This window comes from Chelonoidis abingdonii, chromosome 1, assembly GCF_003597395.2.
Source record: "Chelonoidis abingdonii isolate Lonesome George chromosome 1, CheloAbing_2.0, whole genome shotgun sequence".
NCBI classification, from domain to species: domain Eukaryota; kingdom Metazoa; phylum Chordata; order Testudines; family Testudinidae; genus Chelonoidis; species Chelonoidis abingdonii.
This window is the reverse complement of record NC_133769.1, coordinates 204524903-204596991: the sequence shown is the minus strand read 5'-3', so window position 1 is coordinate 204596991 and position 72089 is coordinate 204524903. Positions and strand designations below refer to the sequence as shown.

Here is a 72089-nt window from a genome sequence, read left to right as displayed (position 1 = left end):
TATTTTATTTTAAAATATTTTTTCAATTTCATAATTTGCTGTAATTTTTTTACCAACAGGCCATGGAAGCCTGTTTACATAAGTGAAGAGGGAAGCTTACTTTCCCACTGCTTCCACAAAATATCATTAACTGCCATAACTATGCTAATTGCCCTTGAAATGCATCTTACTGGTTAGAGAAATAATGCATTTAGGTAATATTTAACTTCTTTTTCCTCAATTACCTTTTATTAGGAGTCCAGAAGGTGTCAGAGTAAAACTGTTGCACATCTCCCAGGAAAGGCTTGTGTTTTCAGAAGGAAGCCAACCAGAGATACATTATTGAAGGGAATAATTAGGACAAACATTAACATGGCAAGCATGGCTGTTCAGTTACTGGGCTTCTTACTAAGTCTCTTTGGTCTAATTGGAACCTTAGTTGCTACTATTCTGCCTCACTGGTGGAGGATGGCACATGTAGGCACCAATATTGTAACAGCTGTGGCATACATGAAAGGGCTCTGGATGGAGTGTGTCTGGCATAGCACTGGCATCTACCAGTGCCAGGTCCATCAGTCTCAGCTTGCACTGCCTCGGGACCTTCAAGCAGCTCGTGCCATGATGGTGATTTCCTGTGTTATTTCCACACTGGCATGTGTGGTGTCTGTTATTGGCATGCACTGCACTCGATGTGTCAAAGGGGTCTCTGCCAAAAGTTCTCTCGCTGTCTCTGGTGGAATCTTTTTCATCCTGGCTGGTCTCATATGCCTGGTTCCTGTTTCTTGGACTACTAATGATGTGGTTACAGATTTTTACAATCCCATGCTTCCCAATGGGATGAAGTATGAGATAGGGCAAGCTCTTTACCTCAGTTTTTTCTCTGCATCTTTGACTATACTTGGCGGAGCTCTACTGTGTGCATCATGCCAGAGTACTGGGAACAACATACCTTACCTGCCACAACCAAGGAGCACAACAAGGGCTGCTCCCTCATATAGACCACCAACTGCCTACAAGGGAAACCATGCTTCTTCTCTGACATCTGCTTCACGAAGTGGCTACAGATTAAATGACTATGTGTGAGTTTCTCAAGATTCACCTGTGAGTCAGAACTGCTCTGTAATGGAGGTGTATGACATAAAACTAAGCTAAAGAATACATAATTTATGAAAGTTTTGGCACAAAGTTTACCATTGTTTATTTATGCAGAGAAACAACTTGAAATTGTTTGCTTTGAAACTGAAAGAAAGAAAGAAAGAAAGAAAGAAATGTGTAGTATTATAGAGGCTGAAAATTTCTCCCTATGTGATGTCAACAACCTTAAGCTGTGGATGTGGTCAGTTCTGATTAAAAGTAACGTTTGTATTTTTATCAAGTTTCTAATACTAAAATCTGCTTTCACAAACAATAAAGGGCTAACAGTAGAGCTGGTTGAAATTTTTTCAATGGAACAATTTTCCACTGAAAAATAATGTTTCATCTACGTCAAAACATTTCAGGATAACGTTGATTTGGACTAAATTATTCATTCAACTTTCTCATTTCATTTCAAAAACATCAAAACATTTAGGTTTGATTTTATTATTTTGTTGTTTATATATTAACACATTAAACTATGATATATAATATTATAAGATTATATTTCATATTATAGATATATTTGATATTGTGCTATGACGTTTTGACCTTGTCCAAACAAAATACTAGGACACTGTCATAATGAAACAATGCAACATTATCGAAACAAAACATTCTGATGTTTCCTAATCAAAATTGCTTGGAATTTCTGTTCCAAGAAAAATGTCAACATTTTGACTTTTTGTTCTGATTCAGAATGAAAACAAATGTCAGAATCTACCACAGTACAATGCTATTTATTATCTTGATTACAATAATGCCTTTTATTATCTTGTCCCAGAAATTTCAAAGAGTAATCAAAGGTATTAATTTTTTAGTCTCTCAGTTATATTACTTTATTGTAGTTGAAGCCTGACTGAAAGCTCACGGAAGTCAACAGCAGTTGTTTCCATTTACTTCAGTGGGATTTTGATCAGGCCTTGACAAAGAAAGCACATATCAAGCCAACTTCCAAAACACATAGGGATACGTCCAATTCCAAAAAACATGGATTGTACCATTGATTGTGACACTTGCTGGACAGAGTCAGAAGTAAAGCCAAGGCCAAAACACTGGTTGAACGCAATTTACATTTAAAATCATGGTAAAATGAAATTGTGCCACAATACATGCAAATAAAAATGTCCATCTTCATTACGTTGTAATAAAGGCCAACACAACATGTAATGCACAGTACAAAACTGTCACAAAGAATAAAAGCAGTAATTTTCTGTTAACCCCACTTGGGCAACATATGAGCCAAAAGACTAACAGCTAATAGGGTTAAGAAAAACACTCTCCACACCTGAGAGTCAACTGAACTTGCTGTACTTCACTTGGCAAAAAGCCTGTTTGTAATTAGTGTCACCTGGCAGCACCTCCACAGCTCAGATTCTAAAAAAAACCAACAAGGAGTCCTTGCGGCACCTTAGAGACTAACATATTTATTTGGGCATAAGATTTTGTGGGCTAAAACCCACTTCATCAGATGCAACAACATCAGATTCTGTCAAGTTTCCAGTGTTTTCACTATAAACCCTTTTTTTTAAGAGGCTGATCAGCCATTTTTATTCACATTTGGCTTGAAATTTGACATGGATGTTTTCTGCAGAGGTACAATTTATTATGATCATTATTATTTTAAACAGACGCTTGATTGGAAAAAATAATAACTTTATCTTTCAAATTGATATTAGATAGCCCTGCTGGCCAAACATCAACTTGATTTTTTTTCAAAAATCGTATTTTCATATATGGTTCATGCACTCAGCTTTCCCTGCTGTAGATATTGTATATTATGTGAAACCCAGGCTTTGCAGAGGGACTTTGTTATTAAACAAACCTATCTTAAGTAACCACATCAGGGACAGAGCAAAACTAGTTGTTTGACACAGGTGGTTTTCTAACAGGTGGAGCAGAATTGTGCTTAGTACATTAGGGGAGTCTTTGAGATGGTCTTTTAAGACAAGAGGTAGCTTCATAAAGATGTTTATTATGGAGATTTTACTGTATGCACATTACAATGGGTCCAGCCAAGCAATTATGATATAAACCTTGAGCAAGGGTTTTGTGCAGTCATGAATACAAGTCCAAGTACAGGAAATGAGCTATGCAGTATGTTTACTATATACTAATAAATTATTCCACTTGCCAAGATGCTTGTGCAGTGGGAATACTAATGTGTAGTACTATTTTTACTGCACAAATTCCCAGACAAATGGAATGTGTGTCAGTAGTAAGAACAGTTTGTAAACTCCTGGCAAAAAGTCTGGAACTGCTCTGATGTCAATAAAAAGAGAGGAATGGTTTATTTCACAGTGTGTTATGGCCCAATGGATCTCATTCCATGCTAACGGGATGAATTCCCTCCTCCCCTTTTTTTTTTTTACTATTGTTTTAAAAAGATATCCCAATTTATACAAATGATATAGAAGGTCTGGTTTCAATTGAAAAAGGAAAATATAAATACTAAATTTGAATTCATGCTGCCTTTAATTACAACTTACCCTCCTATTATGCCAAGCTGTTGCAACATATATATTGGGGCAAATTCTGCCCTCAGTTGTGCACAAAGGGCTCCCACTGAAGTGAACAACAGTTGTACATACACAGACAAGGGAAGGATTTGGTCCCATGACATGTAAAATGATGCACTGCTCTAAGATCTTAGCAGCTGAGTGAATTCCCAATAGCCTTAAAGAAGTAAGTCCCATTGTCTTCAGTGGGATTTCCAGGTAAATAATATGAAGTAGGGGGTTTGGTTTCATGGATCACTGGGCTACCTTTTATGAGAAAAAGGAGCTGTACACTTTGGATGGATTCAATCTCAGTAGTAGGGGAACAAATCTTTTGGATGACAGTGAAGATAGACTAGTCTGGAAGGCATTAAACTATAGCAAGGGTCAGTGTTGAGGGGGCAAAGATAGTGTATCAAATGGAAGGTGTCACAGGAAAATTAAATCAAGATGACAAGGGACCTGAAGAGAAGCCAAATGTTCACTGCTTCTATACCAATGCTAGAAATTGAAATTACAAGAGGAATTAGAAATGCTCATGAGAAGAAATTTGACACAACTGGTATTATTGAAACCTGTGGGATGAGTCACACGATTGTGATATGCCTCTTTGGGTCATGGCCCAAGGGAGGAACATGTTTTGTGGGGTCACTCTATTCCCAACCCAAATTGGTGGGCAGGGAGAGAGTGGAAATCTGTGGTACCTTGGCTCCTTCCCCAATGCTCCAGCTTGTGCAGCTGCACTGCCATGAGAAAGATGTACTTGTGTCAGGTAAAGGGCTGGGAGAAACCAGTAGGCAGATCATAAGTCTCCAAGTCATAATATGCTTCCTGGTCTTTTGCTTGGACAGCACAAAAACATGTTGACCACAAATGGTAACTGATACAAAGCTACAATTAACCTCTAAGTATGTTTACTAATTTGTCCTCAAAGAACAATAAGGTTGCATGATGAAGCACTCAGAATTACAGAAATAGTATGATAGTAATCATTGCAACAGCGTGCCACAAACGTTACTATGGTTTTATAAAGAAGAATGGCAATATATTATGGTACATTGGTTAAGAAATAGTACTGAACGTTAAACTACAATGCATGAGCAAAAGAGGGCCATTTCTTTTTGAGTGCTTCACTTTGCAATAGAGTGACCAGATGTTAAGGGGAAAATATCGGGACCACCACGGGGGGCGGAAGAGGCGTTTTCCTTTTTTTTTTTTTTTTTTTTTTTTTTACACTTACCTGTCAGGGAGTTCAATGGCAATTTGGTGGAGAGCTCTTCAGCTGCGGACGGTCTTCGGTGGTATTTTGGTGGGGGGTAACAAACCTTGCCGCCAAAGACAGAAGCATCTGCTGCTGAAATACCACCAAAGACCATTCGCGATTGAATGACTCTCCGCCAAATTGCCGCCAAAGACCAGGAAACAAAATATCAGGACAAATGGCATCCCGACCGTACTCTGATTGGGATGTGGGACAAACTCCTCAAAATCAGGACAGTCCCAATTTTATCGGGATGTCTGGTTACCCTCCTTTGCAAACTGAATATTATTTTTTTGTCTGCAATTTCCTAAGTTTTTAAAAATGAAAATTGGAAAACAAGTTCCATTATGTGCTAAACAGCCTTACAACACTCTGTACTATGTAATATGTGCACTGATGCAGGAGCCTTGCCTTCCTCCCTATCCACCTGCATTCATAGGAGTGTTGAGCCCTGCTTTGATCCACTGTTCTTGAGAAAGGCTAAACCAATTGGGCTCAAACTTTCCCTAAAAAGGTACTCCCCAGCTGAAAATAAACCTGTCAAATTTCATCCTAAACATAAGGCCTATGCATTATTTAAATCCTGTTTTGATCTCCTGATTGATGTGGAAGGGAGAACAGTCCTTGGGTGAAGATTCAGGTGCTGTCTATACAATTCTTGTATCTGGAAAAAGGTCTAAGAATGGCTCCTTGCAAGACATATTCGTAATTCACTGGCAGTCCTAGTGAGATGTGATAATCACCAAGAAAGGGGTTTGACTGACAAGAAAATAAAGAGAAGCTACTTTAACGGGTCTCAAAGAGTTGCTTGGTGATGGCCCAGAAACCTAACCTGAGACCCTCCTTAGTTACAGGAAACTTGATTGAAAGTGTGAGTTGCTTGAAGGCTTCCAAGAACCTAAAGCCACTAAGAGTCATAGATTTTAATCCCAGAAGGGACCATTATGATTATCTAGTCTGACCTTCTGCATAATACATACAAATAAATAATACAATTAAATAATAATGAGTCTATGAGAAAATTCAGAGAGAAGATGGAGATTGAGTTAGCTGATAAGACTAGAAAATGCTAAATTCAGTGGCCTAGAAGTTTTGTTAGTTTAAAATCAAAAGCTACAGAAACATTCCTATAATTAGATACATGTGTAATAACCAATAGTTGGGATTCTTCACAGCAGTGCATTAAAATGTATGGAAGTTCTATGTCTAACTCACCTGCATGCTGTGTTCCCTCTAAGGTGTGCGGCCACACAAGAGCCTACCAAGGGCCGCACACTTAATTAGCAGAGCTGCGCAGGCATGCACACAGCACAGAGGGCGTAGCCACAGGTGGACCTGGAAGATGGCAGTGGGATGACGTAGGGGGCGCTGGTGGGGGAGCTTGGGGTGTGCGGGGCTGTGGCGGAGGAGACGCTGCTCCCCCAACCCTGAGGCTGCAGCAGGGAGAGACTCTCCCAGCTCCGGGGCTGCTGCGGGAAGAGAGGACTCCATCCAGCTCCGGGGCTGTTACGGGGAAAGATGCCTGTCCCTCTCAGCTCCAGGGCTGCTGCAGGGAGAATGGACCGGGGGAGTCCTCTCTCCCTGCCCTAACCCTGGGGCTGGGGGTGCCCCTTCAAATCCCCAAACCTATCCCTTCTCGACACCTTAAATGATTTCTTGACACCTTAAATTACTACTTCTTGGAGAAGCTAGTCCTGGAACTCACAAGGGGAGAGGCAATTCTTGATTTAGTCCTAAGTGAAGCACAGGATCTGGTCCAATAGGTGAATATAGCTAGACTGCCTCATAATAGTGATCATAATATAATTAAATTTAACATCCCTGTGGTGGGGAAAACATCACAGCAGCCAAACACTGTAGCATTTAATTTCAGAAAGGGGGACTACATAAAAATGAAGAGGTTAGTTAAACAGAAATTAAAAGGTACAGTGCAAAAAATGAAATCCCTGCAAGCTGCATGGAAACTTTTTAAAGACACCATAATAGAGGTTCAACTTAAATATATATCCCAAATTAAAAAAAACAAAGTAAGAGAATCAAAAAAGTGCCACCGTAGCTAAACAACAAAGTAAAAGAAGCAGTCAGAGGCAAAAAGGTATCCTTTAAAAAGTGGAAGTTAAATCCTAGTGAGGAAAATATAAAGGAGCATAAACTCTGAGAAATGAAGCATAAAAATATAATTAGGAAGGCCAAAAAAGAATTGGAGGAACAGACAGCCAAAAGACTCAAGAAGTAATAGCAAAATTTTTTTTAAGTATATCAGAAGCAGGAAGCCTGCTAAACAACCAGTGGGGCCACTGGATGATCACGATGGTAAAGAAACATTCAAGGACGAAAGGCCACTGCAGAGAAGCTAAATGAATTCTTTGCATCGGTCTTCACAGCTGAGGATGTGAGGCAGATTCCCAAACCTGAGCCATTCTTTTTAGGTGACAAATCTGAAGAACTGTCCCAAATTGAGGTATCATTAGAGGACATTTAGGAACAAATTGACAAACTAAACAGTAATAAGTCACTGGAACCAGATGGTATTCATCCAAGAGTTCAGAAGGAACTCAAATGTGAAATTGCAAACCTACTAATTGTAGTCTATAACCTATCATTTAAATCAGCTTCTGTACCAAATGACTGGAGGATAGCAAATGTGATGCAAATTTTTAAAAGGGCTCCAGATGTGATCCCGGCAATTATAGGCCAGTAAGCCTGACTTCAATACCAGGCAAACTGGTTGAAACTATAGTAAAGAACAAAATTGTCAGGCACATAGATGAACATAATTTGTTGGGGAAGAGTCAACATGGTTTTTGTAAAAGAAAATCACGCCTCACCAATCTACTAGAATTTTTGAGGGTATCAACAAGCATGTGGACAAGGGGGATCCAGTGGCTATAGTGTACTTAGATTTTCAGAAAGCCTTTGACAAGGTCCCTCACCAAAGGCTCTCAAGCAAAGTAAGCTGTCATGGGATAAGGGGGAAGGCCCTCTCACGGACTGGTAACTGGTTAAAAGATAGGAAAAACAAAGGGCAGGAATAAATGGTCAGTTTTCAGAATGGAGAGAAGTAAATAGTGGTGTCCCCCAGACGTCTGTACTGGGCCTAGTCCTTTTCAATATATTCATAAATTATCTGGAAAAAGGGGTAAAGAGTGAGGTGGCAAAATTTGCAGATGATACAAAATTTCTCAAGATAGTTAAGTCCCAGGCAGACTGCTAAGATCTACAAAAGGATCTCTCATAACTGGGTGATTGGGCAACAAAATGGCAGATGAAATTCAATGTTTATAAATGCAAAGTAATGCACAATGGAAAACATAATTCCAATTATACATATAAAATGATGGGGTCTAAATTGGCTGTTACCACTCAAGAAAGAGATCTTGGAGTCATTGTGGATAGTTCTCTGAAAACATCCACTCAGTGTGCAGTGGCAGTCAAAAAAACAAACAAACAATGTTGGGAATCATTAAGAAAGGGATAGATAATAAGACAGAAAATATCATATTGCCTCTATATAAATCCATGCGTGCAGTATGGTCACCCCATCTCAAAAAAGATATATTGGAATTGGAAAAGGTTCAGAAAATGGCAACAAAAATGATTAGGTGTATGGAATGGCTGCCATATGAGGAGAAATTAAAAAGACTGACTTTTCAGCTTGGAAAAGAGACAACTAAGTGTGGAGATATGACAGAGGTTTATAAAATCATAACTGGTGTGGAGAAAGTAAAGAAGGAAGTGTTATTTACTCCTCATAACACAAGAACTAGGAGCCACCAAATGAAATGAATAAGCAGCAGGTTTAAAACAAACAGAAGGAAGTATTTTTCACACAATGCACAGTCAACCTGTGGAACTCCTTGCCAAAGGATGTTGTGAAGGCCAAAACTATAACAGGGTTCAAAAAAGAACTAGATAAGTTCTTGGAGGATAGGTCCATCAATGACTATTAGCTAAGATGAACAGGTATGGTGTCCCTAGCCTCTGTCTGACAGAAGCTGGGAATGGGTGACAAACGATGGATCACTTGATGATTATCTGTTCTGTTCATTCCCTCTGGGGCACCTGGCATTGGCCACTGTCAGAAGACAGGATACTGGGCTAGATGAACCTTTGGTCTGACCCAGTATGGCCGTTCTTATGCCAAACCCCTTGCGGCAGAGTTTGTGAGGCCCCTGTAGAGGTCGACGTATTTCAAGCATAAAGAAAGCATAACAATTATTTTATTTCATGCATCAATACTAATGATAAAATATTTTGTTTCTTATGTCAAGAAAATGGATAATTTTGTTTTATGCCTCAAAGGAATAGATACATGTAAGATTCTAAAAGGCTACTGAAAATGTTGCAGTGTTAATTTTCTTTTTATTTGAGTTCATATTAAATAAACATCTTAAGCAGTGCACCTTGTTAATTATCCATTCTTTCTTTTTCCATAAAAAAAATTCCCCTCTCACCCCTATGGGTGGTATGTGTCTTCCTCAACCTCGGGTCCTCTACCAGATGCCTGGGAGTTTGAGGGTTCTGCGCAGTATCTTAGCTGTTCCTAGCACTGCACTCTTCTGGACAGAGAGCTCTGATGTTGTTAACTGGGATTCTGTTGGAGCCACTCGACCAGCTTAGGAGTCACAGCCCCGAGTGCCCTACCACACACTCCGGGACTACTTTGGCCTTCACTTTCCACATCCTCTCTAGTTCCTCTCTTCAGGCCCTGGTACTTCTCCCAGCTTCTCATATTCTTCTTCCTGATGTTGCTGTGACTTGGCACTGCTATATCTATCACCACCGCTGTCTCGCTCCTTGTCTATTACCACGATGTCTGGTTGATTGCATGACCCTGCCTGTTCTGTTGGATCTGGAAGCCACAGAATCTTAGCCCTACTATTCTCCACAATTTCTGTGGAATCTCCCATCTGGTCTTGGTAGGTCTCCCCATACGCTGTGCAGATGTCCTGCTACACAATGCCAGCCACTTGGTTGTGCCGTTCAGTGTATTGCTGTCCTGCCTGCATCTTACATCCGCACTATGTGTTGGACTGTCTCTGAGGCCTCTCTGCACAGTTTGCACCTTGGTCCTCTTTAGTGTGGTAGACCCCTGCTTCAATGGATCTGGCTCATGCTGTTCCTGCGCCGCTATGATCAGTGCCTCAGTGCTGTCTTTTAGTCCAGCTCATTCCAGCCACTGGTAGGATTCCCAATGTCAGCCATCAGCTATCTGTCGATGGTACATCCATGCAGGGTCTGTGTCTGCCATGGCACTTCTTCTGCTTGTCTTCCTCCATGTCTGCTGCTGCCTCAGGCATTCTCTCAGCAGCTCATCTTGGGGCCATCTTACTGATGTACTCCTGGATGTTCCGGGTTTCATCCAGGAACAGTGCTTTGACGCTCACCAGCCCCGTCGCCTTCTTTCCGGCTGGTATAAGCCTCCTGGGTGTTGGACTTGGGTGGAAAACTCCGTGCATTGTGACGGAGCTTCTGGGCTTTCACATCGGACAGCTTCCATGTTCTCCTTTGCCAGCTTCCTATATACCGCAGGGTACTGATGACCCAGGGCGCAGTTCTGTTGATAGCGTGAGATCTTGTTCTTCCACTGAAGCTGGCTTTTCAAACCTGTCTTATCCTTTGGTGATACTTGGATGTTGCTGTGTCTTCCTTGCTGCTCATACGTGGTTGCCATTGATGTGGGAACCCCGATGGTACTTGATAAGCTGGTCCTGTATTCGCTATGTGGCCGCGTAGTTCACCATCAGTCTTGACTACTCCTCTCTTCACTAGCCATCCCGCCACCTTTCCATCCGAATGACATCTCCCGCTATACTCAAAACTGTAGATCCACTTCAGGTGATTAGCGAGTCGAATGTCCGTTCATATTCTAGCATACAGCTTGATGCATCCACTGTATAGAGAGGTGGCTGATAGTATTCCCTCCTGAACTGTAACCCGTATCCAGTCCTTGTGATTATCTGGCTGAGGGGGTTTAAGCCTATGCAGAACAGCAGTGGGACAGTGCATCATCACTTGGTATAGTGCCGCACTTGGATGGCCACCTTGTGCAAGCTGCCTGAGTTGACTTTCAGTGTTGTCTTCCATATCCATTGAGTTCTTGAAGGAAGGTCCTTCAGTGTCCTGTTGACTTTGATAGCGCCAGAACATTCCACGAAGATACCACGGTGCGGCATTTGATCTAGGCTTTTCCTGTAGTCCAATCCAGGCCTGTGCTCAGATTGGTCTGGTCTAGATCTGAGCGACTGTTGTATCTATGAGCAACTTGTGTTGTCCCAAATTCCCTTGCGAGCTGTACTCATGTATGGCCATATGGTCCTCGTAGACTTGGCGGCTATGAATGCCTGATGACTTCCAATGTTGTGGAGGCAGGTTATTGGTACGGTTCTGGTCCCTTTCAGGGGATCTTTCCATGATCAGCACGTGTCCTTCCTTGGTAAGCCAGTTGCGGCTGGGACCTGCTGCTAGCAGATGTTCTCTGTGCTGCTAGGCGTCATGGCACTGCTGTTAGTTCCTTTACCAGTAGGTGTGATCGTGTCTGGTCCAGGTGCCTGTCCAGCTCTCATGTTATTGACCCGCGCTGGACTTCTTCTACTGTTGACGGTGATTGTGGTTTCTGTTCCTGGAGATTGCGCGTGGCTCTGTTCTCAGGTGTTGCAAGCCACTTGGTGCTGGTGTTAATGAGCTTCTCCTTTCTCCATATGTCTTTCCAGTCTGTTGGGTTCTGCTGCTGGTTGGCTCTGCTGTTATTGTGTTGTTGCACTAGCAAAAAAAAAAAATTTGGGGAAAAAATAAAACAAAAACCTTGGATGTTCTTTTGGAGAACAGGGCTTTTACTTTTTTTGGCCTCTGCTCTCTATGTAAATCTCCTGAGCCCTGGTAGCCATGCTGTGCGTCTTGTTTATCTGTCTCTAGGGCTTCCAGATGAGTCAGGGCCCTGTATTTTTCATAGCGGAGTTCTTATCTTAATCTCTAGACACCCTTCTGTAGGTCCCCAGCTGACTAACTTCTCTTCCAAGTCGCCTGCAATCTATCCTCCAACCTCATTTCAGGGTGGTACATACTGTTGTTCTTCTTGATCGTGTAGCCAAGCATTCTCCAGGATTACAGAGGCTGTAGCGTTAACCAGTTCATTGTTTGAAAGTCTATGGTGGTAGTTAGGAATTGTTATGAGGGCTCTATTGCATCTTCTAACATACTATGCTGAATGGTACTTTCTTCCACTGAGCCTGGTAATTGGGTCCCAAGGATTGACTGTAGCTAGTTCCACCATGATCTTATGCCTCTATCCAGTTCCTGTGCTTTTGCAAATGGAGGGGTGGCAGTGAGTTTCAGTCTCAGTTGTGGGCTGCAACATCATCTGTTTTCCAGTCTTTCTTGAGTCTGGAATGTAATGTGGGATTGTCTATCTCAAGCTGTTGAGAGCAGTCTTCCTCTTTACTATTTGAAGCTTGGTAACCATGTTTCTTCATAAAGTGTGGATTGCAGGTCTTTCTATTCCATCCCACAGTCCCCTCATACGTTTCATATATCCCTCTCATTAGTCTACTGTTGTAAGTAGCTTCTCATCAATTCCAGGTTCCTTGTCTCGTCCATGATGGTTTGTCCAGTGCCCACCTTATGTCAATTGTCCTATGGTTCCTCAAATCTGACGCGACCCGTTAATCCGGGCGACGTCCGAGCCGGCATGACTCTCCTAGTTCGTGTCACTCTCATATTTGAGGTAGGCAGGTGAAGCATTAGGGGGTCTTTTGCCCAAGGACCCCTATTGGAAAGTTGGGTACCAATCAGGATTTGAACCCCGGTCTCTTGTATCAAAGGGCGGCGCTCTTAACCACTACGCTATCCAGTCGATTATATATATATAAATAAAACTTTTAAAAATATATATTATATCTAAGTTTTTTGTTTCTACTGGTGGCGCACATCCTCACATTACCTCGATATTCATGTTGCACATAACAAAATTCATTCCACACATGGATGGAAAAAATTTGAGGGAACATTGCCTGCATGTCATTAAAAATCTCAGCTAATATCTCTACTTTTTGCAGATTGGTCCTAACTTTACGATCGCTGTTTGTCAACTAAACAAAGTAGGTATGGATAGTTTTTTAAATATCTTTCACTTTCTTATGAGGTAATCCTTATAGCAAGACTCTAAATTCTGATCTTATCTACAATCTTTCTTGTTCTCATCAATAACCAACTGCAGCACCTCCTTGTACTGATTCTCAGTTTACTTCAGCTCTTTTGCTGCTGTTCTATCATTAAGATAAAGGAGGCATGTCTGAACATATAAGGACAATTCCTTCCAGGTATAAATAGCAAAACTCCATTGAAGTCAAACTTCCAACTTCCCTCTTTTTCTTTCTGACAAGCAGCACATTTCATTCAGCTACCTGATGTATTTCTCGTCACCAAGAAAACTGTGTAGTTTGCAATACAGCAGTTCCCACAAACATCTGAATTGGGCATAAAGGTTGCTAGAAAGAAGACATGCAATATACACTGACTGCTCTCATTTTTCCTGTAAAAAGTACTCCTCAAGAAGGTCTCCTGGGGAAAGGGGGAAAAGTTGTAGCTATTTTCTGCTTTCAGTTCATTTAAATGTTCCATCAGCTCGTTTAAATTCTCTATACCCTACTGAAATCTCACTGGTGAGGACATTGCTAGGAAATACGGTCATTAAAAAGAAAAGAACTTTTGTGTATCAAGGTGTGCTGATTTGATCTGTTAAATATATATATGGAGAAATCATGGCTCCATTGACTTCAGTGCCACCCACCCGCCTCAGCAGGTGGGAAACTCGATGGAAACATCAGCAGCTGGGACATGCCCCGATGAATGGAGGAGGCAAACACACACTGAAGGAATGTAGGGGTCCCTTCCCCTACAGAATCTCTAGCTACTCATTAGCTGGCTTAGGCATGAAGGGAGCTGGTTGATCCCTCACCCTCCTCTTTCATTAACAAACTCTAACGTGGGCCACATGGAACCTCTGTTGGGGCCATTCCAGCAGCCTCACCCTCCCCATCTGATACTCGAAGCCTTGGAGCTGTGTTTTGCCAATGCTGCAGGTCTGACTGACCATCTGTTTTGGGATCAGGAAGGAATTTTTTCTTCCCAGACGGTTCAAATTGGCAGAGACCTAAGGAGTTTTTCACCTTCCTTGCAGCACCCTGGAGGTGCATTTAAGTAAAAGAGGAATAGAATTGAATAATTATGATAGCACTTGGTAAGGATGTTAGCTTGTTGCAACTTGCGGCCAGTTCCCAGTGTGGCTAAAAGGAACCATTCCCTGAACTAACAGAGTTAGGATTTTACTGATTAGCCTTGTGCTTGTGGGATGGAGGAAGACCTTGTAGCCTTTGTGGGCCAAGGTCCCCCTAGGAGGGGGATAGGTGGGTCGTAGGACTCAGAAGAGCAAGCTGAGTTCTAGAGATAGGCTGAGGAGAGTCTACCCTGAGAATGTGTTATAAGGTAGAAGACCTGTAACCCCCATACTGGAACCACTTAAAATACTTGCTAGGTGAGAATCTGGGTGACCAACAGGGTGGAAACACCCTCTTCCCTGTCTTAAGTTTAATAAAGTTGCGACCCGCTACTTAAAATCCACCCCTGCGCTTGTCCTCATTTGCCACCACGTCTACATCAATGGGGTCAGGATTTCACCCATAAGCTCATCATCATCAATACTTCCAAGTCTACTGTACGGCATTTAGCTAAAAGACCTCTGCAGCATCAGTAAAAAACATGAAGTCATTTAACTAACTCTGTTTCATATGGAGCTGGATAGTCATTCTTCATGACATATGGGAGTTATCCCTTCCACTTCAGTCAAGGACAATCAATTTTATTTTAAAAATGCCATAATCATTTATATTGATCAACAGTTGTTAATGGCAGTGCTTTGGAATCCATATCTGGCTTGGGAGAGTGTTACTTTGCAAACATTTCGTGCTCAATTAGGCAGGCTTGCTAATGCATGTCAGTTTCATTCAATCTCTCCCGTGTTCCCAGTGTGAGAAAAGGGCAAGCTAACCGAATAATCCCATACTTTACTTACCCTTTACAGTGACCTGCCCATTTTTTTCATCCATTCGAATTGTGAATCGCAAAGAGTTAGTTATGTATAAGACACACAAGGACAAAAAGTGAGGCAGATTAATAAGCCTTGAAAACCAGAATTATGAGGCAATTGCTAATGCTTTAGAGCAACGGCTTTCAAACTTTTTCTATATTATGAAGCATTTCCTTAAGACAGAGACACACTCGTGGACTATTATAAGTAGCCACTGGAGTTGATAGGTAATGATCCCTGTCATGAGACACGAGTCTCTGCCTTCAGAGCTGTACCCAGGTCCTGTGAATGGGCCAGTAGGTGAAGCTTCAGTTTCCTGCCAGCTTTCCTGTGTGTCAGACCTTTAGTATAGACCACGTCATTTCACAATCTTGATAACCATACATTCTCTATAGCAGCTAAATGATTTTTTGCATCATATTAGTAGGGCAGCATTAAAAAGACAATATGAAAATAAACTTGTCTAAACGCAATGAGTATGGCCGCTTAACTATGGCTCTCCATTTTGCATCTGTGCTGTTCGTTTCCTATAGCACTTTTCATTTCCTAGCACCAAAATGCCTCTCCTTGGTTCCAGTTCCTCCAGCCTTGCTCTGATCTCTTCAGGTTGCTTTGCAGATTGGTTGTGTCCTCCTGCACATTTGTTACCTTATTAGTTTGGGGCTGTCCAGAAATCTCCACAAGATTGAATTTAGAGCAAAGAAACACCTGTCATGTCAGACCTGAAGCCATCAAAGCCATGCAGAAAGAAGAAAAAGGGTTGGGCTTTTGGTTGAATTGGTCAGAAAGAACATCTGGAACACCTACCACTAGCTGCAACCCTCACAGTTTGAAGACTGACAGATGGTAGAAACAGCAACACAGACCACCTTGAAATGCTCTATGGCTCACCAGCAATCTGAAAACCATATTCTGGGAACTTCTCCGGTAGAAGAAGCTGAATTTAGAAAACAGAACTCTGGGTTTTCACCGAAAACTGGGGCAATTTTTTTTTTCAAATGTGGAAAATTTCCAAAAGCAATTTTTCATCGAAAAAAGTTTTGAATGAAAATCTTCAACCAGCTCTACTTTTGATTTCAATGGGAGTAGGATCAGCCCTATAGATATTATGCTGTACATTTTGCAGAGTAACTTTAATTTGAACTTTATGCATGTTCATAAACCAGTTTGTGGATTTCATGTGTCACAACATTACTGCCCTCTGTATATGGTTTGTATGTTATTCTGGTTTTCAAAGTAACTAAAGACTACAGCTCTTTAGCTGTAGAAAATCCATATCCAGATGTTGCATCTTTCCCCCGGTTTGCTTCACCTGCATCACTGCTTTTTAGTATACTTCAGCTTTAAAAGTTACACTGTGCAGCTATTTCACTATAAAAAAAATGAAAAGAAAATTCATAACTCAAGCAACACGATTGCCAATGCCTGTGGGCCATATGCCAGAAAGACTGAGGCTAATAACACATTTTAAACTTCACTGCAAGTAGTTATTAGCATAATAAATACACATATATTATGTACCTGACGAAATACTTTAAATTTAGGAATGCCACTGTAAATGTGGTCCACTTGTAAAAACATTCTCATTTACAGTGAGTATCAGCATTCTCCAGTGGGGAAAGAAGTGTCAGGTAAACCATTACACAAGAACTGAAAAGCTTTTATAAAAAATTGAACTGTTGAAGAGACCAAATCAATAACCCCTCTGTAAATAGCCAGCAATTAAGCCCCCATAATAGAAATGGATGCTCAAGTGTGGGGAGAGTTTCTTGTGTCCTAGGCACTGCCACAGAAGGGCCAGACACAATCAGTCTTTTTTCAGGGAAACTCTGATTGAAGCCAGCGGGAGTATCCCTGCATAACCACCTCAGCGTTCGGCTGTGTGTGTGAAAAGCTAAAGGGACACGAGTGCAGTCAGTGATTTTTAGTATGGCAGGGAATTCAGTAAGGGCATTAAAGTCTTTCTTTTCAACTCATTGGGAGGGAGCAGAACCTGTAAGGTGGCATTTTCAAAAGCACTCAGCTTTGGCCTCACTCTGCTCCTCATTGAAGTCAATGGTGAAACTTTCACTGATTTCAATAGCAGTAGAGTTATGCCAGTGTGTTGTGAGCATTTGAAAATCCCACCTTAAATGCACACCATCTTCATCACAACTGCTATAAATTGTGATATGTTCTTGATAGGCCTCATTAGCACCCAGGAAAACTAGCTGCTGTTCACTGCAACGGGACTGTTCCCATAAAAACTACTGTAATTTCCCAGCTCCTTTCCACAGTAATGAAACAATATGACGATGTGTTGCCAAGGACTAAAAATAAATGTACAGGAAAAAAACAAGCTCAGTGTGTATGTGGCAATGTATGGTATATTGCACGCTTCTTTAAGATAATTGTCAATGAGTGCATATTACATAATATATTGGGTTATGGTAATACATACCTTTGGTTACTTAACAGTCAAATAATTCTCTATATGCATTACAGATTGAAAGCTGGAGCTGTTTCTAGGCACTGTCAGTTGAGTATCATCTTTTCTGATACATTTTCAAATGTGTACTTCATGTGATAAAGCTGGAACAATATACCTTCTTTTAAAGAACTCCCTCCCCCTTACTAATCCAGTAAAGTTTATTTTGGGGGGGGGGGGATTATCAGGTTTAATTGGGTTTTTTTGGAGGAGGGCAGGGATTTCATGCTTTTTTCAGTTTTTGAATGTCTATATCACTCTGGATTATTTACGTAATCATAACACATTTGAAAGTGTTTTGATACTGGAAACATCAAGTTCGAATTTCAATCTGAGAATAAAAACTTTATACTAAAATGTTTAAAGAACTTTTTTGTCTATTAGGAAACACTAAGAACATTTCTAAACTGTCTAGAAATTTGGAGACAGGAAACAGGTGGAGTCAGAGCTTTCAGAGAGGGACATGGCTAGTGAGTGGAATCAACTGTCATTGGATGCTATAGAAACAAAAGTGGATGGACTTGTGAACTGACCGTGGGATCTGGTTTGCTAGAACTTCTGGAAGGTTGTAGCACTTCTGATCACATGGTGCTATACAGAGCTGGCTAGAGCTTATTATTTTTCAATTTTTGGTCCTCAGTGTTGATTTCATTAGATGATTTTCTCATTCTAACTGTAGTGAATGTGAAAGCTGTTAATCAATACTGCAAATGGATGATTACTGTTTTAGTTATTACCAACTAACAATGAATGAATTCTATTTATTTGCAGTATGAATTCTATTTATTTGATTACCCATGCCTAGAAGAAATTAAAAGTGAAGAAATAGAGGAAAAATTAAGGAAGAACTAAAAATCAGCATGAATGTAAGATGGTTGGTTAAACATAAGAAATAGTGGCAACAAACATCCAGCCAGTGAGGGGGAGGGGAATCCCCTCTTAATGAATTGATGATATTGATTTTACATCTGAAAGGAAAACTGCAGAATACTGTATCCAAGTTGCTGAGATGCCATCCAAAAATAGAGAGAAAAATATGATAAGGTCTTTGTCATTTGCTCAAAACAGGGAAAATACAATGAAAAAGATGAGAGAATATTTCAGGGAAAATTATTCTAAACTTCTGTAACATGAGTGTTAAGCACTGTATCTAAATCTAATTGTGCATTAAGGCTGTGCTAAGTATTACTTTTTTTCTCAATGAGCCAATTAAAATACTCTTCGTTAAGGATCATCAGATACCTGGTTGGGTGATTAAAAAGGCAGTTGTATGCCCGGTTCCAAGTCACACCCAGTGGAGCTCAGGAATATTAGGTATCATATTTGCATCTAATTACCATAAGTATAATGAAATGTGTACTGAGCATGAGGAGGATTTGATCTAAGCCTAACACATTTTGCACAACAAGTTGCTCTACAGAGATTCACTACATTTACTAAAGCAATGGGAGGAGGTTTTGGAAGGACCGGACAGATTACTGGTTGATGACACTATTGTCATAGCCTCAGTGAAAATTTGGCTTGATCTAGTTAACCAAAAAATTGAATTACACAGGATCAAAATCAAAAGCACTTCAGAGAAGCTATGGTACTTCTCCATTACTGAGCCAACATGACTGAACCCATCTACAAATAGTCTGAGTACAGAACAGGAAGAAAAGCCTGAAATGTGGCTGATGGAACATAACACTTATTTTCTGCTTTCTATTCAAGCATTTACAATTCAAGATCCAGATTCTTACCCCAAATCTACATTTGCGAAGGAGGCTGTCTCGCTGTTCACTGCCTCATTACAGTCAAATCTATACCTTACAGAGATTAATCCTCAATAACGGCTCTTTTTACAGTTAATATGTAGCTCATACTTCCACTACCACATTTCAGTGATAGTCTCATTAAAAAACACTTTAATGTAATTAGTGTATTGCCTAATATACACCCCTCAACTGTGTGAACTAGCAGACTTGCTCCAAAAACATAGACCTCTTGGTCTTCAGTAGTGTAAAGCCTATTTATCCTCTTTGTGAGTGAATCATCAGATGTAGTATCTTAAACATCTGAGCTGTCCTTTAAACAATGAGAAGGGCTACACAAGTGCAGTAGCCAGTACATTACACCAGTTATTGTATAAATCATTAATCTGGGGTGGGGAGGGTCTTCAAACTTTATTTTAACTCTTACAAGTATACAGCACATCATCTTTTACAAGATGCTTCAAATACACAATTTCAGCTCATCAAAGGACAGCTAACTTTTTTGTTCACAGAATAAATTTCACTACACTTATTTCAGACAATCTCAGAAAAAAAAATCAACAATTATTAGTTTGTACTATATTATATTAAATTTGTGTTACATTATACATGTCATTTCATGCTCAATTTAAATCATCTTACTATGGGAGAGAAGCTGTGAATGAAAGGGTTAGGTGTGGGACTGGTTTCGGAAAGCATTCTACTGCTAACATTCTAGTCATGACCTAACCCCTGTAATATTTCACAGATACATCTTCAGTCTGCTGCGTTTAATCTACTGTCAGTATCTCCAATAGTTTTATGAAACCACTATTTATTTCCTGTACACTGAGGGACCTATCTCCATTCTGCTGCTATAGTTAGGGGGGTAGTTGCCAGAAGCTGAAAAAGTTTGGGGTCATTCCTTTCCCCAGTAGTACCAAGGAGTTCATTTGTCATATCAAGGGTATATTCCTATTTCAGTATTTCTTTTTTATGCTTCTGGATCTGTTTTCAGGCATTCACTCTGTGTATCATTAGCTGAATACCAAATGTTCTAAAGCAAAATCCTGCTCGCCTTATTCACATGGATATTTTGAAGTCAACTCTTCTAGTATGAATAAAATAAGCAAGCTTTACCTCCTATGGCATATAGGACATTTAAAATGATCTCAATGGCTTTTCACAGCTCCAGGCTTAAATTCATGATTCTGAGTATCTGTTAAGTTCTCATTAACTCCTAAAAAAGCACACAGGAAACTGTATTTCTTATATTTCTCAGTCAATTAATGAAGGAGAAACCTGAGCACAGATCTTGGAAGGTAAAGAAGAGAAATGGATTTTAAAATAGTTTTAGAATTTATTTACTTATTTTTGGTTTTTTAAAAATCTATCACATACTTTTATTGATATAGGATCTTAAGCAGATTTAATTAATTATATTTAAAAAACACTTCTGCTTAGCTTTCAGTACAAAATTCCTCAGGTTGGTGGGCGATCCTTCCATGCATTTACTCCTTTGTAACCTAATTACAGGGTCCAGACATTATACATGGTTCAGCTATAAGACTTGCATATCCAGCCCTAACATTCTAATCTATGGGAAGAAATAGAGAAAATGTCTATAAAAATTAGAAAGGAGGAACATCTGCCCCTCCAGGAATTCCCAGTAAAGGCTTTCAAATGGAAAGAGAGGTGAAAGAATTCTCAGGGTGTGCTGGTAAATTTCTAATGAAATTTAATAGTACCATAGAAGTTGTAAAACAAGCCAGTCTGAAAGGGACAGATATTCCAACTGGCCTGGGGTTAATCCTAGTATTTGTTGCTTTATTTATGGTTGACATTCAGATATCAAAGTATGAATGTGGAAAATGTTCCACTTATAAGAAATCATGCAACACAAGTCGGTTGAGTTTTATGGGCACACGATATTGTATTTTAAAACATTATCAAATATCAGACAATAAATTATTTTTTAAAATGAAAGTGGATACAAAAAAGAAATCACAAGGCAGCTGTTTCCAACTGCCACCTTTATGTGTTCCCTTTCTAAGGCTTTCATTTTAATTAAAGAATTGTCCTGTGTTGTAACGTCTTTGGGCTGCCAATGTGCTGTTATTTGCATTTTGTTCATACCCGGACATCATCGGCCAGACTGGAATTTCTCTCCTTTACACCAAAGATGTAAATCTCCATATTCAGAATAAAAAGTTGTGGTCTGGGTCTGAGGACAGGACAAGTCATCACAGAGACAGGTTGAACATGCAGCAGGTATCTATAATGTTATAGAATTCCCCGGTGTCATGATATAGAACCACGCCTATAGGCTACTGCACAGCAAAAATAAACAAAACCTGTCTCAGTAAAGTAGGTCAGTGTGATAATCATTTATTACAATTTAATGAGGTCATGGACCGCTTAGTCTTGTCTTGGGCTCAATGTTATATAAAGTTTCCAGGAGAAATTCTCCTGTAGTAAACAGATATCAGGAATCTGTGCCTTTGCCATGTGACAATCCACTGTATTCTTTCTTTCTGTCCATCTAAGCATTTATACAGTACTCATCACACCATGGTACAAATGTCTCTGGCCCATCTAACTTTGTAATTCAATGAATATAAGACACCTGTTTATTTCAGGGTCAGGAAGAAGGAAGCTTTTAGCAAGAAGAGGTTTCCATTTTTCTTTTTCTCCTTTATCTTTATTTCCTATCCTAGGGAGTTAGTTTGCCTCTCCCAGTGTATTGTTGCTCTCCCTTGTCATATCACACGTGTAATTAGATGGAAAGTTCTTTTAGGGCAGGGAATGTATTTTTTCCCTTTTTTGGCCTGATTACTGATAATACTACTAGTTAAACTCTGTCTCTGTTTGTCAGCTTAGTGTCCAATCACCCATTTCCAAGGGTAGGATGTGCATTTTACAGTGTAAGTATCAAGTAAATGGAGACCTTGGAAGCACAAATTTCATAAGTCTTCATTAGCATTTTAGTTCTTACAATTTTTAGGGCTCTTGGCCAAAAACCATGGCTTAGTCAATGGCATATTTAGATAGAATCACAGATTTGTGACTTGCCTTGGTAATCTGTATAAAACTCTTCTGCACTAAGCTTTCCTTCCTGGCAGCAGGAGCCCATAGCAGGTCTTCAGCCTCCTGTCTCCTTATCTTATAATGAAGTGTCCTGTTGGAGGAGAGAAGGAAGCATTGTTCTTTACTGTTAGACTACTAAAATGGACTGCACAGCCAAATGTTCACAACGGCTGGCTTCAAATGTGCTGATTAGAATGGTTAAGGTGGCTGATGGACACTGATGTGAGAAGCATTTTAAACTGTTTCCTCTGCAAAAGTTCATAAAAATTTTTCTAAAATGACAAAGTCAAAATTTAAATTGCCTCTGAAAAAATTGTGCCAAATTTGGAGACTAAAAGCAATAATTAAAGAGAGAGAGTGTTATTTTAGTCCTGCTTTTAGAGCAAATCTGAGTGTGAGAGAGAGAACTATATACATACTTTTTTAACTACACTTCTTTGGTGGAGTAACACAGATTTTATGTAACAAAGTAGCTTACTATAAACAATTTAAACTTACTTTTGCTCACATCTTTAAAATAAAACTATTTTTTCTGAAAACTCCCTCAGCCTCTGAAGTCCACCATCACCACACTCTTGCACCTGGATTTCTCTCTGAGCTTCCAACACTCCTGTTGTTCACCATGGGACCTAAATTTTGCTAAACTGGTTAAGCTCATCTTTCCTACGGTTATAAGCACTTTGTGATGGATAGACACACAAATCTGGAAAGGCTGGGACCAGTAAAAACCTGGCTTACTAGGTTTGGTTGTGAACAAAATAATGAATGCCTGTGATAAGAAATAAAGGGTGATTTTTTAAACTAGACTAGTGCATTAATCCAAGTATGTAACACATTTTCAAAATGAGTGGGGGACATGCCCTGCCCAAGAACAGGTTCTAATATCCAAGCCTCAATGAGTACTATAATGTATTGATAAATACTTATTAGTGGCTCTATTTGCATATAATCTCCACACTACCAATATTTAACATATCACTTTGTAAAGTAGCAGGCGATATCTGGAGTAGGAAACTAATATTGTTCTGTACTATCTACCCAGGTACTTACCTGGCTGCCATCACTGCAGTATCTGAGTGTCTCACAAACACTAATGTATTTAGCCTCACAGCACTCTTGTGAGCAAAGGAAGTATTGTTATCCCTGTTTTTTACAGGTGGGTAATGAGGCACAGAAAGAGTAAGTGAATTTCCCAGTGTAACGCGAGGTTGCTGAGTCAATTTCAGCAGTGGGGTTGTTATCTTGGGCCGTTGGATCTAAAAGCATGAGCCTCTAGTGCCAGAGCTAAAAGACACAGGCCTGTTCACTCAAAGACTGTAGCATACTCAAACCTCTGTGTATGTCCCAGCCACTAGCAGGGGACAGAGTACCAATTGTGTAAGTGTGGGTTGCACCATGATCACCCAGCATACCAGTGAGCCAGGGATCTCATCAGATCCATAGAAGTATCCCAGCTCACTGCCAAACCCATAGAAGCATGCTTCATTTCCAGCTAAGAAGGGAGATATTTCAATAGGAGATGAGTTAAATCATCTGATTTGCCTTATTTAGGGTTGAAGATTTTTAATGACTCTTAAAGTATGTTACATATACATTCATATGGAGAAAGCACTAACATCTCTGTATATATTAATCACAGAATCCCAAAGGATGTAGCCAGTAGTGCTTTTCCTATTTGAATGTAGTGGTTTCAGTCTGAATTGGATATTAACTACCTGCTGTGTTTGGCAGATCTCTTTTTACTAAAATAAATAATTGTATGAGAAGTCATAAACTGTATATGGGCTTTTTCATTAAAAAAAAAATCAAAGTAACGTCAGGATTGTAGCAGCCTTACTTATTGCAGAAAATCTGGCTTCTACAGCTGCTCATGTTGTACTGAAAACTTCAGCCAACTGTAACTGCAGTCCAACGTTTCCTTCTTAAAGTATCCCTTACCAAGAAGCAAAGCCAAGTTAATTCTGGACCGGATTAGTGTGTTAAAAATTATGAATGTGCTCTTATTAGAGTAGGTTGCATGTTTTACATTAAATATACATTCAAATAATAATCTGGCAAAAAGTTTGTCAAGATGATAGTTACATTGGCTAAAGGAACAGATTTTCCCCAGCGTCTACCAAAAACTGCTTGTATTTATCACCTATATTATTTGTGGATATTAATGAGGATCTTACTTGAAATAAACTGTGCTCTGTCATTGGTGCCAGGTCCTGTTCCATTTTATAGCTGAACTATTTCAGAAATTACTTAGTTCCCGCTAGGGACAACACTTTGATGGGTTACACTCTAGCTTATAAAAAGATAACAATTGCTTTTTCTTGTCTGGCATGCTGAAATCCAGCTCATTTTGAGCTGGAACCATACAGGACCTCTCAACTATTTCTGGTTACAAGGTAACATTATTTATTTTGGGCCCAACTTCACTTCCACCTCACACAAACCTAGTGTTCTCTCATTGTTTGTTACAGTCAACATTATTTTCATTTCAGCCGATGCCTCCATCACCCTTCTGTTAACTGCTCTCTGCATTACTGCCTCTCACTTTCAACTCTGAACCTTCTTTCAGGCACTCTTCCGCACTTGGGAGAGTCTCCCTCTTCCTGTGCAGAAAGTGCCTTCTCTTGCTTCTTTCAGATCCCTGGCTGAAGCCTTTGGCTGTCATGAAGCCTTCCTATATCATTTCTACCATTGGTGCTGCCTCTGCAACCTCTTACACTTGAATGATTATCTAAGTAGATTTGTCTAAATTCGGTCCTGCTCCTGCAGCAAGCTCCAAGCAGGTGTAGGAGGTCTCCCACGCAAAACAGGTTGCAGAACTAGTGCCTTAGACTGAAAATTCTTCAGGGCAGGGAACGTATGTAAAGCATTACGTGAAGATATGGGGCTTGATAACCATGAGAAATGCTGAACTGTGAAACTAAGTTTACAGCAATCTTTACAAACAATTCCTTCATTTTACACATTGTACACAGTTTTGTTGCTCCCCCATTTTGTGTCTTCAATGAACATTTAAACAGTTTCTAGCACCACACATTTGAGAAGTATAGCCCAATATACAGCTATATGGTGTCACAGATTGAGGCATAGCTCAAAATCTTTTCCTGAAATTACGCCTGTAAGGCTTGGTCAAATACAAAATGTGCATCAAATATCATATCTGGAACATAAAAAATATAGAATGTCATGAAACAGATTTCCTGTAAACAACAGAGAAACTTAAGTATTAGCATATAATACTTTTTATGAAACAAAAACATTTTGAGCAAGTAAATTATTCAAAACTAATAAAAGTTAAAGATTAGCAGCATTGCCATCATGTGGCTAGTAGGAGTAATTGCTCAGGCATGAGTCTGAATTCATTAAGTACCAGGAAGCTAATTATTTCCTCTGAATGCTCCTGTTTAACACAAAAAAAGCAATATTTAAAGTTTTGTTTTAAAAAACAGTTTCTACAATTATGACATTATTAATATCCAAAATCTCCCTTTTTACTGTAATTTGTACAGAGTAAAGGTAATTAAAATAGTTAAGATTGCATCAGTCCTTCTATTGCAAACCCTATATTTGTGGATTTATAGCTCATATGTAAAAATTCACTTCAGGCTGAATCTTGACTGATTTGATCAGAAGTGATTTTATTTTACAAATATGAAAATAGTCCTTGTGGCTTTTCTTCAGTTTTAGTAGTTCTGAGGAAAAATAGTTTCAGATGCTGTTTTGTGGTCCTATAATCCAAAATGGTTTACAGTTAAGTTTTAAAGTCCCTCCATTACTCCAGCATGTGAACTAATGGCTTTGAATTATTATGAAAGAAACGAACAAAAACAACTTAATTACTTTAATTTATGAGTGCTATGGGCGTGTATTATTTTCAACAAAAGTTTGTTATGATTTTTAGCATGTGTATTTTGAGCACGATCTCAACAAACGCACTTTAAGTTATACTATACAGGATAAAAATACTGTAAATTAAGGAGCACTTATGTAGTTTAACATCACTTTCACTTTTTTTTCTAGTTAGTCAACCATGTCAAAAAATCCCTTTCTAATAATATTGCAAAAAGCAGGCCAAATCCTGTGCTCTCAACTCCCATGAACTTTAATGGGAGTTGGTGGAACTATAAGTATGTTAAAAGGTGTTTGCAAGTATCATTTGAATAAAAGACAGAATTTACTTTGAACAATATTCACAACCTCTGCAAGATTACAAGGTCATTTTGAAAGCCGTTTGAGCTTCTGGGAACCATGCAATCAAATAGGAGAAACAATACAATGTGACATACTGAGTGAAATTTTGTGGCCTGTGTTACAAAGGAGCTCAGACTAGAACTAGATGATCTAATGGTTTCTTCTGGCCTTAAAATTTAATAATCTTAAAATCTATTTATCTATTACAAATAGCTAATATTCAAAGCAATAATCACAGCCACTAATGCATATTAATTGTCTGTAAAGTGCTTTGAGATTCTTGGATGAAGGACATGGTATAAATGCGAGGCGCTATTATTATTATAACAAATATACTTTCTGTAATTATGTAATATTTAATATTCAAGAAAAATATACTTGTAACCAACAATAACTCACCTTTATTTGTTATTGTACATTGTACTGCACATCATGAAATAAGAGCATCCAGCATTTATATCAAGACAAGATACTGTAATTGGAGAAAGTTTTATGTTACTATTGCACCTGAAGGAAAGACTACTTTTGTTTGTTATTGATTCCCAAGGGTTACCTTTTTGTAATAATCCCTTATATGTCATAGATATAAAAACTTCATATGGTCAGATTTACAAATTTTGAGTTTAAATACTGCAGTGTCAAGTCATGCAATGCATCTCTTCTAGCTGCAGGTTTAATCCACGTGTTCTTCCCCACAGGCGTGGTCCACACTCAGGCCAGATCTACACTACTCCATACTTTGGTGTAACGTATGTCTCTCAGGGGTGTGCATGACGTAAATTATACTGACCTAATGGCCAGAGTGGACTGCGCTATGTGAACAGACCTTCTCCTGCCAACATAGCTACCACCTCTTGTGAAGGTGGAGTTGTTGGACTGACGAGAGAGCTCTCTCCCGTCGCCATAGAGTGTCTTCACCAGACACGCTACAGCAGCACAGCTGCACCAATGTGTAGCTATGCCGCTGTAGCACTTCTAGTGTAGACTAGCCCTTAGACTCCCACCCTACCCCAAATATTTCCAAATGGCACAGCTCCACTTGTGTTAGCAACAGAGAGAGGAATAGCAAGGTTCCTGCAGTCCCCACCACTTGGGGGCACATACAGCAGTGCACCACATGAGGATAAAAAGTGTGATTTTAAACCTGCTTACTTAAACCAATGCCAAAGCTTGGACACTTCACTTCCATTTACATCACGTTTACTTCCGTTTATCATAAGGAAATTATATTCAGCTCTAAGCATAACTGAAATAAGCCGCTCAAACCAAAATTAGAGTGTCCACACATTCAGGGCCGTCCTTAGGATTTATGGGGCCCTACGCAGTATTATTAAACTGGTGCCCCTATGCCGGATGGCAGCCCAAGCTCACAGCCTGGTGTGGGAGCGGGAGGAGGGACGAGACAGCAAAGGATAATGAGATGCCCGGCCTGCCTCATGGTGGCGGAGAGTCACAGTTCCCCGCAGAGACTCCCATACCCTCTCCCTCATGCAGAATGGACACGAAGAAAGTACCTAATTAGAAGCACTAAAATTTGGGAATAAAAAATGTCAGTCACAGGTTTTTTGATATGCCCTGAAGTTTGTCAGAGATTTATTTGCAAAAGCTTCGTAGTAAGGGTGAGTCAGCTGTCCTGCTGAATATAACATTACATATAATGGAATACATGATGCAGTTATTCTCTGTTTTACATTTTCTTAATCAGTATTTCTAAGCTGAATTTATATTTTAAATGTACCCAAACCTTAAGCCAGCATTCCAGATTACTACATATTTAACTCACTGAAACAAAGACATTATTTTAAATTAATCAGAGTGGTTTAGTGTGTTCATAACAATGTTCATTGCTTTTAGAAAAAGGGAACAGTAATTTACTTTGTGTGATCTCCATAACAAGAGACATGGTTATGAAATTTCACCAACTTTAAAAAAATATGTTTCCAAAGATTTTAGGTATAACAAGGATTTTATGTCTTACTAAGGTACTGATTTTGCTGGAGGGTTCTTTTAAAACTAGTTCATCGGATAGTCAGAAGTAAAGAAAGGGAAACTCTTTGTCCAGCTATCTGGAAGGGAAGGACTGTTGTCCCTTTAAGGGCTCTCTTCAGTGGGGAGTGGGGGGAGAGGTGGTGAAGGGATGGACAGAAAGGACAGGAAGACTTGGAAGCACTTTTTTTTTTAACTATAGTAATTAAAATGTGTATTTTAGATAAGGGAGGTCTTTTGAAGGATTTATTTAAAAAACTGTATGTCTGAAGATCCACGCATTTAAGGCTAAAGATGATTGTGCATCTAAAACTCTATGCAAGCATTTTTTAGAAATGTGATTTTATAATCTTCACCAGCTCACTAATGAAATATTTTTAAAGCAAATTTTAAACTAAGGTCCTGTAGACTGACATGTTCTGTGTAAATATTACATTAATGCACAACTGTTTTTGTCAGTAAAGTCAGAAACTGACAGTATAAAAATTTATTTGGGCATAAGCTTTCGTGGACAGCTGATGAAATGGGTTCTAGCCCACAAAAGCTTATGCCCAAATAATTTGTTAGTCTCTGAGGTGCCACAAGGACTCGTCTTTGTTTTTGCTGGTACAGACCAACAGGACTACCACTCTGAAACCTGTCAGCATATACCTGGGAGTTGGCAAATGCCTGTTAAATGTCTTTATTACCCCTTGAATGTCTCTTTAACAGTTTCAATGTTGTGCTATAGGTCTTGCAGGCTGGAGGTTTTTCACTTTTAACTACTAGATTCCCTCCCAAGGAAGACTCACCAGGCCAGAGCAGCCATCTGTGGGAGCCTGCAGGAAGGGTCAGAACAGGGATAGGAAAAGGAGTGGGTGGACACTAAGACCCAGTGGTGCCCCAAATTTTCAGGTGCCCTACACAGCTGCCTATGTTGCCTATGCCTAAGGACGGCCCTGCACACATTCTTTTCACTGGTTTCAGCAAACCACAGCAAATTTGTGCACAGACAAGGCCTAACACAGTGACATCTAACCCAGAGGAGGTAAGAATTCAACACAGGGAGAAGAAAAAAGTGGTAGTAAGATCATTTAAATATTACACTGTATAGACGTGACCGATGGTAACTTATAACAATGAAAAATCTGTACTGCAGAGGTTATGTGCAGAAGTGTCTGACCCATGCAACTATAGATCCAGTGGAGTAACTTTGCCAGCAAAATTGGAGGAGAAAAGATGGGTAAAATTTACTTACCTTCCCATAATTTTTCCTTCTCCTTTTTGTGTCATCAGCCCTGTGTGTTCCATAACAACTAAGTTATTCCTCTTCATCTTCCAAGCACAGAGGATCTTTTCCTTTTTAAACCTCTCTCTAGCTTTGCAACATAGTACCAGCAGGTGGAGCTTTTCAGAGAGCTGATTGTCTAACTCCCCAGTTCACTGCTCTACCAGAGAAGAGATGAACTATAAATTCTGATTAATAATGAAAGATTAGCTATAGCCAAGCAGGATGGTTAATCTACGTATTCATTTATGTTACAAAAATGGATATGAATACTTACGCCAAAGCAAGATCCCAATACAAGGCAATCCCAATATTTCTCTCCATCTCTCTCTCTCTGCAGAAAAGGAAAAAAAAAAAAAGGAAGGGATTCAAAAGGAAGGATTAACGTACTTCCCTCCAACTAAAAGGTAATGCAAATTAGGTGACACCCTGAGCGGGGTCTCATTGGCACCTGGTGCCCATTTCAGAAAAGGACAAATCACAGAATGGTAAGTAAATTTTACTTTTCTCCCTCATGGACACCTGGTGTTCTGTGATCCCCAGACAACTGGAATGTAGGCAGCAGTAAAACTAAACTCTCCAGAAATGAGGGTAACTTAAAAGATTGAGAAAAGTGAACAATGAAAAAGCACCTTTTACTTGAGGATGTTCGTTTATTTTTGTCTTTTTTCTTTCTTCTTCCTTGTCCTCTATGTGAAGGGTTACAAACCAAGAGAGAGACTGCAGAGCCATGTGTCCAAATGTCAGAATGGACAACAATATAACTATTTGAAAGCAGTAAAAAAAAAAATGCACTGAAAACCAGGTAGCCAGAAGGCAAAATTACTTGAATGAAGTACTATACTGTTCTACTCAGGAAATGACCAAATGCCTGACTGAGTGAGTTCTTGCAGGAAGGGGATCTTTTATAAAAATGTGTAGGCCTACAAGCTCCTGTATTTAATCCATCTAGAAATGGTGCATGTGGATGCTTTGTACTCCTTCCTTGGTCACCTGTCTAATTATAAAATTGCATCTCATATTCTTTTAGGAATACTTTGCGTAAACACAATTTGCAACCCTAACCATGTTTAAAACATGCTTGGAAGGGCTTGGATCACAAGCGAGACAAAATAGAAAAATCTGGTGCAGGACTGAGACTCACTTTATCTGGGAAAAATTTGAACACAAGGATTGCAGATGAATAAAGCTCCCTCCCCCACCAACGTAATATTTTTTTTCTTTTCCACGTAATTGCTACCAGGAAAAACAAAATGGGATTCTTGTCCTTTTAAGAGCACCATGAAATTTAGGTTCTCAGAATCCCTTGAAAACACTCAGATTTGTGGGCAGTTTTTAGATTCAAGCAAGAAATTTATGAGCTCTCCTGAATATTTATGCTCTAGAAGGCAAAATGTCTCATTGTAAACGGTGGATTGTCTGTAACTTGAAACCTTTAAACCATGATTTGAGGGCTTCAGTAACTCAGCCAGAGGTTAGGGGTCTATTACAGGAGTGGGTGGGTGAGATTCTGTGGCCTGCAATGTGCAGGAGGTCAGACTAGATGATCATGATGATCCCTTCTGACCTTAAGGTCTGAGTCTATGAGGTTCCAGGCCATTTTGCTCAAATGTAGGTGGCAGGAAAAGCCAGTGGAAAGAACATGAAAAGAGCAGTGAAATGGTAGGTTTGGCCATGCTGTACAAACCCACGCTGTAGAGAGCCGGGGGGACAGGCTATGTTCACAGGCCCTCTGGCTGCCCTGACATAAGGGGAACTAGCACCCCATGTGCGGTTTTGGTTTCAGAGCCTGTGGGAATCAGAGCTGCCCTCAGAGGGAGAGGGACTGACAAAACTAGTAAAGGAATGGAGGGTGACGGGGGCTGATGCGAAGTGCAGCAAGGAGTGGCTAAAGCCCTTTCTGGAACACTAGGGCAGAAACACATGGTTACTGTGGCAGTCTGAACAGGCCAAGGGGTCCCTGCATCATGGGTCTTTCCTGCCACAGGCCCTAACTTTTGTTTTTGCCAGTGGGTGCTCTCTCTTATCTGCTCCTGTCCCCACCCTTGTGCAAGTTATGAGCAGGCCCTTGGGGAGGGAAGAGGTCAAGTGAGGGCAGGGTCTCAGGGTGGAGTGGAGGGCTGTGTCATGGACCAGGTGCTGGGGCCCACAAAAGATTCATCTGGCCCTGTGTATGTTGAGCCCCATTCTCTTTTTTTTGGTGGGTGTAGGGTTGTCAACTTTCTACTCTACTCACACAAAACCAAACATCCTTGCCCCATCCATCATCCAAGGCCACACCCATGGTCTGCCCCTTCTCCAAGGCCCCGCCCTGCTCACTCCATCTTCCCCTCCCTCTGTTGCTCACTCTTCTCACCTTCACTCACTGGCTTAGGGAGCTCAGGTGTGGGAGAGGGGTGAGGACTCCAGCTGCTTCCCAGGAGCAGCACAACGTGGAAGCTACAAGGGAGCCTGCCAGCCCCGCAGTCAACGGCCCAGTCAGCATTGCTGACCAGAGCCGCCAGGATCCCTTTCCGACTGGGTGTTCTGGTTGAAAACCAGACACCTGGTCACCCCAGAGCACCCACAGAGTCGATGCCTGTATTTTCTGCCCTTCAGCTTACCAGGCTCTTGAAGACTTTCCTGGGTTGTGCCATGTTTCACCCCAGTCAGAGCAGAGAAACAGCCAAGGACCTCTGGCCCATCGCTTCCAAAATGCCAAGTTCTGCTGAATCTCTGCCCCGAACAGCTTACAGCTTGCCTGCCACAGCGCTGTACAGTGGGAGCAACTGGTGCATTAACGCACAGCTGGGCTGTGCGCTAGAACCATTTTGATCTTAGCTGGGCCGCTACACTGCCAGATTTCTCCTCAAATAACTGTTTCCTGCAGACTCCTGTTCTCAAAATCCTCTCCCCACAGTGCGGGAGGGGAACACCAAGGAGATGGAGAAGAACAGAAAAAAGTGTAAAGGAAAAAGCTCATGCCTGGAGCTAAAGAGTGGCAATGCCTAGAGCAGGGGCTCTCTTCATTTGTGGACCCATAAAAATATTCAAATGGAAATCTTAGACAATGTCTGCAGGCCTGCAGGTTGAAAGCCACTAGCCTAGAGGAACCTCCTGCTTCTTACCTTGGAGCAGAAGTGAAACGCTGGGGAATAGAGTGGGAATCAGTTCTCTGAACAGCTCCACCTGCTGGCAAGCACGTTGTGAAGCCACAAAGAGAGGTTGGGGCTGGGGTGTGGTGGGGTGCAAAAAGAGGAGCCTCTAAGTTTGGAAGATGAAGAGAAATAACCCACTTGTAATGGACCACTGATCACCAAGCACCCGGTGCTCATGAGGGAGAAGGATCCTCATAAGGCTGAGAGCCTCCTATCAATATAAGTTTCCTTCAATACCCTACCATCAAAAAGGCTGCAAGCACCTCCTGCTCCCCAGACACCTCTTCCCATGCCCCTCCTTCCAAATTTCTACTCTTCAGTTCCTCACCCACCAACCTTCTTCTGCTAAACATACCTCAATGTAGGGCTGCCAACAGTCCCATACACCTCTACCCTGATATAACCCGGTCCTCAGGAGACAAAACAGTCTCACCGCGTTATAGGTGAGACCACTTTATACCGAACTTGCTTTGCCCCCCCCGGTTCCTTGTTCCCTGATCGCCCCCTCCAGAAACCTCTGTCCCTAATCTCCCCCTAGAGCCCCACCCCCGCTACTCCCTGTCCCCTGACTGCTCCGACCCCTATCCACACACCCCACCCCCTGACAGGCACTCACCAGCAGCGGCGGGAAGCAGAGCAACGTGGCCCCAGCCTGCTCCACTCTGCCACCTCCCAGTCACGGTGCTCCGCTTCCCGCCACCGGTGAGTGCGGGGAGGCTGGGGAAAGGACACCCTCAGCACTCACCAGCGGCGGGAAGTGGAGTGATGCAGCCCCAGCCCCAGCCCCAGCCGTGTCGCTGGGGGGCGAGGGGAGGAAGAGGTCCTGCACTCACCTGTGGTGGGAAGCGGAGCGCCGCGGCTGGGAGCTGGCGGAGTGGAGCTGGCTGGGGCTGGGCTGCTCCGCTTCCGCCGCTGTCGGTGAGTGCAGGGGGGATCCCTTCCCCCAAGACTCTTCCCCTGAGTGACACGGCTGGGGCCGGGGCGAGGGAGGCGGAGCGGGCTGCTCCTGCCCCCCCTGCTAATCCTCCAGGTCACTCTGGGACTGCAGGGCCCCAAAATTGCCCCCCCACAGCTCCTGCCTCCTAGATCCTGGGTTGGGGGAGCCCCTGACCACCCCAAGACCCTCTGCCTCTTATCCAACCCCTCGCCCAGCCTGGCCCCCTTAACAGAGCAGCGTGTCAGAGCTTTACCACACTGTATGCGAACCTTCATTATATTGGGTCCCTTTATATCGGGGTAGAGGTGTATTATAACTTATTTTGATTTAAAAATTGCTTGTCCCATACTAAATTAGCACAAGATGCCTTGTATCCTGTATTTTGACATATTAAAAATAATATCCCTTTACAAATATTGCAAGCCAGATTTTTACTACCTTATTTTCTAGTGATATTAAGTTTCTAAAACTAGACAATGTAGTACAGAATCAATTCCATGATTTACTGACCCAATGCACCTACTTAAGTTGAATTAATAAATAGAAATTTTGCCTACCTACTGGCTAACATTAACTGCAGCACCATTTACACACATCAGGTAAACAGATTCAGCAGGGTGAGTGAAACAACAGGAACTTCAGACAGTCCTGGACTTAAACAAGAAAAAATGAGATTGTATAGATATAAATGCCAACCAGAAAGAAAGTAGAACAGTGGTAGTGTTGGTGTCACTAGGCATAAATCTAGGTAACTCGGGAAAATGAAAGACCACGAGTGTCGATAAAGCCCTCCTGCTCAGGCCTTGATGAACCATTGTTCCTCCATGTTAAACACTTTGTGTAACCTAGTGTAACTTAAATGTGTTAATAGTTGTAAAATGTAATGTCAGCAGTTAGTTTTCTGATTGTAATAGCCAGTTCCCTGCTGTAATACACTGGAGCTAAATTGAAGCAAGTTTCAAGGCCACTCTTAGATACAGCATACATGTCTCTGCAGCAGAAAGGGGAGAGGGAGGGGGAAGACAAAAAGATTGAGTGAGAAAAGATACTGCAGTTGGATGGGAAAGGAGAGGGGAGTGAAAAATCAGTCAGCAAGAAAAAGTTTTGTAGTAAACAACTGGGATATAAAAGGAAGAAACTGCTTGTTTTAGGTGTGCAGGATTTGAGATTGCATTCTTCCTCGCACCTTATTTGAGCTCAAATAAACTTGTGTTTTGCTTCTCCATCCTAGTGTGTTCATTGGCGCTACGCACACCGGGCCCTGAACCGCTGTTGCTTGCCTCTGGCACTTTGTGTTGGCAACAGTAGTTCTGGTAAAGCCTTTTGTACATGATTTGCTATTGGGCATAGAGCTGAAACTGACCTAAGGCAGCATTACAGCAACTGATAAACATAAGAAAGCACACAGGCCAAAAGTACGACAACTATTAGCAAATGTTTTGTGACTGCAAACACTAGAAGTGACAGTATTGCAGCATAGGAAATTGCAACCTTTTACCATGCAGTTAAACACAGCCTGCATTGCAACAGCATGGTCAATGGAAATAAGTTTGCAATTCAAATATTATTAAAAAATTGTCTTGTGCAAGAACCAAGGCAGAGCTATTAGCGACCAATGTTTTGGCCCGAAGTCTGTGAGGGATTTTTACAAGATTTATCACCATCACCACCAGAACATCTCTTGTGTGCCTCAAGTAAAGGGGACACAAAGATGTGCTAATGTGCTTGTGATACTCTACCATGTTACGTGTTCAGTGCAAATTGTTTAATTTTATGAAGATGGTAATGAATATACGAGAGGCATTCATCGTGCTGTAAAGAACTGTCTAGGAAACACTATCTAAATGGCATTTTGGGCTAAGTATGAGCATTGCCAGCAGATCTAGGGATGTGATCGTTCCCCTCTATTTGGCATTGGTGAGGCCTCATCCGGAGTACTGTGTTCAGTTTTGGGCCCCACACTACAAGAAGGATGTAGAAAAATTGGAAAGTCCACCGGAGGGCAACAAAAATTATTAGGGGGCTGGAGCTCATGACTTATGAGGAGAGACTGAGGGAACTGGAATTATTTAGCTTGCAGAAGAGAAGAGTGAGGGGAGATTTGATAGCTGCTTTCAACTACCTGAAAGGAGGTTCCAAAAAGGATGGATCTAGACCAGTGTTTCCCAGACTTGGGATGCTGCTTGTGTAGAGAAAGCCCCTGGCGGGTCGGGCCCGTTTGTTTACCTGCCGCGTTTGCAGTTTCAGTCAATCGTGGCTCCCACTGACCGCGGTTTGCTGATCCGGGCCAATATGAGCTGCTGGAAGTGGTGGTCAGTAAGTCCCTCAGCCCACGCCGCTTCCAGCACCTCCCCTTGGCCTGGAGCAGAGAACCGTGGCCAGTGGGAGCCGCTATCATCCAAACCTGCGGACGTGGAAGGTAAAATGGGCCTGGCCCGCCAGGGGCTTTCCCTACACAAGCGGTGTCCCAAGTTTGGGAAACACTGATCTAGACTGTTCTCAATGGTACCAGATGACAGAACAAGGAGCAATGGTCTCAAGTTGCAGTGGGGGAAGTTTAGGTGGATATTAGGAAAAACATTTTCCCTAGGAGGGTGGTGAAGCCATGGAATGGGTTACCTAGGGAGGTGGTGGAATCTCCTTCCTTAGAGGTTTTTAAGGTCAGACTTGACAAAGCCCTGGCTAGGATGATTTAGTTGGGGATTGGCCCTGCTCTGAGCAGGGGGTTGGAGTAGATGACCTCCTGAGGTCCCTTCCAGCCCTGAGATTCTAAGTCACTAGGGAAATCTCGCCCAACAGCTTTAAAGAAATTTTTCACCGAAGATGGGGAGAAGAGCTGCATTGCGGAAATTTACATGTATTTTTCCATAACATGGCTTGTGTCTGACAAACTTGTGAAGAAGTTAGAGGAATCATATATGAAAAGATGTACTGTTTTAAGATGAAGATGCTTAACCAGAAAGAGGATGATTTTTTAAAATTCATTCCAAGCCAAATGATGGAAAAACTAAAATGTGAAGAGAAAGCAAGGCTTTATTAAGCTTTATGACTCAGTGCTTTTATACATTGACGATTGGTTCTATTTCTCTTCTGACAACATAATGATGAATCCACTGGCCTCTGCAAGAAGCTTAGTTTCTCAGACCTTCAGGACGTAACAGAAGCACTTCAAATGAAAGAAATCAAACATGGATCAACTCTGTGAGGAATTCTGCACCAGTCGAGATGTGATCAAAACATCAAGAAATATTTCCAAATCAACAGTGAACAGCAGATGGATGTGTTTCAGAAGTGTGGAAAAAGTGTAGAAAAAGAAAAGCGTGTTTAAAATTTTTTTCATTTGTACTTAGCACACCAGGAAAAAATGCTTTTGTAGAGAAGATTTTTTCCTTGATGGGGAATAAACGGTCTGACAAATGGAACAGATGCAGTACAAATTTAATTAAAAGCAAACTTCAAATTTGTATAAACTTCCAGTTATCCTGCAAAGATTTCTTCATATCCCTGCTAAAGGATCAGGCGTTGCTGAGTGCAGCAAAGAGCAGCAAGAAATATCCCTAGTGACCATAAGTGAGTATTGCTTAACAATAAAAATAAAATGTAAACTACAGTCACCAAGTTTTGCAGGTCGCCATCCCTGAAAAAAACAAACAAACAGTATTTCTTTGTGATGTTGTCCCGGGGCGTGTGTGTGTGCATACACGCTATGAACATAGCTCTATATTTTTAAAATACAATGTTGGTAACCATGCCTCAATATCCCCTACTTAACCCAGGGTTCCTTACTGAAGCCTGTCTCTTCCCTCACCATCCTCCACACTGAACCTTTGCCTTGACCCATGGGTGGCAGGTATAATAGGTCAGGGGAGGCTATGCCTTCCCTGGCACTGCCGTGGCTGTCGAACCCCTGGTTATGGGGTTTGGCAGCAAAGATTTTGCTTTCTGATACCCCATGCAGGATCCGAGGTGACTGAGGAGACACACACCGCCTCCTCAGGTACCCCAGAACCTACCTGGGGCATATCAAAAGCATCTTCTAACAGACACTTTTCCCCTGGGCAGCTTGGGTCTGGGGAGGGGAGGCACAGCGTGGCTTCAGTAAGCCCAGAGCTCCTCAGGGTGGGGGAGGCTTGGGCCTTCGGCCAGCCCAGAGCTCCTTGGGGGGGATGGGGACTCGGGGATTCAGCCAACGCAGGTCTCCTCCAGCCAAGGGGTGGGGGCGCTCTGGGCTGCGGCTGGTCCAGGGCTCCTCCGAGCAGGTCGGGGGGGACTTGGGGACTTCGGCCAACCCAGGGCTGAAGCCAAGGGCAGGGCGCACTCTGGGTTTCTCTGGGTAGAGGAGGGATTGGAGGTGGAGGCGAATGTGGGTGGAAAGGGCGGAGCCAGGGGCTAGCTTCCCCAAAGGGGAGCTCCACCCACCACCCATGCCCTGACCCCACTTTCCTACAGCAGTTCTCAAACTTCACTGCACCGCAGCCCCCTTCTGACAACAAAAATTACTACACAACCCCAGGAATGAGGACCAAAGCCTGAGCCTGCCCAAGCCCCTGCCCCCAGATTGAGGGCCAAAGCCAAAGGGCTTTGGGTGGGGGGCCTGTAACCTGAGCCCTGCCACCCTGAGTGGAGAGGGTGAAGCTCAAGCCCCAGCAAGTCTAATATCAGCCCTGGTGACCCCATTAAAAGGGGGTCATGACCCACAGTTTGAGAACTGCTGCTTGAAGATCCAGTCTGCTTCTCACATCTGGACCTCCCTCACAGGCAAGGGAAGGAGAAGCAAGAACTACTGCTGGGCAGGTGGGCTCAGTCTTATGCCTGCCTGGTTGAATTCTCTGTTCTGTACTCAGAGCCGGAAGGGGGCATTGGGAGGGAGCTGAGCCAGCTCCTAGGAGAATCTTTCTGTCTGCCACTGAAGCTGCCTCCTCTCTGATCAGTGAAGGATATGGAAGAAGTGTGCTGAGTGCCACACTAACAAAGCTCAAATGCCCAAGATTACCTCTCTTCTCTCCATATGTGGGGTGATAGTTAGAGAGAAGCAGCATTGTTCTCCCTCTCCTATGCTGGAAAATAGTGCAGTATAAACTATAGATGTACATGAGTTAGTCAAAGCCATAATTAGTAAGGTGCGATACTAAGGAATACTACATTTATGACAGACTAGCTGGTCTACAAGACTTCAATTAGAGACAAATGGAGAGTAGCCATCGTTTACCTGTAATCCTCCAGATTAGAAAAGCATTAGTTTCTCAGCATTTTCCAGATGCCTTTTTATTTTCTTAAACGATACAATTCCTTCAAATAAAATTCCTGGGCTACGTATGAATTTGGTAAATAATCTTTGGTTACTCCAGGCCAAATTTTCAGTAGTGCTAAGCATTTTAATCTAGACCCAATTAAATTCTAGGCCCTTTAGAAAATCTGGCCCTTTTACATTAAATTTTGAAATGCCATATTTATCCAACTCGATAACTAACTACAGTATTAATCTATTTATGTAAGTTATGACAACCAATCCTATCACAAGTTTGCTATTGCACATTCCAGAGCAACTGAACAGTGACAGAAAAGTTCATTATAAATGGAACGTAATAAATGAGAAGAAAAGGGAATGGTGTGAAAAGCAGGAGTGGCTTAATACAGTATAGTGTATTCTATATGTTATAACTTAAAACATACCACCAAGCTGCCTCTTATTAAATAGGACTGCCAAACAAGCTGGGAACTCATAATGCCAATAAATCAAATACAGCTATAGTATATACATAGCATAAACCATTTTTTAAAATGTGTGTCAGTATATATATTTTGTTTAGGAGCATATACCTCTGGCATTCAGTGAAAAATTCTAACAAGAGGAAGCCAAATTCACTGGCAAATCAGGAATCCTTTATATGCAATCAGCAACAATGTGGAACTGCGGTTATATATTAGTGGAACTGGCCAAAACACTAGAAAATTTTAATTTCTCAGAACAAGAGAGGGTCACATGCTTTTCTGTAGGCCACAAGCATTGTACACATCAGGGGCTCCTTGCATTTCTCCATTTCCCTCCTGCTGTCCCCAAACTGCCTGTGTCATTCTCCCTTTATTTCATGGATTTCTCATGTATCCCCCACTCCCCATTTCAGGGCCTCTGTGTAGCCTCATTCCCTTCTGTTCCCATGCCAGGGTCCCCCATTCCCCCTCCGTTCTTATGTCCTTCCTTTCTGTCTGGGAGATAAACTATTCAGAGTGTCAACCTTTTAAACTTTATTGGAATGAATGGTAGACCTGAGATTGGGCTGTGGGGTAGTTATTCTTGTGCTGGAAGGTGTTAACAGTTGCCATCAACCAGTGTTTTGAACTATGGACTATTATGTGCTCTTTCCAGAGAAATTATGGGGACACTAGTCCCATCAATAGCCTCAGTGCAGTGTGGGAAGCCCATTCTCTCAAAGACAGCAATTATTTCAGGACTGATGTTTATGCCCATCCCCCTTGGGTAAACCACAGTTCTGATCACCTCACAAACCTCCATCATTACAATCCTCCCCAGTTGACTTACTAACACCAAACTGGTTAGTCATAAACCTGTAGCAGCCTGGGGTAGCCTGCTTCCATACGGCTATAATGACCTGCTTCTGGACTCACCTGGTCTCCCCTCATGCAAGCTGTTCACACTGCTCTAGGAACATCTGCTTCTTCATGAGAAAGTTCTGGAACAATTGCTGGTCATCCCAGGTCCACATGACAATGCAGTCCCACCAATCTATGCTAGTGGGCCTGCTCAAGAACTGCCAATTGACATATGGTGAATCTGCAGCTATGGCAACAGGCATGAACTGCATCAGCTGGGTTGCAAATTCCATGGCTATATCCCCTTCCAAGAAATGCTTTCGTTAAGACAGAGCACTGTTGAAATGTTCACTAGCACCTCATAGATGCTCTGCCAGATTCCTGAAATAGGAGTGAAAGTGCAAGCAGGAGAAGATCTTCTATTAGTGCTGGATAGATGGTATTGTCTCCAGTTATAGGGATTGTGCACACCCAAAAAATGGCTTGGCAGGCCAAGAGCACTTTCAGTCAAGTGAGGTGGGTTGGACAGATAGTCTCCAAAAATGCATTCTGAACCAAGTCCTAGGGCAGCTAGAGCTAGCAAGGGCACTAAGAATCTGGGCTATGCCCCCAGAAATCAGTGTCTTGCAAGCGCAGGCTTGCAAAGAATGGGTTTGCGGGCACAAGTCACATGGACCCAGTGTAGAAATAAGCTTCAACAAGGTCGATAAGGGTAAGTTGTGTGTTTTAACCAGATGCAAGGGACTCCATGTGTCCCTCATTTCTCCCTTCTGATTTTCAGCAAAATCACTAGGCTTCTGACCATTGATACCAAAACATTCCCTTAAATTTTGGAATTGATCAGATTTAAAATGTTTATTAAAGTGAATGTTTGAAATGAAATATACACAAGTTGAGAGGGAAGGTATCATACATCTGGGGTCAGGCTTGGGTTATGGGGGGTTACAGATATCGTTTGCAAGGATGAAAAGTTGCATTCTAGTTACATCCAAACAAAAAATACCATCGAGTTGAGCGCAAGACCTCACTTCACTTGGCCATTTATAAAATAACCTTGAGTATCTTCATTAACCCTACCAGGAATAGGTAATAATTTTTTCTAAAATGGAACAAAACCATGTCTTTTGTTACTAGCTATTGCAAGTTACTGTTGACCGGAGAAAAGTCAAAGCTTGAAAACTGGGTTTAGGAAAATGTGGAAAATTTTAGCCATGAAGGAAAAACTAACTAAAAATTATGCTTATTTATTTCTGAAAATATAAGTGGGTCTTGGTAGCCATCTAGTGTCAAACTTTTCTCCTTAACAGAGTTTTGTTGCATGTTTATATTTTGTTCCATTTCTTATTTTACTTATTTAAATTTATATAATGTATTTAGTTTGACCCAAGTAGCCTTACTTATGTCTTGGCATATGGAGCACTGAAGTGAAAGTCATTTACATAGTTCACCTGTTGCTCTAATAAAAAATATTCTATTTTTAAAAATTGCATGTGTTGATGGAGAGAGAATCCCTGTTCTTGTTCATGAGACACTACTCAGAAAATAAAAACAGCTCCCTCCCTGCACACTATATTTAACTGTAAGGAGTAAGCTCTTGTTGGTAACAGAACCAGTATTTTTGGAAGCATATATATCAGAGATTAAATTGTTTACTGTCTTAAAATCCCACAACTCTTCTTAATCCACCATGTTTTTTTGTTGTTTTATACTATTAGCTTCAATATCTTCCCCCCCCGCAAGATGTAGAACAATGACATCCAGAGGCCAGCTAACACTTTATGCTTAGAATTCTCATGCCTGGGTTTCTGGACAAGTTATTTGTTTATACTGTTATTATATTATCCACAACTGAATGGTATTCAGCAACCTAGTGGAAAAAATCCATCATCTTGTCCAACACAAAGATTAAACTGGTAATCAACCAGTAAGGTGAATGGATGACGTGGACGTATGGAAGACCTTGTAAAAGATATATTGACAGACTGTCAATAAGGAAATGCTTAAATATGAAATATATAAATCAGCTAGTCCAGTGGATGTACATGATTATGAATGGAAATAACTGGCTAATGAACTTAGCAACAATTTACTTCTATAAAACAGATGTGGGAGTATCTAAATGTGAAAAGAAATGATAGCAATATAGTACTGTGTCAAAAAATAAAAAGGGATGATAGTGGTAATTATTTGCATTATTATTGCTGTTCAGAGATGAGCAACAAAAATGATGTGGGACCTGGTTTTATGAGAAAAGATTAAAAGAGCTAAATACATCTGGCTTTGCTGAGCAAAGAGGAAAGGGGAGACAGCAGCCTACTAGTAACTAAGGGCAGTAAACAAGAAAAGAAAGGAATTATTTTGGCAAGAGGGAACTACTAGGAATAATCAGATGAAATTATAATAACAGAAAATGTACACCAGGAAAAGCTTCCAATAGGATGTGGAATAGTTTTCAAAGGGAAGTGGCAGAAGCCCCATTTCTTGTGACAGTTATGATTAGACTGGAGAAAGCATTAACAATGAGCTGCTGGCTAATCTACAATCAATAACTCTTTTCCATATCTTGCTTATATGGTTTTAAGTGCAATGGTTTTTGAGCACACATCTATTTCAAACCACAGCAAAAATGAAGATGAAGTGAATAGTATTATCCATTACCACTTTCCAGTCTTCAGTGCAGAGCAGTGGTTCTTAACCTGGGGTACACGCACCCATGGGGGTGCGAGATGCTCTTTCTGGGGGTGAGAGACATGCCAGATTTTTTTTTAAGAAGGTAAATCACTGAAAACACAAATTAAGCACAGGCATGTAAGTACAACTACTTTGTTTCATCAAACCTATGTATTTATTAACATTATACATTTTTTAACAATTACTATAATATACAAACAAAAAATATATCTAGGTTTAAAGAACTGACCTACTTCAATGATTTTTGATAAGGGGTGCAAGAACATTTTGAGAACCAAAGGGGCGCAGGCTGCAGTAAAGGTTAAGAACCACTGGTGTAGAGGGTAGCCTACTTTGTTTAAAATCAGGTTTTATAAAACTGCAGGAAAATATTTCAATTAATGTTTGTAAGAGCTTGAAATTTAAACTATCCCTTGCAGCGCACACAACCCAAATATTGCAGCACTATATTAGTCATTGTATGTGGAAACCAGAAAGTGGAGATGATTAGTGTTTTCATAGCCCAACCTGAGCTAAAAAATAAAACAGCATAAATAGCAAAAAGATGACTTTGGATGTAAATGTCTATCAGTCATCATTGGTAGAGATCTTTAAAAATATTTTTACTCAACAGTGTGAACATCTGACCTAGTTTGGTAGTATCTTCTTTCCATTTCTTATTTTAGAATGCTCAAGGTTGGCTAAATAAAGCTCAACCCCATCCTCTTCTCAAAGATTTTGAGCAGAAATACAATCAAGATGTTTTCCACCCATTTGTATATATCAAACTTCAACAGAAATGTTCAATAGATCCTAATTCAGCATCAGAAGAAGTGGGCTGTATGCTCAAATACATCTGTTAGTTTCTACAATGCCACAAGTACTCCTGTTCTTAATTCAGCACAGTACTTTAGCATTTGCTTAACACTGTCTCACTGACAAGTATTTATTAAGTAACATTTCTTCCATATGAACACTATTTTATTTAACCTATTTCTGAAGAACTTACACTTTAATTTGCTTCTTTTTGAATCTGTTGTTTCTCAGGCAGTCATGAAACAAGTGATAAGTAAATTACGTATTTTAAAAACAATAATTTTATAGCGAAACAACCAAAACCAGTGAACAGTATAGGTAGAAAAAAGCTTTAATATGAATTTGGAACTTTTTTTTTTAAAACTATGTACATTAACACTTCAAATGTTGAAAACATAGGCTTAACCATAAGAGATCAACTGCCACTTAAACCCCTTTTTCAGGTAAAGTCAATTAAAAGGGTCCTTCACTTATTTAACCATTATCTTACATTTTCTTTTAAACAGGGAAGGGGCGTTACACAAAGTACTCCCTCCTCCTGCCCTCTCCAACCTTCACCACAAAGGCTGAGCATTCTAAAGTGTAGTAGGTTTCAAAATATTTGCATTTTGATTTCACTGTTTCCAATCCTAAGGTCTTATGTTAGCTACACAAAGAGCACTAATGGCTAAAACAAACAACAAATTAAAACCTTAACATAAATTGGTTTTATGTATTTATTTTTTTGCTAAGGGAGTAGGTTTTGGACTATGGAAAAATAGGAAAACTAGTAATTTAAACATATATATCACAAACCTTTGCTGTCCCCAGAAAATCTCATGCCTGCAATTTTTTTATACAGAGAATGAAAGAATGAATCTGTTTCTATTGTTGAATGCCCATAACAAATATTTAAACAAAAATATTTCACTTCCTTGCAGTTATGAGTTTGTGACTTATTTCAATTATACCACTGATATTGCATTGCATTTTTAAGTGTGGAACATATAAACATTAAACATCCAAATGGAATGACAGTCAGAGTGCATAATTATCTTGTGAACTGATAAACTTAATTGTGAAATGTAGAAGTCAATTGCTTCCAGGAAACAGTTGTTAGTCACATTAAAACGCTATGAAGACAGACAAATGCTTAAAAATCCCACTCTTTTGCAAGACACAGACTTGCTGGAAGACTTAATACTTTAAAAATATCAATGCTATGATTATGAAGGAGACTCTTAGGTTGTCACAACATTTCTATACCAGTATTGCCTACAAACACTATGCTTTATCATGCAATTGACACTACTTGGTTTAGAAAGCAGTATGTTCAAGGGCCGATAGAGACATAGTTAAGTTCCAACTATTTTCACTTCCACAAAGCAGGATTTCTGCAGAAAATCAGTCTTTTCTGCTGCAGATACCCTCCTTCACAGCACCTTATGTTAAACCTCCTTAATACTCTATTTAGCTGCTGAGGATTTATCACTTGCAGAAAGGGAGTTTACTTTCTGGTCTAGTTGCATTGCCCCCAGACAGTGAGTTTACTGAAATTTTGGTCTTTAGTTGTTTGAACTACAGCAGGTTTGGTCTTCAGGAGATGCAGAGACAGGAGCTTCATCAGTTCTGGGACGTTTAGGTGCTGGGGGATTGTGCACAGGATCATCAGAGGGAGAAGGTATCTCTGAAATGTTGGGAAATAATGAAATTCATTTAGTTTGTTTTCCTGTTTATTATTTTTCATTTAAAAAAATTAAAAGTGAATTTAGCACTCATGAAAGATGCTGAGTAGACAGCCCTGGATACCAAAGTTCTTTATCCACTGTACAGGCATCATGCAGGAGCAGCAGTGAAAGCTGGCCTGTACAACCCACCAGTCTGATATGGAGGTGAATATCTCAATGCCAATTCATTCCTGGGTGTTGAGAGTTATAGCCAGGATTCTAATTAACATCAACTCTGTTCATAGAATCTCAGGGAGGTCATCGAGTCCAGCCCCGTGCTCAAAGCAGGACCAATTCCCCAACTAAATCATCCAATGTGTTGCTGATGACTAATGGGACATCTGTCCACTAGCAACTCGACTGAGAACAATAACTCACTTTACATTGTCCAAAGTACCATCAAGCAGCAGCAGCTTCCAAAACTGAGTTAGAGACTCAAGTTTCTGAATTTGTCATTAATCCCTCTGTATTCATGTTTGAACTAAGACACTCATATTTACCAAACCAGTCAAAGATCCATAATAATGTAATTTGGAATGAAATGGCTGAGCAGCAAATCTTTTATATATTATGACCAGAAAGTGGCTTACCATGTTGAATTGCTTCTGAGGAGGAAGGTATGGGCATTAGATTTGTGTGTGCTGAGTTTGGCGTGTCCGTCTTCAGAGGAATCAAGTTTATTCTCCTTAAAAATAGAACAGAGACACAATTCAACTGCTTTTAATGCCTCACTTCCACAAATTCTTCTTTGAAAAGGTACTGTATAGTATAATTATTTAATTACTGCTTCAATTAACTACAGTGGTATAGATGTGCTTTACACACACACACACACTCTCTCTCTCTCTGGCTACCTTTGGTACAGGATATTCTGAACAGAAAATTTAACTCGTAAAGACAGAAGTGTTTTAATTATTAGATACACTTTCCTTGAATGAGTATGTGGATATAGAGCAACACAGTACTTGATTTTAGACTTCAAAACATGTTATATATATGGAAGATTTTAAAAATTAAAATTGGCTGCTAAAATAAGGTTTCTACTCTGCTCTTTGGGCATGTCTACACCTACCTCCGGAGTCACTGATCCAGCAGGGGTCACTCTATCACGTCTAGTGAAGATGTGATAAATTGACTGCTGAGCGCTCTCCCGTCGACTTCGGTACTCCACCCAAGCGAGAGGCACAGGTGGAGTTGACGGGGGAGCGTCAGCAGTTGACTCACCGCAGTGAAGACACCATGGTAAGCAGATCTAAGTACGTCGACTTCAGCTATATTATTCACATGGCTGAAGTTGTGTAACTTAGACCGATATTCCCCCCCCCCCCCCCAGTGTAGACCAGGCCTTAAGGAAGTCCTTCCACTGTACTGGCAAGTCCTTCAGCTGTAGTGGAATCTCTTATCTATACCTCCACTGGACTGTTCTGACTTTGCCTCTTCTGGGGGAAATGCCGATTTTCTGCTGGATTACCCTTTCTTCTGCGGATGTTTGTTGACAAGTACTGTTAAAAAAAATTACACTTCCCCAGCAACTTATTGCTTGTGCTTTTCTTCTGTTAGATCTACCAGACATGCCATTTAAAAATTAAGTATAAAAAATAGGGCAGAGTGTGACAAACAAGGTAACTAAACACTTCAGTGTTTTCTCTTTCTTTTTGTGTTATGGCACAGAGCCCCAAAAATGTAGGGCTGGAAAGGATCTCGAGAGGTCAAGTCCAGCCCCCTTCACTGAGGCAGCACATGTACACCTAGATCATCCCTAACAGGTGTTTGTCCATGCTGTTCTCAAAAACCTCCAGTGATGGGGATTCCACAACCCTTAGAAACCTGTTCCAGAACTCGACTATCCTAATATCTAACCCAAATCTCCCTTGCCGCAAATTAAGATCCTTACAACTTGTCCTACCTTCAGTGGATCTGGAGAACAATTGAGTACCAGCTGCTTTATAACAGCCCTTCACATACTTGAAGACTTATCAGGTTCTCTCCTAGTCTTTTCTCAAAACTAAACATGACCAGTTTTTTAAAACCTTTTCGCATAGCTCATGTTTTGTAAACCTCTTATTTGTGTTGCTCTCCTCTGGACTCTTTTCAATTTGTCCACATCTTTCCTAAAGCGTGGCACCCAGTACTGGACACAGTACACCAGTTGAGCCCTCACCAGTACAAGCAGAGTGAGACAATTACCTCCTGTGTCTTACATTTGACACTCCTGTTAGTATACCCAAGAATATTATTAGCCTCTTTCTCAACTTCATCACATTGTTGACTCACATGCAATTTGTGATCCACTATAACCCCCAGATTCGTTCCAGCAGTACTGCTGCCTAGCCAGTCATTTCCCATTTTGTAGCCATGTATTTGATTCTTCCTTCCTATGTGCAATACTTTGAACTTGTCTTTACTGAATTTTATCTTGTTGAATTCAGATCAATTCTCCAGTTGTCAAGGTCGTTTTGAGTTCTAATTCCATCCTCCAAAGTGCTTGCAACCCTTCTGCAAATATTTAAACATACTCTCCACTCCATTATCCAAGTAATTAATGAAAATATTGAATTTACTGGACCAAGGACTGACTCCTGAAGGATCCCTCCCACTTTTAAATGATATTTATGGGATAATTATTTGAAATCACTTGAACTCAGTTTATCAATTAACCCACTATATAAAGTTTTATGGGGAGATTTTTAAAGACAGAAGCTGGAGGAAGGTGCCCAACTGGAGCTGGGAGTTTGTGCCTTTGAAAAACTCCCCTTTATGGCAAATACACTTTTAGTTTTTGTATATCTTCAATTTGGATAATAATCCCAAGTAAAACCTAAGATGTTGAGCCAGCAAATTCTTTGAATTATGATCTGTACAATTTCTCCTTGACTGAGTATGTTTATATCCTTGCGTACACATGCAGGAAAAGCAGAACATAAAACAAACTCGCCTGGTCTTGGTCACAGTTATCGGAGTACATAAGAACATAAGACTGACTATACCTCTAAGCCCTCCTGGTCTCTTTTGAAATGCACTCTCTCTCAGGCCTCTAGCCATCACCTCTTTAGGGGTGGAATCATGCAGTTCTCCCACTCTCAGGGCATTATGCTGCATTCCCCAGGTGCCAACTGTGATTACCTCAGCAGGCCTGACTTACGTTCAGTTTCTCTAGTTCAGTTATCTCCCGGAACAGTGGCCAGTGGTTAATACAGTGACTACACAGCTTTCTTAAAGCAAAGTGTTTATTTAAAACAAAACTATATCAGAGTAAAAGTCTTAAAACTATAAACTGACTATATTCATATCTAACTTACCAGGAGTCTATCCGTCTTCCCCATGGTGAACCTGGGTAAGTCTAAAATTCCTATAGACACCTCCGAGATCACTAAGGCCAGGGCAGCATATCTGTTCCCTTAACAACACAGTTCACACCCCTCTTCTTCAGGGAGTGTTTCTTAAAAGCTACTTGTCTTTTTGATCACCCCCTTCCACTTGTTAACGTGTACAGCCCTTTGATCTGTTAGCTCACAGGACTAGCAAAACAGCTGTGTATCTTTGAACTGGAGCCTGGAAGTAGGCCATTGTCCTCTAATTACCCCACATGCGTTTGCTTGGAGGCTGCTTATCTAGATCCACTGTATTGCTTTCCTGCTTGTTTTTCCAGCAGCCCCCTATTAAGTTAGATCAATATATTCATAAACAAAAGTTCAGAAATCCTATATAGTATACATTAACTTTGCCAACTGCCTCACTGAGGTCATATGCAGCATTCATAAAGCTATTACATATCTGTATTCTTAGATTACTACATAAAAGCTCCACATCCACCACAGTCTGCATTACTGTCACTGCAGTCTACATTATCGTCACAAAAAGGGACAGTGGATATTTTCATTTTAATGTTCTAATAACATTTCCAACTTAATTTTAGAAAATCTCACCAACTGCACATTAAATGACACACAAATAAACCAAACATGAAGCCCCTGACTGCAAACTCATGCAGTTATTCTGTGACTACACTCGATAACTTGAAATAAGAGACACTCACTGAAATACCTGTGTATCCCACTAAAGATTCTCTCTTTGATTGTGAAAGTTGGGGTAGAGATAGAAACAATTGGAACCACAAGCACCAAAGAATAACACGCAAGTTAACTTCAGTGTTTGGATAAAAATATATTAAATGGCAAAAAAATTAACTAACACAGAGTTAAGGCTGCCCAGTAATAGCTCATGTCCTTCCAGAATGTTGAGTTCAGCAAAACTCAAAACTTCAGAAAACCAGGAAATATGGAGTTAAGGTAAATGTCCATGTAACCTTGACTCTGCCCCGCTGGAGTTAGTAATAGCCACTCAGAATAATCCGCATGCGAGCTGTAGCTGTATTGAATGGTGGAGGCAGTAGATGGCACAGACTGGTAGAGGTATGTTTGTGAGCTGAGGAGATAGGGATTAGTTTAAGGAGTGTCACAGACCTGTGCTTGTGATATGAGGAGATCAAGGTTTGCGCCCACCCCATGTGAAAGGGGAGCATGTGTACCCTGCGGAGCTAGTCTGCACCATTTTATTGCAAAACTGGTAGGTTCTCTCATGGCAGGTCTTGCCATTAGACTTGTCAGTAGTGAAGTTAGATATGAGAGCAGTCCATGGTTTACTGCTGGGAAAAGGAAAACATAAGTGCAGACGGTATCCTTTGAGTAAATGTGCAGTGGTTGTTAAATTTCACAAATGTGGTGGTGTTAGGAGAGTAGGCTAAAGTGTTTGAATGCAGGGCAGGTAGCTTCTTTCCTGTACAATGAAAAGTCAGAGCGCTACTATTTGTGTTATGGGTGTCTGGGGGCATCACTCGAAAAAGGCAGAGGTAAAGTTACATGGGCGGGTACAATTATGTATTTCTTGGTTTCTGCAGTTTGAGTACTTCGGAAATCAAAGCTCTGGAAGGACATGAGTTGTCACTGGGAAACCTTAACTCAAAGAAAACTAGTTGGTAGGAGTTAGCGGTCACTGGCAGTTGTAGATAGCATGCAGGCCAAGTGGACTACCAATTCTGACCCTACACCCTTCTCCCCCCACCACTCAATCCCACTAACCAGCCCTGTCCCTTCCTGTCTGGCTGCCCACCCAGCTGAACCCCGCCCCCCCCGCCCTATTTTGTCTAAGCTCCCCCTGGATCCCCACCCCCCATATTCAAGGAAGGTGGGGGATGTTTCTGATATGTTCATATGCCAGTGTACCCAGGTTTGCAACTGGCCCTGGTCTTGGAAATCAATCTTCCCCCTGTGGATGACCAGAGGACCTCAAGGTTCTTTTAAGAGCCACCATAACTTTCTGAAAAGGAGCTGTATTCTGTGTACTGCTTGGTCAGTCTGGGTTTTCCCTTACAGCTCACACCCCAACTCACCTGAGGAAGGGACAGGGAGAAGGGATAGCTCAGTGGTTTGAGCACTGGCCTGCTAAACCCAGGGTTGTGAGTTCAATCCTTGAGGGGGCCACTTAGGGATCTGGGGCAAAAATCAGTACTTGGTCCTGCTAGTGAAGGCAGGGGCTGGACTTGATGACCTTTCAAGGTCCCTTCTCGTTCTATGAGATAGGCATATATTAGAATGGTTTAGACCTCTCCCCAGAAACTGGTTCACATGAGGGGCACATGGAGGGGGTCAAATCCCAAAAACATGGGCAGGGGTTCCCTAGATCCTGGGACACGCACAGGAGGCAGGAAGCAAGGTTCAGACACTCCCAAGGAGAAAAGACACTCTCTATCCCAGCTCACATGAGGGGAAGCAGGGAGATGGGCTTCCATTACCCTAAAGAGGCAGGGGCCCCTCAGATCTTGATGCACACATAGGTGGGCAGGGAGTGGGGGTCAGACACCCTGGGAGTAGAGCCCCCCCAACCCAGTCTCAGGGGGAGGGATAGGGACCCCCAAGATCCTAGCACACATACAGAAGTAGATAACGTGGGGTGGACAGGCACCTCTGTCCCTATTCAATCACGAGACCCCAGGCCATTCATCCCATGTATACCTCACCTGCTACCTCCCCTACCTCCATATCCCTCTCCCCACAATGCAACCCTAAACCCTTCTCACTCCTTCCCCCACACATGCTCCTCCTCCCCACCAGCAAACATTTTCACCCCAAATAAAAAAACAAAAAACCCTCTATGATGGATTTTAGCAATATGCCACCTCCTCCCTTCTATCCAAGGGAGGAGGTGAGGGACTTTGTCTGGGTGGGTCAAGTTCATACAACTACTGCTTATCCCCTGGAGCAATCCAGCTAGTGTGAAACTTTGAAGGCTAATAACTAAGGCTGTGAATCATTCATGGAAGTCATAGAAGTTGTCCGTGAATTTTGCAGCACTGGTGCTGCTGACCCAGGACCACCCCAGCAGCTGGGGAAGCCCCAGGACCAGCCGCTGCTCCGGCAGCCTCAGGTAATGGTACCAGCGCTGCCCTGAAGCAGTTCTCCAGGACCAGCAGCAGCAGGGCCATGGGCCATCCCCTCAGCAGAAACGTCACCCGCACTGTTCCCCCTCTTCCCTCCCCCAAGCAGCAGTCTTCAGGAGCACCCCCATCCGGCAGGTAAGATTTAGTCACAGGTATTTTTTTTAGTAAAAGTCCTGGACAGGTCACAGGGCCATGACTTTTTGTTTATTGCCCGTGCCATGTACAGGACTTTTACTAAAAATACCTGTGACTAAAATGTAGCCTTACTAATAACCTGTTAACTCCCCTGTCCCCGCAAGCATGGCACAAGCTATTAGTCATGCAGATAGACTGGTGAGCTGTTATATGTCTTACTGTAAAGTAAAATATTTTTCAAGTAACGTTTTCATTTGATTTTCCCCAAAGGCCTGGTGGATGCCCTGCGCTCTGCTGGGGTAACCCTCGAGCATCTGGGACGCTTGGCAATGATCTGAGCCTTGGTTTGATCTGTATTTATGGACAGAATTATAGGCTGCCAGAATCTGTCAATCTGAAGAAAAGCTGGGGGTAGGGGTTGTGAGAAATGGCCCTAAATTTGGATCGCTAACAGAATCCCACATCGCGATGAGGTACACCAAATTTCAAGCCAATCTGAGTAACTGTAGATTTTAGAACACTTTAGACACTTTAAACAAAACCGGTCTTAACCATAACCATAGCAGAGTTGTCACTCTGCTATAATTAAGGTGCAAGTTTAGGATCTAGAAGTCATTTTGACCTTTCACTTGGAGTACAAACGGAGCACAAAAGTATGAAAAATAGCTGTAGAATTTATTTTCAAACCTCCATACTTCTAAAGTAGCACAAGAACAGCTTGTTTTGGCCTTCACATTTGTCACAGGAAATGGCAATATAAATCTTACCTTGGCGTCTTACTCCAACCTTGTAAAGCATTTAGAGTAATCCTCCTGGGTTGGTTTACTTTAACACTCTGGCTGGCTGGCTGCATGGGTTTCCTCTCCTCTGAAGATGAAGCTGGAATATTTTTGATGCCAACGGGTGCTGAGGGAGAATCCTTGTTGGTTATTACTGCTGCTGGTGTTTTAGGCTGGAGAGTGAGATTACTTGGATCCATGGTCCTGTTCGGAGGGGTTCCATCAACTGGCCTGGGGACTGGGGAGACAACCTTGTGTGACTGATTCTTCTTCATTTTCTTCTCTGTTGCACTAGCCGTCATAACACACACCACTGGTTTCTCTTTCAACGGTACTCCAAGCTCATCCTCCTCAAATGTCACAAAAGAGCAGTACCCATCCGTGGAAGAAATAGCAAGAAAGGATCCATCACTGGACCTGTTTATTTTTTTCAGAGGGAAGAAATCTGAGAAACTGAGCTAGTGCTGACCGCTTTCCCCAGAAACATATCCCATGTCAATCACACAAGTTGCCCCATCCCCAACTAAATGTGTAAATGTAAATAAACCTGAAATGACCTCAAAGACGTCATCTAACTCAAACGATCAATAGTTCAAGAAGCAGAGCCTTGACAATTGATTTAGTTCGTCTGGCTTTGTCTGTGGTACGGCATTACCCATTACTAGCAGCAGGTGGGTGCAGCCGAAGTGGTACTGAATACAATTTAACTGCAGGTATACAAATATTCATCATCTTTTAATCATGATTTCTAACATGCTGCTGAACATGGTTTGCCATAATTTATATTGTAGGTAAACAGTGTTCAGCACTGGTTTGACTGCATTTCTTGCCCTTTGTGCTGGCAGTGGACAGAAGCCCTGCAGCGATAACATGAACAGGCCTCTGCCATTCACTTCACCAAACAGTGATCACTGGTGAATTAAGAAATCTTAATTTTCTTAATTTTTCACGTTCTCATGCAGCCCCCCTTCGTCATCATACATGAGCATCATTGAAGATTTTGAAAGAAGCCCCTTATCCAGTCCTCAGCTGGAAGGATAGTGGTTACAGTATGGACCAGTGGTTCTCAACCTGCGGGCCACTTGCAGCCCAATCAGCACACAGCTGCGGCCCATATGGCATCCTCAGGGCCATACAGGCAGTATATATAATGTGTGGATGTGTTCACGATAACACAGGGAGCTGCATATGCAGCCCAAAATGGTAAATAGGCTGAGAACCTCTGGAACAGACCCTAGAGAGGAAAGATGGTCCAGTAATTAGGGACGCAGTCTGGGCCATGAGAGACCTAGGTTCAATTTCCAGCTCAGCCACAAACAGAGATATCTTGGGTAAGTCACTCAGTCTTTTGGTGCCTCAGTTCTCTATCTGTAAAATGTGGATTATAGCACTGCCCTATCTCACAAGGGTGTCATGAGGAAAAATACATTACGAGATTGCAAGGCACTCAGATGGTATGGTAACCATATAAGTGCAATTGATTGATAGATGTGTAAAGCAAGAAATAGGAGGATCCTTTCAGAAAAGATAAGAATGACAGCCTGCTCTACCACGACAAATCTAAAGGATCTGTCAGTTACCTACCATGAAATGTCACTCAGAGTATGATAATGTATATTGGATACGTAACCAAAAGGAAAGGACTGCTGTGTATCATAGAAAAGCACAGAATCTTCTGAAGCAACAGCAAACACCAACCGATAGGGCAGATTTATTAGAGCAGGGATGGACTTCTGTGAAGCTTCATCTAGGAGTACAAAGAACACAACTCTGAGAAAAAAAAAAATCACACAGAGACCACCACTACATTATAATGGTATTGCTTGTACTAACTTAATTAACTGCTTGAACAGAGTTTTTATCATTGCAGTGTAGGACCAACATTCTGGCTGACAAGATGGCACTTTTATTATACAACATTATTTTCAAGTACATGCAATTTTTTGGTAAAGTTACTCTTTGGACTTAAGTTTCTCCTATTTTGTCTTAGCCTAAAAGGTGAATGGTTGGGGCAAAGTTTGGTCTTTTTGGCCTTTTTTAAATTATTCAAGTGGGAATGAAACTCCTTCAGTTAAAGTATTCAGAAGTTTTTTTTGCACTTTAACTCAAGGTCTGAATAAGCAAATCTCAAAATTTACTTTAAATCACAATCTTACCAGTTTATATAAAGCACAACTTGCTAGGTAATCCATTTTCTTCCTGAATTTCATTTCTTTTTTTAATTTTTAAGTTCAACAGTTGGCTAATCTTCTGGGCTAGGAGTTAGCTCTTTGTATGATTACAGGACAGATACCGAAGCAACATTTTTCCAGCTGGTGCTGAAAGGTAAGCACTAACTGACCTTTATTTGCAGCAATGCTGAACATACACAGGTCGCACTGACTTCCACCGGTGGAAGTCATGAAAGCTCAATGCCTTTGAAAAATCAGGCCACTTATTTAATTTTAGGCATCTAAGTTTGTACGTTTTGGACCTAGTCTGGATATTTTGCTTTCATGAGAGTGTTGTGGAAGCAGCAGCAGCAACACCTCTGCTTAATAAAGAACTGACAGATTGACAAAACCTCATCTAGTTCTCTTCCGACAGCAGCTCTGAAGGTTATGGTGGGGAAAAAAATGGCACTAAGTAATAGGATCCTGTAAGGGATACTATAATTTGTGAGTTATAAACTTCAAAGGAGGGGTCCCTATTGTGCTCCAGTTAGAACTGAGGAAATCTGTGCCTTTTAGCAAGAATGTGAATAGTCTTGTTTAAAAAACTTAGGGTAAAATCCTGGCCCCACTCACTTCAATAGGGTCAGGTTTTCACTTCCCACCGGCCAGCTATTGTGCAGTTTGTGTACAAATTTCCCCTCACCACAGCTCTGCCAATACATTCCAGTCCTGACCAGCAACACTAGTGCTATTTCAGTCTTAGCTCTCCTGAACAAATATCTCCAATTGTTGCAAACTGTGACAAATTTTGTAGTGGTTCTGTGATGTGGCTATCAGGACTAAAAAAATATTTTACTAGGTGATTCTTAATGCTGATCCAAGTTATTTATGTTTATCCAGTGAGTTAAAAAGTTGTAGGAAAACACCAAGCAATGTTTCTGCAGCATAAGAGGCCAAGAGAGAACATTTATCCACTATACCAAAAATCACTCAAAAGGCACTTAGTGAATTTAAGGTCTTAGAATCAGCAAATAGCTTCTTAGTTGTGGTACAACAGTTAATATCCTGAAGAAATGTTAAAATACTGGGACACAAAATAGTATGACCTGCAGCTACATAGTCAGATTTGCCTTCCAGCACATTTGCTGTAAAACAAGCTCCCCGAAAGGATTTACGGTACCTTTCTTACGTGCTGGTCTCAACTCAAAGTAGACTGGACAGCAGCGAACAGCTAGAGTTGCCTTTCCAGGACAGGGCAGGTGAGCTATGGGCCTATTAGAAAGAAGGAATGTTTAAAAAATGGCATGTAAAATGGATATATATACACAAAACACACACACAACCACATCCCTGTATATATATTTTATAAAGAAAACGTAGGTATATTAAATCCTACCTTTTAAGATTTTTTCTCGAAAAAACATACGTAGTATTGGTTACATTCTCTCCTGATTCAACACAGCCAGCTGAGAAAATAAAAAAAAGTTTCAAAGAGGTACTCATCAATTTGAAGGTACTAAGCACACAAACTTACATGTATAAACATTTTATTTCCCCAAGCATTAGCCTTGTGTCAGAGGGCCAGGTTTTTGTGATCTGATCATAACTTGAAAATGTATCCCAAATACTACTTTAAATCTATTTTAGTTTTCCTTATATACTGCGCCAAAACAAGCTTTTCTTTACTTTTGCAAATGGCTGCAATATCAGTGCCTATGCAGGTAACAGACCCCGCTTTGCTGTGTTGGTCTTATTAACAGATCAGAATGCTTTTAAGAACAAGAACACAAAGAAGTAGAGTCAGAATAAGCCAAAAAATAAAATATTCCTTTTTTTCTGACAGTGCAGCATTGTTGATATACCAGGAATTTCATAAAGAATGCCTTGTGCAAGTGTTAACACTACACTGAAGGTCTGAATCTCCTGCTGTTGGTTAATAAAATGCCAAACTGATCGCAAATTTACACAGAGGGATACACTAAATTTAGCCTACTCTGTAAAATAGGGAACCGCAAGCTGCTACTACCACCACCACCAGCAGCAGAATGTAACAAGAACAAAATACTGTTATCCCCTTTTGCTGCTGTAGCCGTGGCTGTATTCTGCAACATATCCATGTTCCTCTGACATTTCAAAAGTGATATTCCTGACACAAGGGCAAAGTGCCACTCCAGGGCTGCCACATGCACCTGGTACACCTTCCTTTCACATACCTGGAGTGAGAAGCAAAGAGCCGTCAGGAGTAAAACTAAGCCTGCGGAAGAATGATTTCATGCTGTCGTCATGAAACATCCGATAGCTTCTCACCTGTAACATTTCAAAAGAATAAAAAAATCTTTAAGTATCATCTCTGAAAAACACTATTAATTTCAGTCAATACATTTATCTTTAAGTGTGACAATCGATGGTTATACAATCCAGTTTAATGGGCCTTAGTGGGTCTTAAAATAATTTAAGATTTTGCTACCTCCAAATTCTTTTTGTAAACTATTATTTTGTGTGGTTTAAATTCTCTATGGCTAATGGCAGTCTCCCTGGATCCCTCTTCATATACTGATTAGCATACTTCAAAGGCGTATTAGACTTGACTATTCCTCTCGTTTCCCTCTATTGTATTACTATAGCTATTTAAACTAAAGTAGTCACCAATAAAGGAAACAGATGAAGATACATTTTATTTACAGAATAACACTATTGCTTGGGTATAGTAATACTAAACAAAAAAAAGGAAAAATGCAACTTGACAGATCCAAGAAATTCAGATATAAAAAGAACCAAAAATTAAATAAAGACATGGGAATAAAGATACATTTTAAGTAAACATTCAAGTTACAAATTAACTGAATCTAAGAGCCTATTCCTTAGGTAATCTTACTTTAATACTAAAAAGATTTCAAGATGCCCCCTCAGATCCATTTTAGACTTGATTTTCAGGACAGACAAACCTACTAAGGCTACTTCCTAAAGAAAAAAAATATGCTTCCTTTACAGACAACTCCAAAAAGTTATTTTACTATCTATCATTCAGAGTTAATTTTGGAAAAAAACACTCTTCTGCTTCCCTCTTGGGATTTGAAACTTTTTACCAATATATTTTCACTCAAAAATTATATTACACTTGCCAGGTGACTGCAAGCTACTGCATTAGTAATAAAAATGTTAATGCAATATAATAACTAGGACTGTCAAGCGCTTAAAAAAATGAATCGCGATTAATTGCGCTGTTAAACAATAAAATACCATTTTAAAATATTTGTGGGTGTTTTCTACATTTTCAAATATATTGATTTCAATTACAACACAGAATACAAAATGTATACTGCTCAGTTTATATGTATTTTTTATTATAAATATTTGCACTGTAGAAAACAAAAAAATAGTATTTTTCAATTGCAAGTACTGTAGTGCAATCTATCACAAAAGTTGAATTTACAAATGTAGAGTTCGGTAAAACACCTGCATTCAAAAAAACAAAACAATGTAAAACTTCTAGAGCCTACAAGTCCATTCAGTCCTGCTTCTTGTTCAGCCAATCAGACAAACAAGCTTGTTTACATTTGCAAGAGATAATGCTGCCCGCTTCTTGTTTACGATGTTACCTGAAAGTAAGAACAGGCATTCCCGTGGCACAGCTGTAGATCAGCATCACAAGATATTTAGTGCATTTGGTACATAAAGATTCATATGTCCCTTCATGCTTTAACCACCACTCCACATGCGCCCATGCTGATGACTGGTTCTACTCAATGACAATCCAAAGCAGTGCAGACTGACGCATGTTCATTTTTATCATCTGAGTCAGATGCCACCAGCAGAATGTTGATTTTCTTTTTTGGTGGTTCGGGTTCTATAGTTTCCGCATCAGAGTGTTGCTCTTTTAAGACTTCTGAAAGCATGCTTCACACCTCGTCCCTTTCAGATTTTGGAAGGCACTTATTTGGAAGACACAGATTCTTAAACCTTGGGTCAAGTGCCGTAGCTATCTTTAGAAATGCCACATTGGTACCTTCTTTGAGTTCTGTCAAAGCTGCAGTGAAAGCGTTCTTAAAACAAACAACATGTGCTATGTCATCATCCTAGACTGTTATAACATTAAATATACGGCATAATGAAGGTAAAAGAGAGCAGGGGACACACGATTCTCCTCCAAAGAGTTCAGTCACAAATTTAATGAACACATTTTTTTTTTCTTTTTTAAAAACGAGCATCATCAGCATGGAAGAATGTCCTCTGGAATGATGGCTGAAGCATGAAGTGGCATATGAATGTTTAGCATATCTGGCACATAAAAATCTTGTAATGCCAGCTACAAAAATCCCACGCGAATGCCTGTTCTCACTTTCAGGTGACATTGTAAGTAATAAGCAGGCAGTATTATGCCCTGTAAATATAAACAAGCGTCTTTGTCTTCACAATTGGCTGAACAACGAGGACTGAATGGACTTGTAGGCTCTAAAGTTTTACATTGTTTTGTTTTTAAATGCAGTTATGAAAAAAAAGATCTATATTTGTAAACTGAACTTTCACAATAAAGAGATTGCACTACAGTATGTGTATGAGGTGAACTGAAAAATACTATTTATTTTGTTTATAATTTTTATTGTGTAAATATTAGTAATCAAAAACAATACATTGAGCACTGTACACTGTGTTGTAACTGAAATCAATATATTTGAAAATGTAAAATGCATCCAAAATATTTAATAAATTTCACTTGGTATTCTATTGCTTAACAGTGTGATTAAAACTGCAAATAATTTTTTTAATTGCAATTAATTTGAGTTAATCGCGTAAGTCAATTGTGATTAATCAACAGCCCTAATTATAACTATTAATAACCTTAAGAGTTGCTGCCTGACAGATATCTTTGAAATTATTCCATTTAAAAGAAATTCTCTGTGTACAGACTATTTTTTGTTTCTCTCCCCTTGAACTCTACTTAAGAGCATTAGCATTCTTAATGTGCTAAATTATAGAGGCAAACGAACTTGCAAGACGCATTCACTAGATGACAATGTTATCTGTGATAGTCACTTCACAGTAAACTAAAGTAAGACAAAAGGATATGAAGAAACATCTTCTATTCCACACATTCATATAGCAAATGAACAGATAAATGCAAAAATATCTGATGTACAAGTAAAATATTTCTAAAACTGAAGTTTTTTTCCAATTTCACTTTCAGAGAGAGCAGCCCTTGTAAAAAACGTATCAAAAGTTATCTGATAACATTGTTAGTATTAGAACAATTTACCTCGCCCTCAGCTCCTGATGGCATCTTGGTAACATTGAATGCTACACGCTTAGTCTGTGTACTGTACACCCGTAGCACCCTACATAATGGAGAATATTGTTACCCACAAACAGGTACTTTCCGCACTGAGCAATATCCTTGTCTTTTTCATATAGAGTTACAGCACCTTCCTTTTCAATCAGAACTTTCTGGATCCAGTAGACAGTTATGTGACAAAAGGACTTCCTCCTCAAGGGTAGGAGATTATTACTACTAAATATTATAGGACAGGGCATTAACATATAACCACTAAGGGCATCTCTACCCTACACATTTTTGCTGCTGCAAGTTTTGTCAGCATAAAGCCACCAGTTACCATATTGCTTGTGCGTGTGCATGCTGGGCTTCTCGCATCGGTGCTGTGCACATTCACCAGGAATGCTTGTTTCAATGCAGTGGGGAGCATCATGTTGTGAAACTTGCCACCAGGGCCGGTTCCAGGTTTTCTGCCATCCCAAGTGGTAAAAAAGCCGCAGCAGCATGATCACACCGATCCACTCTTCGGTGGCAATTCGGTGGCAGGTCCTTCGCTCCGAGAGAGACTGAGGGACCTGCCGCCGAATTGCCGAAGACCCGGACGTGCCGCCCCAATAGCGGCCAGCGTGCTGCCCCTTGGTATTGGCTGCCCCAAGCACCTGCTTCTTTAGCTGGTGCCTGGAATCACCCCTGCTTGCCGCTGTCCAGCACACTGTCTTTTGGGAAGTTTTGGCAATGAATGGTGGAGCAGAAACAAGTTGCGCAGGGGTGACTAGGACTGCAGGGTCAAGTTCCCATCATGCAACTTTCTCCAATCCCATGCCATCTCTATCCCATGCACCTACGTGACTCTCTTTGCTGTCCATCATCTCTGACAGAAGCACAGAGCCTGCACAGCTCTGCATTACTGTCATCAGCATTGCAAACAAAGGACACACGATCCTCTGGTATTTGCAGAGCCACGAGAAGTCCGTGTTTCCTGCAGCCCCTTTGTTGATTTATTCACAGAAGCTCACTTGTGACGTGTGTATGTGCCTTGAGGAAAAATCAGGGATCAGAGTGAAATGGAAAAGACCTGAACAACTTCCTGGAACTCCCCTGGTGACTCCATCAGTTCCCACAGAACATGAACCATAACTGAAAGAATAAATCATATTTCTAGCTATTATTGTTGCAGTTTCCTTACGAATGTGAATTGAATGCAGGCCTGTGCAAGATTATCTTACTAAATCTGCACGGGAGAAGCGTGAACAGGCTTAATTCATGTCTTTAGGGTGTGAACTCTGAAATCTAAAGATAATTTAAATTGTCACTTTACAATTTCACAGCTGATCATTTTTTAGAGAAACATCCAAATATTGTGTTTATCCTGTGGAGATTCAAAAGGACTATTAGGTCTTTCTACTTGTCCTCTCTCTGATCCACTTGCAGGATCTTCTTCAAGTGAGATCAGTACCCTCTGTAATAGAACCCTCATCATTATGAAGGCTTTCTAGGTATACTCAGACAGTTTTCTGTTTCTTAATTTCATCCTGCTACTCCTTGTTACACCTCTGGAACTGAGGCTAGTAATCCAGAGGAGAGGAGGAGAGAGAGGAAAGATAAAAGGAAAGAGGAAGATGAAGGGAGAGGGGATTTATTAAAAGGGCATCACTTTACACCTCCAGCCCCTGGAGAGAATAAAACCAATAAAAGATATAGGTTAACATGTATCCATCTTTTTGTCTTCAACACACAATAGCGACACAGGGATAAATAAAATTAAAGGGGTAAGACTTTGGTGATAAAAAGGTACCTAAACTAAACTAAGACACTAGCTAAACAATGCCATGTAATTTCTACAGTCTGAAGACAGCCACTGATGAGCTATTTTTCTTCATTACAGAGATCTGGAACACTTTGGTACTAAAGAAATCTCAAATCAAGGATAACTCTCCCAGAGGATTATTAGCCAGTTGCAAAGTCTATCAAAATAGGATGCATACCCCCAAACAATTTAAGGTGAACTGCAACGTTAAAATGAAAAAAAAAAATTGAGTTAAACACAGACTTGTTTGTCAAATGACCTTACTAACCAAGCTGCTCAGGGTGGGGATATGAGGTGGGATGAAAAGAGGGATATTCAGCTCAGAAAAATCAAACTTCTGATATCTTCAGTGATTCAAAAATGCCCAATGGAGGATAATTTGTTTAAAAACTTAATTAAATTTTTTTTGTTGTTGTTGAATATTCCCTCTAAGACTTTGGATGGCATTCAGCACAGAAATGAATTTGGGATTCACACCAATTCTCACTTCACCTTTGCAGTTCCCCTTGAAGGACCAATGTGAACAGCAATTAAAACTCACATTTCCAGATATTGATACCTGTGAAGTGAAAAGCATTTACTTCTTTTCTTGACTTAATTAACATGCAACAAAGAATAGTAATAGAAAACGCCTGAAACAATAACTCACCTATCACAGCTAAGAGTTGCGATGTACTGGCCGACCGGATCCCATGTTATTCCTTGTACATAACTCTTGTGTTCATTAAATATTGAAACTTTTTGCCCTGAAAACGCAAATAGTTTCTAAATTCCAAAACTCAATTTCTATTTCATAACACACTTTTCATTTCAGAAATAAAACAAGGCTAAGTATTTCAGAATGTAAAGTTGTATATATTTATACGCTTAAATAGATAACATTCTCATAAAGTATCTTACAATGATAGTAGTGGGAGAAAAAGCTTTCTAATTATGTCAGCTCAATCCACAAAACTCTCCACCAACCAGGGGACCGGGTGCTGGGAGGCCTGAGGAGCCACGAGTCCCCCCCACCCCCACCGTTACACTGCAGAGGGTGGCACCATTTACACTCATGTTTAACATGTATGCGGAGGAATCAATTAAAAATATTACAAGAAGAGATTTCAGAGTATTACACCTGTCCAACACACTGACTCCATGTGTCACAATGAAGAAGCTACTGTCTCATACTTGCATGGAGGACAACTGCATACTTTACACGAAAAATACTCCAGCACGAGAAGAGTTGCTCAATGAATTTTGTCAACACACGACATAACAAAGCTGCTGCCTCTCACTGTTCAGTGAAGTTTCTTAATAGTTCCTAAGAGGAGACTGACACTAAAATTATCTTTCATGCCTTCAATGTCACAGTGAAAGATGTGCACAAGACACACATGAGCTAGTATTGTGAGATGCTACCCAAAACTTCCGCAAGATTCTGTTTTTGTGCCTGCTCCTAGGGAACAGAATCGCTGTATATTCCTCAGAGATGCGTTCCTACCACTCAGCCCATTAAATACCACCACGCTGCCAGGATGTGACGCTACTGGAAGACCAAATTGTCTGACTAGAAGGCATTTGATTCACCCTCCTAAGACTCTCTCCATCCTTTGAAGGTGCTTGGAATGGCTGAGACAATCACTGATGAGGTCATAAATAAACTTGGCATATGAATGCCTCCAGTGTAGACCAACATTAAAGACACTTGCAGAGCTACGTTGATGGATGTTTTCCAAGAACTAGAAAGACAGAAAAATTGCCACTGACAAATGGTGCATTTATACATGCTATCAAGAGGGGCAAATTATCAAGCAATGGAATGGCTCTGGGATGATCAATCGCGAACTATCCTCCCCTTTTGGGCATGGATGGGTCTGGATGATGGACTAATCACACCAGTGTATGTGAAATGCCACGCACTCCAGAATCAATCCTTCTGCTAAACAAATGCTTACAAGAGCCAAGACCAGGTGCTCACTATCCAGCAAACATTTGGCCAACAACCTGCTTTTTACAGAGATGTACGAGGGCAGTGCAGACAAGAATCAATGTGACATGTCTAGCAGTGATGCCCTAGATGGAGACAACACTGACAATGACTGATGAATAAATATTTTCAGGCCTACATGTCAAGGCTAGCTTTCCTAGAATTACGAAAGATTAACGTCTTCATTACGTAAGCAATGCATCTCTGTGTTAACATGTAATTTTGAATGTTTTCTCAAATATAAATCTATATAATTGTTCAAGATTTGTCACATTTGGTACCACTGTGGTTGTGGGAGGAAGGGCTTTCAAAAGATACCCAACTCGACCCATCTCTGACAACACTGTATTATCAAATTTCCACCACTGGAGGACCTGGAGCTTGGAGGGTGGTGAGTCCCCACTGCCATGCCACAGAGAGTGACACCATGGAAACTATGATTCTGTAGATTGTATGAATCAATCAATCCTTGACCCTTTTGTCTCTAACCTGTTGACAAAACAAGATTTTACTACATCACACTCCGAGACTAAGAGGTATTTCCATCCCACCCTCACAAATTCAGGAGATAATTTGACCATATTGTCTTTAAAAAAATGCTTTCAGTTATGTTTTAAGCATTAAGCAATTCTACTTATCGCAGGATGGATGCCACAAAGACAAATTAGAAACTTAGCAATTACCTTTATTGACATCCCACATTATAGCTGTGTTATCTACTGATGCAGATGCCATGCAGTTTCCATCAGGGGTCCAGCAAATATCATACACATCTTCTATGTGGCCTCTGGAATCCGGGGTAGAAGATTGTGATAATTAGTTATAGCAAGAACAGGAGTTATGAACAAACGAAGCCAGTTTTTTTTTAAATGTTAAAAGCCTATAACCAAAGGTTATCAATTATTGCAATAGTGAGATGGCCAGCCACTACTTTTTATTTTTAAAGTATATATATTCTGCCAGTAGGAGTAACACACATATAACCCTGCTAACCTCTGTATAACATGGCATCTTTCAAAGAAATAAAAACCCTGAATTCACAAATGACTTCAAATGATGTACAGTAACTCCTCACTTAACGTAGAGGAGCTGATGGGGGGCTGCCAGTTGTGAACAAAGCAGGCAGCCAAACAACGTTATAGCAAAGCATTGCACAACTTTAAATAGCACACGTTCTGTAATTGAGCAGGAACGTAAGACTCGAAACAACATTAAGCGAGAGGACATTAAGTGGGGAGTTACTATATGATTAAAGATGTGAAAACGAACATCCCCAGGAACGTGTGCAATATAGACAATACACAATTGTTCTTGTACTAATAAATTATATAAACATATAATATAAATACGAGAAAAGTCACTTTCAGAAAACTTTCCTTTATAGATACATTTTTTCACAAGAAGTTTTCAATAAAAAGTTTGCCTATCAAGTGAGTCATATCAAATCTCAGAATCTAAGTTTAGTTCATATTGCATTTAAATCAATGTCTTCTGATATCCAGTCCAAGTTAGGAGAATCTCCATGAAAAATAAGTTTTACAAATGGTAAGAATCACTAGCATTATTTTGTAGATTTACACCACAATGTGACTATTTGAATGAAAAAATATGTTACATTCCCATTTTTAAAAATTCTAATTTTTTAATATAAAAATTAATTCTAATTATCTTATCTTGGAAGTTGTTCCAGTCTTGCATGGAAATTATGCAAACTTTTTAAAAGGCATATTTTATACTATACACACTTTGTATCTATTCAGATTTATCAGGTAGAGATACTAGGGTTTTTCTTTTGTTTTTTGGGTAAAACTGTGTGAATTACTAACGAATTTAACGACCATAAGGGGTGCAAACTGAGAGAACCTGGAGTCCAAAGTGCTCAGTTTATCCACAGATGCTGCTCAAACAGGGGACAGTGTCCGCATATTGTCCCATGAAGAGACAAAAGGTGATTTCAGTTTCCACAGCCTTTCATTCCTTTGCTTCTCCACTGAGAGTGACAACAGGATGTCATTCAGTTCCCCCTGTGCTAGTGGTGCTCTGATGTCTCTCCCACTAGGAACTGGACTGAAACCATGACTTATTTCACTTAGATAAATGAACTATTTTCACTGTGAGTACACATACATTTTAATAAGCATCATATATAATGTGAAATAAAGGCTATTTTGCATTATATGAATACATAATAAAAACCATGTAAAAGTGTCAATTGTAATTATTGTAATTTGCAAATAATATTTCCAGACAGCTGGAATAAGACTTGGCTGGGACTGACATTTAGCAAACAGGCATGATTCATTTTATCTTTTGGCACTTTTTTGTTTAATATTCATTATTAAATTACATTCACTATAAATTCAATAATAAAAATGTCTGTTTTCTTAAAATACCCCTGTGCAAAAGTGGACAAAGACAGAGCTTTTGAAGTAAATGATCATGTAAGTAGGTGCAGAGAGCTATGCCACAGATGTCAGATCATCTGCTTTAAAATCTTAGAAGACTGGGAAACACTCTGGTACAGAACAGCAGCACTCACTGATACTGAATATGGGCAGAAGTTAGAAAGCATAACAGGAATTAGCTGTGGAGCAGCTGAGTTTTCCAAAAACTGTGAAGGGGATTTGTATATGTTGAGCAGAAGGCTGTTCCAGACATAAAGAGCATCATGGAATGAAGAAATCTCTCAAAAAGCCCAATTAAATTACCTTAAAGTTTTAATTACTGTCCAATTCTCTTTGTTCAGCTGAGCTTCATCTTCATCTTGAAATGCTATTGGTTCTGGTTCTTTGTTATCATTCAATTTCCACAATAAAATCACAGCATCTGTGGAATAATGTGACTTGTTGATAAGTTTCTGGTTTTTTGATAATGAATTATTATATTGGCCTTATCCTGCTATTATGTTGCATGTCATGTGCAATTTAACCAGCAAAAATATTTAGACTTGTCTTGGAGATTTTTTTAGGTGATTGACCTAGAAATGCTTTTTTCCCCACCATTACCTTTATTATGTAGGAACAGGAAACAAATGTGTAAGTTAGTTTTGATTTATGTTGCCCTAGCCTTTTTCATTAAACAATCTGATTAAGAAGGATATTTCCAAAGGTCCAAGTGGGAGTCAGGTTCCCAACTTTCAACGGGTACCTAACTGCCCTTTGTGCCTTTGGAAATCTTCCCTTAAAATATTACACATTTGTGTCAAACACAATAGAGAGCTATCCAAACCCTTCGGTCCTGAGGATAAAGCACTTGTCTGGGACTCAGGAGATGGATTTAATTTCCAAACTCTGCCACAGTCCCTTTATGATATTGGGCAAGCTGCTCAATGCCACATCTGTAAAACAGGAATAATTCTTTCACATCTGTAAAAGAGAGAAAATACTTCCCTATCTCACAAGGAGGCTGGAGGAATAAATTCATTAGGGTGTGTGGGGCACTCATGTATTATGGTGATAGGGAGGGCAGTGGTTCATACAAACCCAAAGACAGATACTTTCTGTGCTCATTTTTACATGAGATGTATGTATATTCTTTATATTGGTTTTTATTATAATATTACTCACCATCTCCTCCTGATGCTAAAATCTCACCATTGGGAGAGAAACGCACAACATTCACTGCTTTGGTATGGCGAGCTAGATTGGACAAGAATTCCACAATTGCTTTCCCATCTGGTCCTTTTTCCACTTTCCAGATCTAGTTACAGAAGTATTACAGATAGTAAATTGGCTTCTATACCTGAAAATTGATCTATTTTCAGTTTTGTAATTAGTGTGCACCATTTTCTTCAGTTCAGTTATTTATATATTTTACAAGGAGGCAGGAGGAGTGCAGTCATTCAAAAATTTCAAAACCCTACCGAAACTAGACGAAATTAGGAAGAAGCAGAATAGCCAGAACTTGAAGACTAAAGTCAAACTGATAGAGCTCATGCCCCACTTTCACATAACTGTTTATCTGAGTCACTCACTGGTGGGCAGTGGAAAACCAGAAGAATGTGAAATTTTAAAGTAAAATTAAATTCCTTGGTAGTTATCCTGCACACACTAAAATCAGTGAAAGTTTGAACTCACACGAACAGCAGTGTCTACTCCTGCTGAGGCCAGTCGATTGATTTTCCCATCAGTTCCATGTTGGAAGTCTAAGCTATATACCGGCTCTTTGTTGTGCCATGCTATTTCACAAGTGATGACCTTCATTCTTTCTAAAGGAAAACATGGCAAGAATCAGATATTTTGCATTTATTATGATAAAAATTGTAATCAAAGTTAACAACAGTGTCCACAAGCACTACGGAAACAAGAAAAACATTATAGCAAAGCACAAAAGATGACTACGTTTAAGTAACTATGGTTTATAACTGAAGTCTTCTGTAAGAATATTCTCTGAAAAGGTTACTAAACCCCGCTCTCTACTCCATTACGGGAAATCTTATTATGATGACTGAGGTAGTTGTGCTGGAACAGTGCTTAGGTGCATTTTCTGTGGGTATATAATTTTTCCCATCCCCAGACCTCAATGTGGCTGAACTCTTCATGTTGCTCTGATCCCTCTACTCCCTGCTCCGACAGCAGCACAAATCATTGCATAGATTGGTGTTTAAGTGACAAGCGTTACTGAAGCAGCAAGAGTAATTACTCCTGAGGGAATTCTATGCCAAAAAATTAAAAATTTTGCACCAAAAAAATAAAAATTCTGCATACAGTATTTTAAAATTCTGCAAATTTTATTTGTTAAATAAATGTGGAGGCTCCAGCATGGCATTGGGTAGCACAGGCCACTGGCTACACAGAGGTGGGAGATCATTGTGCCACTCTCCCCCACGGACACAGACTCAGCAGTGAGTCTGCACCCAACCCTGACACAGTGAAAGGACCAGGTCTGTCCCAGGAACACTCCAGGGCCCTGCCCCTCTGTGACAGGTGCACCAGGTGTGGGCAGGCAGGCTCAGCAAGACACGATCCAAGTATGGAGGGGCTTAGTGCGCGGGGGGAATCCAGGTGTGAGTTAAAAGGGTTCGCGGGGGGCAATCTGGGTGCAGGCGGCTCAACGGGGAATCCAGATGCACAGGAGCTTGTTGGGGGGTTCTGGGTGCAATGGTAATGGGACTCTGCAGGGGAGTCGAGGTGAAGGTAGTTGGGGCTCAGCAGGAGGGGTATCAGGGGGGAAGAGAGAGCTTGGTAGGAGAGTGTGAGGGGCTCAGTGGCGGGGTCCAGATGCTGAGGAAGTGGGGCTCAGTTGGGGTGGGGGCACAGATCCAGGTGCAAATGGTTGGCTTGGTACAGTGGGGATCTGGGTGTGGGTGGCTCACTGAGGTGGTCCAGGTACAGGGGGAGTGGGGTTTGTTGGACAGGTTCTGGGTGCGGGGACGGGGAGTGATGCTTGGCAGGAGGATCTGGATACAAGGAGGTTGGATGGATAGAGGAGCAGCTCTCTGTAAGGGAATCCCTCCCCCTGCAGCTGAGGCGTGATGGGTGCAGGAAGCGGGGAGAGAGAATTTGCAGAGCTTCCTACAGCCAGGAGAGAAATCTGGGGGTGGGCCTGACACAGCCCCGGACGCAGGGGCGGCTCTAGACATTTCACCGCCCCAAGCAGGGTGGCATGCCGTGGGGGGGGTGCTCTGCCGGTTGCCAGGAGGGCGGCAGGTGGCTCCGGTGGACCTCCCGCAGGCGTGACTGCGGAGGGTCCGCTGGTCCCACGGCTTTGGTGGACTTCCCACAGGTGTCCCTGCGGGAGGTCCACCGGAGCCATCTGTCGCCCTCCCAGCAACCGGCACAGCGCACCTCGTGGCATGCCGCCCCAAGCATGCGCTTGGTGTGCTGGGGCCTGGAGCCGCCTCTGCCCGGATACCGTGCAGGAAAAGAGGAAGTCCCATCCTCCCAAGCCCAGCCAGGACTAGCAGCTGAGTCTGGTGCAGGGTAGTAGCCACCAGCTGGGTCTTCCCCAGTCCCACCTCCTGCCCCACAGTGATTTACCTCTGCTGGCTACCGTGGGCACCCAAAACATACTGCTGGGGAGGGGTGCATGACCGTTCTAGTGACTCTCTTTTGCTTCCCCATCAGAAAGTAATTTTTCTGCAGGGAAGCAAAAAAATATTCCAGGGACAAATTCTGCACATGCACAGTGGTGAAAAATTCCCCTAGGAGTAAATAATGTTAGAAACACGCCAAGCAGGAAGGAAGGGGTAAAAGAGGAATTCACCATTTAGTGCAGACCTCACGGACCATAAAAATTATCTGCGTTTTAAGGGGAAATTACCAAGAAAGTAAAATGAAGAGAAAAGAATTAGCATGTTGGAGTGGGAAGGGAGCTGAAAGGATAGAAGAAAGAGGGGAAAGAGAGACAGAACAAAAATCATTCCTCCTAGGAGCAGAGGGGCTTGTTAGTCACAGAAAAGATGCTATGCCTCAGCAACAGCAAAACGATACTCACTTACCTAGCAGCTTTCTTCCAGAGGGCTCAACGAACTTTGCACATCACCACTGTTCTGCACAGAGAAAGACTGAGGCACTCAGCTGAGAACTGTCACACAAAGCCTGAGGTGCACAGTGAAAGGTTTGAATCAAGCTCAAGTAAAATATACACTCGTTTGCCAAACAGCATGAAGTTTAAAAGGAAGGTGAAGCAAGTCAAGCTGACAAATCCCTGCAAATGAAGAGGCCCCCTTCAAAATACTCCATCTCTTGAACAAAACCCACCCCCGGAGATATTAGCCTGACAGGAGAACCCTGGAGCGACACAAACCCACCACTGGGATACGGGACAATCTAGGAGTCACAGCAAAGCTGAATTCGGCCCTTTGGCTGCCCCTCGCCAAACCCCACCTCGACAGAGTTGGGGCGCTGCACACCCCGCGCCCCCCGGGGGCTGCACCCCACCCCGCAGCTCCGTGGGGCACCGCCCCGTGCCCCAGCTCCCGTCCGTAGCGCCGCAGGGAGGGGGGCGCCCCGAGCCCGCGGCCACCCCTACCTGAGACTGGCGCGCGCGCGGAGTAGGGGAGGCGGGTCCGGCCGGTACGCCGGGTTCGCCTTTCCCGCGCGCGCGCCGCGACTCCCCCGCAGTGACCGCGCATGCGTCCGATAAAGGCGGGGTCGAGGGAAAGGGACGAGCGAGCCGCGGACTCGTTCCCGGGGGACATTACGAGGCAACAGCGCCACCTGCTGAAAGCGCCGCCGCGTTCCGCCTCCTTCCTGCCTGCCCTGCGCCCCGCTAAGCCCAGAGCCTCGGCCCCAAGCTGCGATGCACAGCTACAAGTGGGGGGTGTATTACGTGTGTGTGCCTAAAGCTGGGTGGGAGAGAGGGGACAGGGTGTCTGGGTAGGGGGAGCAGGTTGTGTGTGTGTGAGAGAGAGGACAGGGTGTGTGTACAGGGCCAGTGTCTGTCTAGGAAGTGGAGGGAGCAGGGCGTGCTTGTGTGGGTAGGGATAGGATGGGAGGGGGCAGGGTTTCTGGGTAGGGGGAGCAGGGTGTGTGTGTTTGTGTAGGGGCAGAGTATCTTTGTAGAAGTGGGGGAGCAGGGTGTATGCGTAGGGAGGGGTGGGGGGAGCAGGGTGTATGCATATAGGGGCAGAGCGTATGTGTTGCTTTACAGAATGATGGAGATTCAAGTGTATTTTCCTCTGTTCATTCAGTCCCCTCCCGTGGCAAAGTGAAACTTTCTCGAGTTTAGTCGTTCCACTAGAGTGGGTCAGATAAGAGGCACTTCCCCACGCCCGCTCCAGCTGTCTGCTTCATTCTTTGAGGCTCCTGTAACCCATTCCAGGTAGGTGGGCGCTGGCAGAGCCATGCGGTTAGCACAGCCATAGGGATCCTACCCTCTAGAGCAGCAGGGTATCTTTTTTTGTTAGGAAAATGTGCTTTAAGCAATTGTCTCTATGTAAGTATTAAGGGGGTGGGGGCAGTAGAGAAATGGTAACAGAACTGAAACGGTTGCACTGTTCTTATAATTGAAACTAATTGTACCTAACCCAACATGGACTCATCCCTAGACCACAAAGCACTTTATAAAGCTGAGTATTGTCTCCATATTACAGG

At 41.3% G+C, this 72089-nt stretch overlaps 2 protein-coding genes across 4 annotated transcripts; one reads left to right on the top strand and one right to left on the bottom strand.

Annotated features, from left to right (window-relative positions):
* The first annotated feature begins 351 nt into the window (after nt 1-351).
* CLDN14 (claudin 14) lies at nt 352-1062 on the top strand. The gene has a single exon (XM_032789821.1). The coding sequence runs from the start codon at nt 352-354 to the stop codon at nt 1060-1062; it is 711 nt and encodes a 236-aa protein (XP_032645712.1).
* Nucleotides 1063-44498: 43436 nt separating this feature from the next.
* On the bottom strand, nt 44499-71085 carry CHAF1B (chromatin assembly factor 1 subunit B). Of its 3 annotated transcripts, none has more exons than XM_075073692.1 (14): nt 71026-71085; nt 68130-68260; nt 67620-67752; nt 66762-66879; nt 64737-64840; nt 62731-62827; nt 60260-60338; nt 57219-57312; nt 56402-56471; nt 56186-56277; nt 54437-54599; nt 52841-53269; nt 46093-46187; nt 44499-45462 (listed from the first exon to the last, which is right to left on the bottom strand). In XM_075073692.1, the coding sequence occupies exons 2-14, from the start codon at nt 68253-68255 to the stop codon at nt 45341-45343; spliced, it is 1722 nt and encodes a 573-aa protein (XP_074929793.1). In that variant the 5' UTR covers nt 68256-68260; nt 71026-71085; the 3' UTR covers nt 44499-45340. The 3 variants fall into 3 exon arrangements, with proteins under 3 accessions (XP_074929793.1, XP_032645713.1, XP_032645714.1); XM_032789822.2 differs by lacking the exon at nt 71026-71085 and adding an exon at nt 70493-70594; XM_032789823.2 differs by lacking the exon at nt 71026-71085 and adding an exon at nt 70489-70567.
* Nucleotides 71086-72089: the final 1004 nt, after the last annotated feature.

Coding starts and splice junctions, on each gene's coding strand:
- CLDN14 (XM_032789821.1), top strand. CDS start 352: ATGGCAAGCATGGCTGTTCAGTTACTGGGCTTCTTACTAAGTCTCTTT.
- CHAF1B (XM_075073692.1), bottom strand. CDS start 68,255: ATGAAGGTCATCACTTGTGAAATAGCATGGCACAACAAAGAGCCGGTA. Junction 57,313..60,259: donor CATCAGGAGCTGAGGGCGAG/GTAAATTGTTCT, acceptor GAAATGTTACAG/GTGAGAAGCTATCGGATGTT. Junction 56,278..56,401: donor TCGAGAAAAAATCTTAAAAG/GTAGGATTTAAT, acceptor TCTTTCTAATAG/GCCCATAGCTCACCTGCCCT.